Source organism: Geotrypetes seraphini, chromosome 7 (assembly GCF_902459505.1).
Source record: "Geotrypetes seraphini chromosome 7, aGeoSer1.1, whole genome shotgun sequence".
NCBI lineage: Eukaryota > Metazoa > Chordata > Amphibia > Gymnophiona > Dermophiidae > Geotrypetes > Geotrypetes seraphini.
Genome location: NC_047090.1, coordinates 40,476,771 through 40,548,859, shown reverse-complemented (window position 1 = coordinate 40,548,859; position 72,089 = coordinate 40,476,771).

Below are 72,089 nucleotides of genomic sequence, written 5' to 3'. Positions count from 1 at the left end.
ATTTACATGGAAATTTTAGGTAAAAAGATGCCTCGAGAGCTAAGACTCTTATTCTTAATTTCAAAAATTATTTCCTTCTTAGTTGCGTAGCTCTTGAGACATCAGGAAAAATTCTAACCAAATCTCCACAAAATTTTGTCAACCTATTTTTAAAGTAAAATTTCATAATTAACATTTTATCTATCTCATTGATGCATTTTATTACCATGGTGGACCTAATCTGAATCACATCCTGAGTATCTTCCAAAAACTCTGTCAGATTTATTTCACTTGTTACCAGGTGGTCCACCTCCTGGTCGGATTGTGTTTTCTTTTGCGGAATATAATAACAATTAATTATTGGGAAATTCTCCGGATTGGGTAATCCCAGTATTTCTTTAAAAAACTTCCTTAACAAAATTTCAGGAGATAATAAGTGAGTCACTGGGAAATTAACCAAGCGTAGATTCCTCGCTCTATGCATATTTTCCAACATTTCTATTTTAGAATGTAACACCGTAGAATCCTTAACAGCAGACACTGAGACAGCTTGCAATGTATTACTTTGAGTTTCAATCACACTTAATCTTTTATCCAAAGAACTTAAGTTAGAATCCACATTCTCAAACTTTTGAGACACGGAATATGAATAGTCCACTGTTTGTTTCACTGATTCTCTGAGAAACCCTTCAACTCTAGAAATACCTAACCATAAATCTTTAAGGGTAATATCTTGTTTTTCCACTGCTAGTGGTTGATCCTCTACTACACCTGAAAATTCAAGTGGTTTAGGTATTACAGTAAAGTCTAGTTTACTTATCTGAGTAGATGATACCACTAATTCAGTAGATATAGCGGGAGTAATATTCCCGCTACCACAAGGTACTGGATGAAGGGGGGGGGGGGGTGTCCTTTCGAGGGGGCTCAACGATGCTCCTGATATGGGAGAGTTCATATCAGATAAAGGTCGTAATGAAATTTCTGTAGAAAATGTCAAATGTCTGTCCATAGGACCAGAAACAGCAGGTGTTGAACTCTTAGGCTTAATTTTCCTTTTGCCCATAATAACGATTAAAGTTATACAACCTGAGCTCCTGCTCCCCGGCTCCTCGTTGCTCCAAGGGGCAAGACCTGCCCCTTAGGGCACGCCCCTTCAGCCACGCCCTGCGGCCGTGCGGCTGTGGTTTCAAATTTAAAGAAATTACAGCCAGGAAAGACAGACCCGATGACGTCAAGGGTCCGTCTTCCACAGTGCCTGCCCGATTCCACCTCCGGGCCCTGCCGCTGCTGCGGGAACACGGGGCAGTGTTAAGGATCTCCTCCTGCGTCCCAGTCAGGTAATCAATGCAGCTCCCAAAATACCGCGGCTGTGGTTTCAAATTTAAAGAAATTACAGCCAGGAAAGACAGACCCGATGACGTTAAGGGTCCGTCTTCCACAGTGCCTGCCCGATTCCACCTCCAGGCCCTGCCGCTGCTACGGGAACATGAGGCAGTGTTAAGGATCTCCTCCTGCGTCCCAGTCAGGTAATCAATGCAGCTCCCCAGGCACACTTTTCATTTCATATCATTGAAACAAAAAATGTCAAGAAAAGTGTGTAATAACTTGTAAGTTTCATGGCTACACATCATTCTCTTCTTAGTTGGGCTGACAACTTTTCAGTAGCCCCTCGCAGAATTGCCCTTTAAACCTTTTTTCTCAGTGACACAGAGCCCAGAGGAGATGTAACTGTGAATGATTCCAATCACTGGTTCGTTAAGAATAATTTGGACCTAGGAAAATGCATAGAGAACACTAGGAGGACTGGCGTTGGGAAGGGGCAAACAGGGCAGCTGCCCTGGGCCCCATAGCTTCAGGAGGCCCCCATTGGTTAGGAGGCGCTTCCTTTCTCCTCACCTGTAAAAATGCAAGGAGGAGACTGAGAGGGGACATGATCGAAACATTCAAGATAATGAAGGGAATAGACTTAGCAGATAAAAACTGATTGTTCACCCTCTCCAAGGTAGGGAGAACAATCTATCCCCTTTTAACTCTCTAAAGTTAAAAGGGGATAGATTCCGTACAAACGTAAGGAAGTTCTTCTTCACCCAGAAAGTGGTAGAAAACTGGAACGCTCTTCTGGAGGCTGTTATAGGGGAAAACACCCTCCAGGAATTTAAGACCAAAGTTAGACAAGTTCCTGCTGAACTAGAACATACGCAGGTAAGGCTAGTCTCAGTTAGGGCACTGGTCTTTGACATAAGGGCCGCCGCATGAGCGGACTGCTGGTCTGACCCAGGAGTGGCAATTCTTATGTTGGTTACAGGTGCTGCAGTTATCACTGCCTGCAGCCTCCTTGTCACTGTTCCTTAGCCGTGGTTTGGCCTCCTCTGATGCAACTTCCTATTTCTGCTTGGACAGACCATGGCAGAGGAACAGCATTAGAGAACTGATGCTGCACTGGCGACCTCCTTCTATTTTTACAGGTGAGGTAGGCTCCCGAATCAGGTGTGGGGAGAAGGGGAGGGCATCTCGCCCACCGGAGCCTCCTGGAGAAGCCGATTTTAAAATGAAGAGAGGGATGCTGGATGGGAGGGCATTTGGTGGACCTGGGGGTGGTGGGGGGTAGGAAAGAAGAAGGGAAAGATGGGGGATGGGGAAATTGGGGGATGGGGCAAGGAAGAAAGGAATTGAGTGGGATTCCCTCCTTAATTTCTGCCCTGGGCCCTAGCCTGCCTAACACTGGCTCTGACCACCAGAGTTATTACTGATGTAATTAATAGTTAATCCAGAAGCAGTGCCTGTTGGTTTTTTTTTGTCTGACACTCTATGTTCTAGTAAACCCTGGTTTAGTGTGCAATGTGGGACTATTTAATTACTTAGTAAAGTGTGCTGAGCATGTGGATTAAATGTCTGCTGGCCTTCTAGTTTTTACTAGCCTCGGCCCTGATCTTCAAAACCTAGTTCAAATACATTTTAAGTACCTGCCTGATTCTCAACTGAACAAACAAGGGTAACGGATGGACAATAAGAAACTCTTTGAGTTTGCAGTAAGAGAACCTTTCTTTGCCGAGATGATAAGCACAATTTTTGTCTCTTGGATCACAGCATTGGACAGGACTCATTAATCAGTTTCTGCTGATACTGGCATTCATTTGAATATCAAACTCAGCTGCCCAAATGGAGTCAAGTTAGCATTACCATACTAAGTATATCAGTTTGAAGAGAAGACACAAATTTTTGGAGTCTGTAAATTCTACACTTGAAGGTTAAGTGAAATTTGTGTGGTTAACTCTAGCAATCTATTAATTTCATACAAAAGTTGGCAATTTCTCTTTTGCTAGTCAACCATTCCATGGAGTCTTAAGACCACAGTAAAAAAACAGTGTTAAATTTGTAATACAGCTTGTGTTTGGTTTTCTACTACCATGGTACATATTAGTATTACTAACAAGGAACGAGATTTACGAGGGGGTGCTGAAAAGTTCTCAGCCCAACCAACCAACTTTCTAAATTCTAAGCGTTATTTCGCCACGGTAGCTGAAAAGAGTGTTATCTTATTTCATTAAGTGCCAATTTGCAGAAACAAAATTTTATGTTTTGACATTGTTTCAGATCATTGATGGAACCATATCCACATCATTCTCTTCTTGGTTGGGCTGAGAACTTTTCAGCACTCCCTTGTAGTATGAAGAGTTTCAGTCTCTGGTAACTAGAGCTGAGACTGTGATGTCATAATGCCTCATACCACCAATAAAGGTCAACCTCATCAGTGATGTCACAATGACTTGATTGTCCTATACTTGACTCACTTTTATTACATACGAGGGGGTGCTGAAAAGTTCTCAGCCCAACCAACCAGCTTCCTAAATTCTAAGTGTTATTTTGCCACGGTAGCTGAAAAAGAGTGTTATCTTATTTCATTAAGTGACAATTTGCAGAAACAAAATTCTATGTTTTGACATTGTTTCAGATGATTGATTGAATCATATCCACGTCAGTCTCGTCTGGGTTGGGCTGAGAACTTTTCAGCACCCCCTTGTAAAAAGTATTCAACATGGACTATAAAAGTTTACTTTATAATTGACTTTGCTTCCATTTTAACTTCATAGCTAGAGGTGGCATTTAGCTTAACTCACACACTATCCAGACAGTGCAGAGAACTTTATCTGGATGGCACCACTCATTGACACTTATCCCGATAGCAATTGGAAAAGGCATATAAGCAAATCAAGGGGTATATATTTAAATGGATTTAGGAAAGAAGTTATTGACAGGTTACTTTAGCACTAGTTCCATTTTACGTAGTAGGCCCCACTTACTTCTACCGTGAAAAGAGTTTTTGAATATCAAGCCAAAAATGTTTACATTTATCTAGTTAAAGAGACACAAAAACTTATCCAGTTCATTTTATTCAAAATTACAACCAATTTTGAATAAGCTAAATAAATATGAAGCATGAACTTTGGGATAGCTTTTTCATCTAGCTAGCCTTAGATGACAACTTCAGTCATTAGCAAATAAAGCCTGTGCCAGGCAGACTGTCTATTCCCCAATTATGGCTAGACAAGTCTGGATGGGCTAGAATGGGGCTTCAAAGGCAATTTTAGTAGTTGAGGAAAAAGGCCAGTGCTGGGTAGATTTCTATGATCTGTGCCCTGAATATGGAAAGGTCCAAACATAGAGGTGTCGATAATCCACAATGAAGCAGATGAAAGAAAATTCAAACTTTATTCAATCAAAAAGTAACCGATGTGGGCCACGGTTCGCCCCAAATAAGGGCTGCATCAGGGGCATATATCTAAAACATACATTAAAAACATAAATAAGGGATCCATACATACAACAATATGCCGTATTTGCCAGCATATAGGACGCTACCACTACCACTGTTCTGACACTGTATTGAACAATGCGATGATTGGGTGATGAGGTGGGTTTTCTGCCTTCATGTCTCTGAGCATTAGTTTTACAGCAGTTGTTGGACATTTGCTTTCATTTCATTATAAAAGAATATAGAGTGACTTTTCCTTATTTTTTGTTATTTTTTAGCATATAAGACGCAGCAGCGTATAAGACACACCTCCTTTTTATACACAATTTTAAGGATTAGAAGCACGGAAGACTGTGAAGATCTGCAAAGGGACCTAACGAGACTGGAAGAATGGGCAAAAAAGTGGCAAATGAGTTTTAACATAGAGAAATGCAAGGTCATGCATGTAGGGAAAAAGAACCCGATGTTCAGCTACAAAATGGGGAGATCAGTGCTAGGGGTGAGCAACCTTGAAAGAGACCTGGGGGTGATGGTGGACTCAACATTGAAAACATCGGCACAGTGTGCGACAGCCTCAAAGAAAGCAAACAGAATGTTGGGTATCATTAAAAAGGGTATCACAACCAGGACGAAGGAAGTCATCATGCCGCTGTATCGTGCAATGGTGCGCCCACATCTGGAGTACTGTGTCCAGTACTGGTCGCCGCACCTCAAGAAGGACATGGCAGTACTTGAGAGAAGAGCAACTAAACTGATAAAAGGTATGGAAAATTATTCATACGCTGACAGGTTGAAAATGCTGGAGTTGTTCTCCCTGGAAAAGCGGAGACTTAGAGGAGACATGATAGAAACGTTCAAAATCCTAAAGGGCATAGAGAGGGTAGACAGGGATAGATTCTTCAGACTGTGGGGAACCACAAGTACTAGGGGTCACTCGGAGAAATTGAAAGGGGACAGGTTTAGAACAAATGCTAGGAAGTTCTTTTTTACCCAGAGGGTGGTGGACACATGGAACGCGCTTCCGGAGGATGTGATAGGCCAGAGCACATTACAGGGGTTCAAGGAAGGTTTGGACAGGTTCCTGGAGGATAAGGGGATTGAGGGGTACAGATAGAACTAGAGGTAGGTTATAGAAGTGGTCAGAAACCACTTCATAGGTCACAGACCTGATGGGCCGCCGCGGGAGCGGACCGCTGGATGCGATGGGCCCCTGGTCTGACCCAGTGGAGGCAACTTCTTATGTTCTTAAAAAAAAATAATTTTCTACATTTTTTCATTAATTTCCATAATGATTTACTATACTAATTTTATAGTTATTTATGCTTACAAAAAATGTAACTAGGGAACACTGTAGTTAGGTACCTTTTAATCTTCATCCTCAACACCCAGAAACAATGTGACGTTCATGTACAGTGCGTACTTGTGAGACCTCGCAGCGTCCGAGAGAGAGCAGAAACAATATGATGTTATATTAATATAAACCAGAAGTTTTAGACTGACTGAAATTTCAACTCATAATTTTTTTTCCCCAATTCTTTATTCATTTTGATTACCAGCACATAAGACGCACCCCATATTTTAAGCATATTTTGAGGGAAAAAAGTGCGTCCTATACACCGGCAAATACAGTACATTAATAAGAACTTTTGGTATCAAGTGATATTAATGTGCACATAAATGAACAAAGCCAAGTGCAACATGCCTTAGGTGGATTGTAAAAATAGTTACATACCGAAAAGTAGAGTGTTAAAGGCTTGTATTAAAACAGAGTCACTTAAAAGACCTACAAAACATATAAAGAAATTCATCTACCTAAGGCATGTCGTACAACAATAATCATATTATAAAACACACATTTCCACTTTTCATTTCCTTCTCTATTTCTTTCCATCCCTTTCAACCTGTAATCCATCTTGCTCAGAGGTCCGCTCCCACGGCGGCCCATCAGGCCTAGTTGCTGAACAGTGGTCCCTGATTTATTTTGGGATTAGAGGTAAGTTACAAAATAAATCAGGGACCACTGTTCAGGCACTAGGCCTGATGGGCCGCCGTGGGAGCGGACCGCTGAGCAAGATGGACCTCTGGTCTGACTCAGCGGGGGCAACTTCTTATGTTCTTATGTTCTATGTTCTTAATACACTAGGGCACATGTGTCAAACACAAAGCCCGCAGGCCGAATCTGGCCCGCCTGGCTGTTTTATGTGGCCCGCGGTTCAGGGCCAGCGTCAGAGTTCAAGATGTTGCCTTGGTTTCTGTTTTGGCCGGCCCCAGCGCCACACACCCCATTGCCGGCCAGTAATTTACACCGCTGTGTGGTTGTTAACTCGCGCATGCCGGTAGCGCACCAGAAATTAATTTAACTGTGCCTGTGTTTTAGATTTCGGCCCCTTAGTGTGATTGAGTTTGACACCCCTGCACTAGGGTGTGGGCTGTACACCAAAACACTGACAGAAGAAGGGAGTCTTTAATTTCCTTTTAAATTCGGCCAGTGTAGGGAGAGTCCAAATAGGAGCTGGCAGATCATTCCAAAGTTTTGTTCCAGCATACCGAAAAACTGATAACCAGGAGGATGTCAGAAGGATTTCATATAATGGTGGAGGAACAAGATAATTAATCAGAAGATCGCAGCAATCTAGATGGAGTGTATGGAATAATCAATTTTTTGAGATATAAAGAGGCATGTACTGAGTGAGCCTTGCAACTAAAGTCAGTAGTTTGAAAGTTATTCTAAAAGAGAGTCTGGGAACCAATGTTCCAATTTTGAAAGAGGGGTTACATGATCGAACCGGTGTGCAGAGTAAAGCAATTTAACTGCTGTTGATTGAACAAGTTGCAGTGTTTTCAAAGAAACAAGTGGAAGTCCCATGTGTAATTACAGTAATCGAGATGAGAGAACACTAGGGCATGAACTAATGGATGTAGCAAGGTGGGTGATAGAAGAGATTGAATAGACCTGATGCGCTGATGACAGGGCAGAGCTGGGGGCGTGGCTTATAATCTCCCTCTTAAAGATCGGTTCATAGACAACGGCGCGAAAGACAAAAGCGCGTGCCGACAATTGAGCGCAGCGCGCGCCGCCGCTCTAAATTACAGTTTTTAGGGGCTCCGACGGGGGGTTTTGTTGGGGAACCCCCCCCCAGTTTACTTAATAGACATCGCGCCGGCGTTATGGGGGGTTTGGGGGGTTGTAACCCTCCACATTTTACTGTAAACTGAACTTTTCCCCTAAAAACAGGGAAAAAATGAAGTTTTCAGTAAAATGTGGGGGGTTGCCCACCCCCCCCACAATGCCCCCCCCCCCACAATGCCCCCACAAAGCGGCGCGATGTCTATTATGTAAACAGTAATTTAGCGTGGCGCGGCGGCGCGCGCTGCGCTCAATTGTCTGGGCGTGCCTTTATCCCGGCGCGCTTTTGACCTGACACCTAAAGATCAGGCCCTCTAGTAGCTCTGCCTGTGAGACGTACTATGGCTGCTTTGCATTTGAATTGGAGCTTCCTGATCATTTTGTGTTCAAGAGGATATCCAGAAACTCAAAACTTCCTTATATCAATTGAAAAAGGCAAATAAGGAAATTAAGGGGTAGATATTTAAAAGGATTTAGGGAAGAAGTTATCCACATGGACTACCTTTAGGGCGGGTTACGTAAGCACAGGCCCCATTTTGTTCAATGTGACCTATTTACAAATAACCTGGTTTAACAATAAAATGTGTCTTAACTGTAGCCCACATTGATAGCTTCCCCCTCCTTAGGTGGGTAGGGAGGGATCCTAACTGGTTAAATCCCACTGGCCGGATAGTGCCCCTGAATATCAGTACAGCCTATGGAGTCACTCTCCAATTAGTGCTGGAAGTGTTGGGGCAGAGCCAGGACTTATATAATTTGTGGCAATTTTCAGCCCTAGAAGTGTCTGGATACAGTTGGGACAGCAAAATATCATCCTACCTTTATCCGAGCAGCTATCTGAGCACTGGTTTGAATAGCGTCTGAAACCTAGATAAGTTCCAGCAGCCTGGCAGACCTGGCTATTCAATGCTTAGGCCCTGAATTAAATATCCAGCTCAAATTCAGCTCATAATAGTCAGTAATGTACTAATCACCCTAGGATGGAAATCAAGCCCCATATATTTAAGTGTACAGAATTATTTTTCAAACATGTTATCTCTCTAGACCAGTAGTCTCAAACTCAAACCCTTTGCAGGGCCACATTTTGGATTTGTAGGTACTTGGAGGGCTGCAGAAAAAATAGTTAATGACTTATTAAAGAAATGACAATTTTGCATGAGGTAAAACTCTTCATAGTTTATAAATCTTTCCTTTTGGCCAAGCCACCAATAATAATATTGTCATTTATAGCTAAAGAGACATATGATCAAGAAACTGTTTTATTTTACTTTTGTGATTTTGATAAACATACCGAGGGCCTCAAAATAGTACCTGGCGGGCCGCATGTGGTCCCCGGGCTGCGAATTTGAAACCACTGCTCTAGACCATATCTTGCCAAGACTTTCTAATTTCCATGTCACTATACACTACTGAAAGCTTTGCTTTCTTTATGTAGGGAATTAGAGTTTGATTTTTTTTTTTGTTAATGGAAAAGCTAGGTCTTGGCAATTTTTGTAATTAATGAACTCAACTCAGATAATTAATGAAGTCTGCAATTTGTTTTCAAGGGTATATATCTTGACTTGTTAGCATCCAATCAAGTCAACAAAGGGAAACACTTAGATAGGAAAAAAGGGGGTAATTCTAATTTCTGTACACAGATCCCAGGAGAAAAAGGCCAGGGTCTACGGTTCTTACATTCCTCTCTGTGAATGTAGATAACAGATTTGTTCATATTGCATGAGGCACACAGAGTAGCTAATATTGGTCATCTTGCCCCGGGATTGGTTTGGTTTGGGTTTATTTATTTATATCCTGCCCTTACCCAGGGCAGGTTACAAACTTAAATACAAAAATACAAAATTACGTACAAAAATACATACAAGATCAACAATAATACACTCACAAAACAGCGCAAAAGATACAAACAATAAAATACATAGGCGACCAGCACCTTATTGTCATCATCTCCTCCTCACTAACATATCCTGTATTTCATCTAGCAAAAAAGATGCTGTTTCAGCAATCTTTTCTGTATATTCTGTTGCTATCAAATGTACTCAGGGAGAATGTTCCATTCCTTAGGCCCTATACCAATGTTATATCCTATCCCTAGACACTGTTAGCCTTAGCTCTTTTATGGATGGAATTTGCAGCTCTAATTGTTCTGTAGATCGAAGAGGACAAGGCGGAACACGTGGCAGAATGCTCTCAACAAGATGTTTAGGAGCCAAGTTGTGCAAGCACATATACTACTACTATTTATTATTTCTAAAGCACCGAAAGGCGTACGCAGCGCTGTACATTTTAACATACAAAAGACTGTTAGTAATAGCTTGAAGCAGATTCTATCCATCAGCTCCAACCAATACAAACTCACATAATATTCTGTCACGTGTTCTCGTCTCCCCAACCTAAACAGAGTTCTGATCACTGAATGTTGGGCTACCTGGAGCGCACACAACGCCAGCATTGCAAGCAAGACCAATATTGCACGGAATTTCAAGGTGGAGACTTGAGAAGTGCAAGCTTGTCTCCATGTGCTCTGTAGTACTGTCAATGGACGAAAGAGTTGCACAGGGACAGAACTTTCACCCATCACCACGCATCCGCCAAATCTGTATAGAATACTAGCATTAATTTACAATTAAGTGACCACAATCAGCAGTTGGGCACATAAATACATCGATTCTATAAAGTGCTCACAAGAATAGTCAGGATGCCTCGATATGCCCCACCTAAATTAATACCTCCTTTTGCAATTGTGCATGAGCGAAGTCAGGTGCTCATTTTACAGGATTGAGGTATAAGACACTTATGTGCACAACGTCTAATTAATCATCTGAACATAAATGTTTACAATTCATTAAAAATTCAGCACTAAAACTCTTAACAGGTTCAAAGAAATTTGACCATGTAACCCCTCTTCTGAATATTTACCCATATAATAACATAAGAGTTGCCATACTGGGACAGAGCAAAGGTCCATCAAGTCCAGTATCCTGTTTCCAAGAGTGGCCAACCCAAGTCACAAATATCTGGCAAGATCCCAAGGATTAAAACAGATTTTATGCTTCTTATCATAGGAATAAGTAGTGGATTTCCCCAAATCCATCTTACTAATGACTTACTTCTGTTTTTAGGAAATTATCCAAACTTTTTTAAACCCTGCTAAGCAAACTGCTTTTACCTCATTCCAGAGTTTAATTATACACTTTTTTATTTATTCAATTTTCTATACTGTTCTCCCAAGGCAGCTCAGAATGGTTTGCATGAATTTATTCAGGTACTCAAGCATTTTTCCCTATCTGTCGAGAGGGTTCACAATCTATCTAATATACTTGGGGCAATGGGGGGGGGGGGGATTAAGTGACTTGCCAAAGTCACAAGAAGCAGTGTGGGTTTGAACCCACAACCTCAGGGTGCTGAGGCTGTAGCTTTAACCACTGCACCATACTCTCCTCTCCAATTTGTTCTAAATCTACTACTTGGTAGCTTCATTGCATGCCCCCTAGTCCTAGTATTTTTGGAAAGAGTATACAAGTGATTCACATCTATTCGTTCCACTCCACTCACTAGTGGTATATGGCTGGCAACTACAGTGTAGAATGCAATATGGGCATCTACATGTCTTGTTGGCAATACTTAACTGTGTAATTCCCTGCTGGACTAAGCTCTTAAATTTGTGTGCATCTAAATTTAGAAAATCATTGTTGCCTCTGCTGGTGTTCATACAGGGCTTTTATAAAAAAAATTCAGACTCTGAAACAGGGAAATTATACAAGGGTTATTGTACGTGTTCTAACCTGGGTATCTCAACAACATAGTTCTTCACACCTCTCCTTTTAGAATATTTTCCAGCACTTCAGTGGATAAATTTAACAAATTAAATTCACAAGACAGATAAGTTTAGTCAGCTAAAAATGGTAGTCACTTATTACCACTGAGTTTTTGCTCATTGCCACCTTTTTATCATATTATCCTGACCTAAAAAAGAGAAAAGTTTCTGGCCTTCAAAGGTTAAGCAAAAAATGTGTTAAAGTTGGGTATATAGAAGGAGTGTGTGTGGGGGGGAGGATACATGTATTTGTTATGAAATATAATTTGATTGAATTTAAGTGCTGTTAAAGTGTAAAATGTCTGTATAATATGTTGCACTTCTTTTTAGCTTTAAAATGAATAAAGATATTTTTTTTAAAAACCAAAAAAAGTTAGTCCAATAACAACCGTTTTTTCTTTTTTTTTTTATGTGTTGCTTTATTTCTAGCCATTACTTGTAAAGAGGACTAACATAGCAAACCCACTGCTTTATCTAAACGTTCACCAAGAATGTTGGTTTGCTTACTGCACAAATTGCAGGTTTAAAAATTTTGACTGGCTGGATTCAGAAGAATTTCCAGTTGAAATATTAGCCTGCTAGATCTGTTTGAAAAGTTGTCAGAACATAGCCACCCATGATTAACTGGCCATCTTCACCATTCAGCTGCTCCTTCAAAATTAACCCCAAATCATTTGTTTGCATTCACGTGTAATGGACTAACCTACCACAGTAGAGAAACAAAAACTTTACTACTACCATTATTTCTATAGCGCTACCAGATGCACGCAGCGCTGTCGCAAAGAGTAAGAAAACAATCCCTGCTCGAAAGAGCTTACAATCTAAACAGGCAAGACAAACAAGAAGGATGGCATGGACACAGTTAAGGGGAATGGTTAATCAGCAGGCTGGGTTGGTGGGCAGAAGGGGAGTACAGGACAATCAAGCCATTGTGACATCACTGAGGCGGTTGACTCTTATTGGTGGAATGAGCCATTATGATATCACAATCTCAGCTCTGCTTCCCAAAGACTGAAATTCTTCACACTACTACTATGAATTATTTCTATAGCGCTACCAGGCACACCCAGCGCTGAACAGAATCACAAAGAAGACAGTCCCTGCTCAAAGAGCTTACAATCTAAACAGGCAAGACAGACAAACAAGATGGCATGGATACAGTTAATCAGCAGGCTGGGTTGGAGGGCAGAGGAGTAGGGTTAAGGACTGAAAGCTATATCATAAAGGTGGATTTTCAGTCTGCTTTTAAACAAGGGAAAGGAATGGGCTTGATATAGTACAGGTTCAGACAAATGCAGCTGCTGGATGTCATAGATCTCGTTAAGGGAAGGATATCATGATTCTTCAGTTTGGAATCCCTATTAATTTTATTCCCTGAAATATTTGCTTAACCCTAACTACTTCTGCTATGTGCAGCTCTAAGCTTAGCGATTGTTTTTTCAACCATCATTCTCTTTTGCCTTCTCCAGTGGTGTAGTAAGGAGGGGAGGGCCCTGGGCGCCGTCTCAGTGGGGGGTGCCCGCACCTCTCCACACACCGCCACTCCATGTTCTCACCCTTCCTTCCCTGCCCCATACCTCTTTAAAATCTTCGCCAGCGCGAGCAACCACTCTAGCCTGTTTCTTGAATATGCCTGGCTTCCTCTGAAAACACCTTTGAGACGCAGGGCCAAGAAGTGACATCAGAAGGAATGCCAGCGTGAGTAGCAGGTGGAGAAGCTGCTTGCACTGCAAATATTCAGAAGTACGGGGTTGGGAAGGGAGGGCGCAAGTGTGATGCGGAATGGGCAAGGGTGGGGATGGAGAGGAGGGGGGGGGGTTGACGCGGAAGATGCACGGGGGCGGAGAGGAGGGTGTGGGGTGCGGCACTGCCCCGGATGTCTCCTACTCTCACTATGCCACTGCCTGGGAGTTATGCATGCATGTTATAAAACATTAGGAGTTATGCAACACACTGTAAATAGTTAGGTGTGAGCACTTACACCAGCCTTTGACACGATGTAAGTGCTTGCACCTCGTACAATTGGATGTAAACTGCGGAATTACACTAAAATTCTATCATGGCAGCTCCATGTGGAATTGCTGTTATAGAATTTGGATCTGATTCTATAAATGGCTCCTAACCTATAGGCGCATGTCCATTGGGTTCTCAAACAACTCCTAGGCATCCTTTCTAGAATCATGCCTAGCGGAGCCTAGGTATCATTCAGGTAGGGGTTGGTACATTAGGCCAGGTTTACCATGCCTATTCTCCGCTCCTAACCATGCCTACTTTTCAGCATTGGAGGGCATCTCAGCTTAGGTGGTGCTAGGCACCACGTGGATAGCCACACTCAATCTTAATTGGCTATAAAAAAAAAAAGTTATTTTTTAAAATCAGTTTTTAATGACGTGGTCAATTACCAAGCCATTTAACCAATTAAAAAACAATTTAGTTAGGCGTGGATTTTATTCAGGCACCTGCGATTAGGGCAGTAGTGATGCCTAACCTAGGCCCCATTTATAGAATCAGGGTCTTTGTGTATAGCACGCATCATCTTAGCACCTAAACTTTGGCACTCTTTTTTGAATCTGCCCCCATCATATTAAGCCAGGCTTGCTGCTGACTCAGTTTATGTCGTGATATGTCTGAATATACGAGTTTGGCTTTCAGATTTAACTTCTCTTGCATCAGAACCAGTGCTCACAAAATCTTGCTTTCACTTGACGCACCACCATGCTTCCAGCATTTCTTCTAATTCTCTATCCTCTTGCAAATCGATAACCCACTTATTGGAGTTTGGCCTTTGATACTGCAAAGAGCCTGTAGCTGTTTGTATATATCTACACTGAAATTAATGGCAAGGGATATGCTTTGGGGGGATTTTGTTTGGTTTGTTTTTAAAAGAGAGAAAATAAAATACTGCATAGATTCACAGCAAGGAAACATTCACATCAGTCTTTGCCAAGTGCTTCTTTCAAGATTCCACAGTCCTAAGTGTTTCCAATTTCCACCTGCGGAATGGAATCTTGTACTGCTGGGAACATAATTTACTCTCCAAGGATACCTTCTGAGAATAGGTGAAACTTTTATTGAAAGACACTAGAGACTAGATAGGAATCTTTCAAGACAAATCCTTTCCTTTCGATTTTCAAGTTCTTGGATTATTGAGATTTGCCAATATGCATCTACATAAGTAACTGTGACCTGATGTAGGGAAAAATGATTTGGATTTACAAAAGTACCATAGAGAGTTATTTGTTTCAAAACCACATCACATTATTATGAAGCAGCAGCACGTTTGATGTGGAGAACATGTCTGTGTAAAATACATTTTGCTACCAGTTGCTAAGATGTGTGAATGTAGATGTGCATGCAAAAAAACTACTATGCCACACAGCAAATAATGGCAATAAAAGATATCATGGATAAAGATGACAGAACTATGGCTGACATCACAAAACTGTATTTTATTGATGTGATAAATCTGTCTTTGTTGGGTCTCCAGGGCATACTGTGATATAAGATTAAGTAAAGTTCTACGGAAACAAGAACGAAAGAAGATCGACATTTGAGTTTTGGTGCTGGAGAAAGATTTTAGGCGTGCACCACTAAAAGAACTAACAAATCAATTCTGGAAGAGATCAAACATATGTCACTCGAAGCCCAAATGATGAATTTATGACTGTCTTATTTTGGTCACACCATCAGAAGAGATGTTTGGGAAGATCGAAGGAACCAGGTGAAGAGGCGACTTGCAATCAGATGGCTGGACACATTGAAAAGAACCTGGAGGACCTTTCTGGACTAGCATAAAACCGGTTTCTTTTTAGATCCACAACTCATCAAGTCGCTAGAACTCAAATACGAGTTGATGGCATCTAACAACAACAACAAAGTACTACAGACTGCACCTCCAAAAAAGTTATAAACATGATGGAATCAGTCCAGATTTAATAAAATAGTCAGTGGTCTTCCTCATAAAGCAAATGGGGATAGACTTAAAGATCTCTCTTTGAGAGAAAGGTGGGAAAGGAGACATATGATGGATATATTTAAATATCTTCATGGTATAAATGCACAGAAGGCGAGTCTCTTTCAACTGAAAGAAAGTTCTGAGATGAGGGGGTATAGGATGAAGGTGAAAAGAGATAGAGTCAGGCGAAACCTAAAGAAAGGGTGGCGAATGCATGGAGACAAAGATTGTTTCTTAATTCCATTCAGTTTGGGGCAAGTAGATAGGATCTTTAAGGGAGAGGAAGGGAGAGTAGATGGCATGGATGGGCAGACTGGATAGGCCATATGGGCTTTATAGCCTTGATTCTGTAAATGGCGCCTCAATTGGCTGGCGCCTACAAAAATGGCGCCAACCGCGTCAATCATGCTTAGGTGCTGTTAAGAGTATTATGGCTACCGGCGCCTAAGAAAACTCTTAGGTGCTGGTAATGTACGCCATGGTCTTAAAGGCCTACATTTCCGGTGCCTAATTTTATGGAGAATCACACATGGCAGCATCTAAAGTCATCTCCATCCCTAACCACGCCTACTTTGACCTTAGGTAACACTATATACCACGCTGTAGGTGCGATTCCAGCGCTAACTTTTATTTTAAAAAGTTTTTAATTGGTTTTAAATGGTGCAGTCAATTACCATGCCAATTAAAGACATTTTAAGCAATTAAGTTAGGCAGCAGCAGGCGCAATCTAGGTACCTAATGACTCCTAGCTTATGGCACCATTTTCAGAATCTGGGCCTATCTGCCTTAATTTTTCTCTGTTTCTATTAAAGCCTGTGTTTTTGAAACCCTGTTTGCCAATTTACACATGGACAGTAAGGCCTATATTCTATAAATGTTGTCTTTAGGTTGAAAACACTGTTTATAAAAATAAAAAAGTATTTAAAAGGAAAAATGCTGGCGTCTTAAAAAACCTGCGCCTTCATTATGCCTATGGAGGCTGAGAAGGCGTTGTGAACCTTTTCATAATATTGACCTCGCACAAAAATCCAATTGCTCTATATAATATAGGTTTAATAGTAATAAACAAAAGTCAGCTTCCATAAAACAACAATACAGCAGATTGAGCCAATGGATAACATACAGAGTGGCCAGTTTCTGTCATGAATCCATCCTAAACCTAAGCTATCTGGTATGCTACTTATATACTCTAGTTCAGTAGCCTAGAGTACTACCTAGTTACAGATTACAAACTCACTTTCTATTAGGTTGACACATCTATCATATCTATTGATTGAATTGTCTGCATACTTATCTCGAAGCCATATTGAAGCATGATATCACCCACTGTCAAATCCGACCTCTCTATTTCCCTGACAATGCATTCTTAATACTAAGTTCAATAATTTCTGAGAGCAGGCCCCTTCCTACCTGAGCTTCATTGTCCTTTGTCAGCAGTTCAGATAACTTTTGGTAGGACATTTTGTTTGGGTTTGTCTTCTTGAAAAGTCCCAAAATATCCAATGCTGTCAGCAGATACTAACAGTTACTGGAGCAAAGTTGAACCTCTTACATAGGCTTCTTGTTTCTTGCTGACAGGGAGAGATATGATTGTTCAGAAACCTGAATTCATAAGCACAATGTCTCTTTTAAAAATATAACTTTTGGGGGTCTCAGAGGGGTCTTCACCTACATTTTCATGAAGGTCTTACTTCTGATTCTTCCTCAGGTGCTTTATGACACCTAATGCCACTGTAGGCATGGCTAACGCCGGAAGTAGCATTAGGCATTATATAGTGTCCCTGTAGGCGCAAATCAAGTAAAAGGAGATGGAACTCCTCTCTTATGAGGAAATACTAAAGAGGTTAGGGCTCTTCAGCTTGGAAAAGAGATGGCTGAGGGGAGATATGATTGAAGTCTACAAAATCCTGAGTGGAGTAAAACGGGTACAAGTGGATCGATTTTTCACTCCGTCACAAATTACAAAGACTAGGGGACATTCGATGAAGTTACAGGGAAATACTTTTAAAACCAATAGGAGGAAATATTTTTTCACTCATAGAAAAGTTAAGCTCTGGAACGCATTGCCAGAGGTTGTGGTAAGAGCGGATAGCGTAGCTGGTTTTAAGAAAAGTTTGGACAATTTCCTGAAGAAAAAGTCCATAGTGTATTATTGAGAAAGACATAGGGGAAGCTACTGCTTGCCCTGAATCGGTAACATGGAATGTTGCTACTATTTGGGATTCCAGAATCTTGTTATTCTTTGAGATTCTGCATGGAATCTTGATACTCTTTAGAGTTCTAGAATGTTACTACTCTTTGGGTTTTTGCCAGGTACTTGTGACCTGGATTGGCCACCATGAGGATGGACTACTGTGCTAGATGGACCATTGGTCTGACCCAGTAAGGCTATTCTTATGTTCCTATGTTAGGTGCTGGATATGTAGGCCTTGAAAACCCTGGTCTACATTTCCAGTACCTACCTTTTCTGAAGCCACAATTCTATAAGAATATAAGAATAGCCATATTGGGTCAGACCATCGCATGATTGACATGCAATTGACGGTCATTTTAAGGTAGCCACCAACAATGGTGCCATTTATAGAATCCAGGCCTAAGGGCTAAATTCAGTAAATGGCGTTCAAATTTATAGCGTTTAGCACCAGGGTCCATGCTCAATTTTGGGCAGGATGATTTACACCAACTGAAACTTGTTTTTAAATTGTGTTCATGATCTGCCCATGTCCCTCCCATGGTCAAGCCCCATTTCAGACCTGCATTGAAAAAGTTATGTGGGCGTCTTTATAGAATCCCGACAAGAAAGATGCATATGTAAATTAAAATTGTTGCCAATTAGCACCAATATTGATTCTTAGCACCAATTGCTGGCAATTAACACCTCCTAATTGATGCTAATTGGAAATAATTAGAAGCTATGCACATAACTTGGCGTATAATTTGTGCCCATTCTATAAAGCGCAGCACGTCAGTTCTAGTACGTGACTCGCAAAAAGGGCATGGCCAGAGAGAAGTATGAGCAGATTGTAGGCATTCCTAAAATTTACGTGCACTGATACAGAACAATGTCGCTCAACTTGGTCCTGGACTACCCTCTTGCCAGTCAAGTTTTGAGGATATCCACAATGAATATGTATAAACTTGATTTGCATATACTGTCTCCATTATATGCAAATTTCTTTCATGCATATTCATTGTAGATATCCTCAAAACCTGACTGGCAAGGAGGTACTCCAGGACCCAGTTGAGAATCACTGATATAAACTATGCCTGATTTGCACGTAACTTAGACACAGGTATTTAGCCCTGGTTTTCCTTGGCGTAAATGGACTTGCTTGAAGAAACTAGAAGTTTTGAATTGCCCGCACCGTGCATGCGCGAGTGCCTTCTCGCCCAGTACACAGGGCGCGTCTCCTCAGTACAGATAGCTAGCAGAGAAGCCAACCAGGGGAGGTGGGTGGGTTGTGAGAATAGCTGCCTGCTGTCCCTGGATAACACGTGTTACGGTAAGTAACTGTGCTTTATCCCAGGACAAGCAGGCAGGTATTCTCACATATGGGTGACCTCCAAGCTAACCAGAATGGGACGGTGGGAGTGTTGGCAACTTAGGAGAATAAATTTTGTAAAACTGTTTGGCCAAACTGACCATCCCGTCTGGAGAAAGTATACAGACAATAGTGAGTAGTGAATGTATGAACCGAGGACCAAGTAGCAGCCTTGCAAATCTCCTCAATAGATGTAGATCTGAGGAAAGCTACAGAAGCTGCCATTGCTCTGACTTTATGGGCTGTGACTTTACTGTGAAGGGGTAAGCCAGCCTGGGCATAGCAGAAAGAGATATAAGCCGTCATCCAATTGGATATGGTGCTTTTAGAAATTGGATGTCCCAACTTATTTGGATCGGAGACAAAAAGTTGAGGAGCAGTTCTGTGTGGTTTGGTACATTCCAAGTAGAAGGCCAAAGCACGCTTACAGTCCAGAGTATGAAGAGCTGACTCTCCAGGGTGAGAATGAGGCTTTGGAAAAAATGCTAGAAGGACGATGGATTGGTTGAGATAAAATTCTGAGACCACTTTAGGTAGGAATTTTGGATGAGTATGAAGGATCACCTTGTCATGATGGAACACAGCGAATGGTGGATCAGTAACCAAAGCTTGTGTTCACTGACTCGTCGAGCAGAAATGAGAGCAATGAGAAATACCACTTTCCAAGTGAGATACTTCAAAAGAGCCTTGTCAATTGGTTCAAATGGAGGCTTCATGAGTTGAGAAAGGACAACGTTGAGGTCCTAAACCACAGGAGGCGGTTTGAGAGGAGGTTTGATATTGAAAAGTCCTTTCATGACTCTGGAAACCACTGGATGATGAAAATAGGCTGATGAAAAGCCGCAATTGCACTGAGATGGACTCGTATGGATGTAGACTTGAGGCCAGAATCAGATAAGTACAAAAGATAGTCCAAGATGGAAGATAAGGAGGAATGTTGAGGCTCCTTATGATGAGTAAAACACCATGTAGAAAATCTAGTCCACTTTTGATGATAGCATTGTCTAGTTGTAAGCTTTCTAGAAGCTTCTAAAATGTCTCTAACAGATTGAGAAAACTGAAGAGGAGTTATGTTGAGAAGTACCAAGCTGTCAGGTGTAGAGACTGCAGGTTGGGATGAAGCAGAGATCCGTGAATCTGTGTAAACAGAGAAGGAAAAACTGGTAGAAGGTATGGCTCCCTGCTGCTGAGTTGAAGTAGAAGGGAATACCATGGTTGCCTCGGCCACCGAAGAGCAATTAGAATCATGGTGGCATGATCGCTCTTCAACTTGACCAGAGTTTTGAGAATGAGAGGGAATGGAGGAAATGCTTAGAGGAACAGATTCGTCCAGTCCAGAAGAAAAGCATCTGCCTCGAGGCGGTGAGGAGAGTATATCCTGGAGCAAAACTGAGGCAGTTTGAAGTTGTGGGGAGCTGCAAAGAGGTCTATATGAGGTGTTCCCCACTGTGAGAAAATGTGATGAAGAGAGGAGGAATGGAGAGTCCATTCATGAGGTTGCAGGAGACGACTCAAGTTGTCCGCCAAGCAATTCTGAGCTCCTTGAATGTAAACAGCTTTGAGGAAGGTGTTGTGACGGATCGCCCACACCTCCAGAGCCTCTTGACAGAGGGAGGCAGATCCCGTCCCTCCCTGTTTGTTGACATAATACATAGCGACTTGGTTGTCCATGCGGACGAGGACTACTGTGTCGTGAAGGAGATGCTGAAAAGCATGAAGAGCTTTGAGGATCGCTCTGAGTTCCAACTGATTGATATGACACTGACGATCCGTACTGGTCCAGCTGTCTTTTTGTCTATGCCCCTGCCTGTTACCGGTTTCAAACGGTGTTGCAAGCGCAAGCGCACGATATCCCTTACAGACCCTCACAGACGCTGCTTCAAGTGCCTTGGGCCGAATCATCATCCTACCTTGTGCCTGCCTTGCCAAACACTTAAGCCTCGTGCTTTTAAGCGTCGTTGCTTCCTGGTGGATAACCTCTTTGAAATGGAGTCTTCTAACCTCTCGGCATCGAAGGTGTCTTCGGCATCGGCCCCGGTCGATGCCTCTCCTTCTACTGCTTCCACCTCGAGCCTCCTCAGACCTTTGTCTTTTGGAGCGGCTCTTGCTTCGACGTCCTCGGCTGCCATATCTTCCCCTGTCTCCTCAGGTCAGATAGCTCAGCACTCGATTCCGCCAGTGGTGATTAAAGTTTTGAAGCCTCCCAAATCGAAACACACTCACACCACTGTGCGAGAACCTCCAGCCAAGGCAGGTGGGCCGGTTTCAGACACGGTACCCTCCTTGCCGGCTGTGCCCCAGACCTCTTTGGAGGAGCAGATTCTTAAAGTCCTCACTACCATGGGACTTATATTGCTTAATCTGCTTCAGCCTGGGCATGCAGAAGTCTCCCGTGAGGTCGAGCCGCCTGTGCCCCGGTCTGATCCTCCACACTCAATGCAGGGAGTGGAGTCTCTGCGAGTGGCTGGTCGGGCTTCCAAGCACGAAACGCGTAGAGTAGAGTCTGTGCGAGTGCATCGACAAGATACCTCCCATTCTACCAAGGGAGTCCAGTCTTCGAAGTTGCTTCAGGGCTCTTCCACACCTATAGATCTTCTATCAACTGCTTCCGAGGCAACCTCTGCTAGATCTTCGAGATCCAGTTCGAGACACAGTTCTTGACATCATTCGAGGCCTACTTCGAGGCATTCTTTGAGACATCATTCCTCAAAGCCTCGGTCCTCTCCGGCCTTGACGAGACCTCCAACTCCTCATTCCAAGTCTCCGATGCCCGCTCTCGAAGGCATCCCAATGTCCAGTGCATTGTCTAAGTCTCCAGGTTCTTTCATGCCATGATTTCCTGCCGAGGCTTCTACTTCTTCGACTCCAGTTGCCTCGACGTCTTCGAGTCCTTCTCGAAGCAGTGCCACTGCAGATCAGTTATCTTTTTCCTCATTTTTGAGACAGATGGCTGTAGATATGAATGTTCCACTGGACACTGGCTCTAAGTACTCTAAAGAATACCTCGAGACCATGCAACTTCCTCAACCTCTGGCTGAGTCTCTCAAACTGCCATTGCACAAACTTCTTGATCAGACTTTTACTCGATGCATGGAGACACCCTTTTCCATTTCAGCAGTTCCAGGAAAGTTAGATGCCAGATATAAAACCGTGCATCATAAAGGTTTTGACAATTCCCAATTGTCACATCAATCCTTGCTTGTGGAATCCTCTTTAAAGAGGTCCCATCCTTCCAGAGTGTATGCCACAGTTCCTCCTGGCAGGGAAGGGAAGACTATGGATAAGTTTGGACGTCGCATTTACCAAAATGCTAAGATGTCTTCAAAAGTAGTCAATTACAACTTTCATTTTATTACGTATTTTGAGTTTCTTTTATCTCTTCTGCCGAAATTTGTGAGTTATCTGGATGACAGCAAGCATTTTGAATTCCAAGAAGTCATTGCTTCTTTTTCTCAATTGCGTATCCATCTTCTGCAATCATCTTATGATGCCTTTGAGCTCTCTGCCCGAGGCGTCCGCATCGGGGCTCCGTCGGATGACGTCACCCATATGTGAGAATACCTGCCTGCTTGTCCTGGGATAATGGACCTTTCCTCCAGGAACTTGTCCAAACATTTTTTTAACTCAGCTATGCTAACCACTGCTAAAACAACCTCTGGCAATGAGCTCCAAGCTTAACTATTCATTCAGTGAAAAAATATTCTATAACACAAGGAGACAAAAAAGGCGACCTGTGATGCACAATCTATTTATTCAGTGCTTTGATTTATCCTGATGTGAAACTTTCAGGCATGCTCTAAGCACGTTCTGCCCTTCAGTTCCACCCCTTTTATGTAAATCCTTTGCTAGCTCACAGGCTAAACCTCAGGTCAGGCAATCTGACACAGCAAGGGTTAAGGAAAGGGGTGGAGCTGAAAGGCAGAACCTGCTCAGAACACACCTGAAAGTTTCACAGCAGGATAAATCAAAGCAGTGAATAAGTAGAGTATCACAGGTCGCCTCTTTTGTCTGCTTGTGTTATAGAATAGTACAGATCTATGCTCACCTTGAACACCAGGATTTACACCTGGTTTCAGTTGGTGTAGCTCTTCCCACTCAACATTGAGCATAGATTAAGGCGTTCAATAAAGAGTTCTGACCCCAGACACCCATTAAACTGCAAAAAAACCATTCAGTGCCAATTTTTTGGGCACCAGATTTTGAGCACCATTGACTGAATCCAGCCCTCAATGACTTGGCTTTGATGATGACATAATGACCAAATGACCAAATGTGTCAAAAAAATGACACAGAGAAAAAAAACATAATGGTAAGATTAGTGCCCAGCTGTACATGAAACAAATACAAAAAAAGGCTTTTTCACAGACAAGTAAAAAATAAAAGAGATCCATGGAAGGATGGTCTAGGCCCATTTCTCAATGCAGTTTAGTAAGAGTTCTTAGAGAATTCTTCCTCCATGAAACTGGAGAGACAAATTTAGTTACAAAGCAATATATTAACATAGTATATGACGATGGCAGATAAAATCCTGATTGGTTCAACCAGTCTGCCTAATGGTCACACTCATTCAGTAGATTGAACAGGTAGATATGAATCGCTTGTTTACACTTTCCAAAAATACTAAGAATAGGGGGCATGCAATGAAGCTACTAAGTAGAAGATTTAAAACAAATCAGAGAAACTATTTCTTCACTCAACATGTAATTAAACTTTGGAATTTGTTGCCAGAAAATGTGGTGAAAGCAGTTAGCTTGGCAAGTTTTAAAAATGGTTTAGATAACTTCCTAAAAGTCCATAAGCCATAATTAAGATGGACTTGGGAAAATCCACTGCTTATTCCTAGGATAATTAGCATAAAATCTGTTTTACCCTTTGGGATCTTATCAGGTACTTGTAACCTGAATTGGTCACTGTTGGAAAAAGGATGCTGGGCTTGACCCTTGGTCTGTGCCACTATGTTAACTCTTATGTTCTTATGTACCTGCACTTTCCTTTCTCACCTTCATCCAGTTCTTCAGCTTGACCTAAGATATACACGAAGTGGTTTTGGGGTGTTTCCTATGTTTTCTGAAGTAAACATGTTTTTTTTTTTTTTTTTTCAATCTGGGGCAAGAGTGAAGATGGCAGGAAGAGAGAAGAACAGTAAGGTGGAATAAGCTCAATAAATGCCCTCATCAGAATGGGGCAGATTTTGCTTTCTTTTTATTGTAACTCTTCAATTTAAAACCATACTATTGAGTAAACAGGAAAAATAAACCTGTAGCAACTGGACCCTAAGGATAACTGGGATAAATTCAGTGGCACAAAAGGTCAAAACAAAACGTTGAAGTGCTGCCTGAGCTCTTCCTATTGAAAAGCAGAAACATTAGTCATATGTTATTAATAATTAGAAAATGGTATAAAATCATGTGCTCTGAGGTCAGGACATCTGAGCAGTTAGCACACTTTTTGCATAGCATTTCCTGCTTGACAAGTCAAGCTGCTTTTGCAACAATAACCAATATCATACTATACAGCAAGGATCTCAAAGTCCATCCTTGAGGGCCGCAATCCAGTCGGGTTTTTAGGATTTCCCCAATGAATATGCATGAGATCTATGTGAATGCACTGCTTTCAATGCATATTCATTGGGGAAATCCTGAAAACCCGACTGGATTGCAGCCCTCAAGGAGAGACTTTGAGACCCCTGTTATACAGTATATATAGGGGTCTTTTTATTAAAGCCATGGCAAAAGTGGCCTTAGCTTGCCCCTTACATGGGTCTTTCCAGTGCACTAAGGCCACTTGTGCCTTTTCAGAAATTAGTCAATTTTCCTATTGCACAATTAGCACATGACCATTAAAAATATTACTGTGTGAGCCCTTTCCACCATCCATTTTGTAGGCAGTAAGGGCTCATGCACTTATCCCATGCCGAACAAGTTCCTCTGCTCCCAGGATGAAATACAGCAGACCATCACTATTCGCGGGGGTTAGGGGCAGAGCTGGCCCGCAAATAGGGAAAATCGCACATAATTTTTTGGGCCAGCTCCCTCTTGAATCCCCGACCTTACCTTGTGGTCTAGCGGTGACGCGGGGCAGGAGCTATCTTCCTATGCTCCTGCCCCATGCAGAGCCATCATCAAAATGGCTGCCATGAGTTCCCGTTGTAGTCTCTATGGGAACTCATGGCAGCCATTTTGATGATGGCTCTGCACAGGGCAAGAGCATAGGAAGATCGCTCCTGCCCCACATCACCGCTAGACCACCAGGTAAGGTCTGGGGGACGTCCATGACAGCGTTTCTGCTTTAAAAAACAAGGGGCAAAAAAATCATAAATAACCAAATTCGCAAGTGGGGAAACTGTGAATCGGGAGCGGGAGCTGACGCCCCCTGGTCGTACCCTTCAACTGCAAACCACAAAACATTATTCTTACTCCCATTTCATACCGAGCCATTGGAATCGACTTCCCCCCACAGATCAGATCCCTTGAAGATTCCTGATCTTTAAGAAAGCAATAAAACATACCTCTTCACCTAACTCCCCTGCCCACGACCAATGGATTACAAAGAAATGTATAGTGGTACCAGATCCCGGTATGTGTCATGTTAGGAAAACTTGTATTTAAAAATACTGCATTGTAACTATGGCAAATTTAACCTATAACTGTACATTATGGGGCTCGTAATCAAAACAGAAATACGTTTAAAATCATGTCCATGTCGGCCCTTGGACAATCAAAAAGACAGGTAGTTTAAGTGCCGATATCTGAAACAGGTTTTTAGATGAATCAAGAGACCTTTTAGGCCTCTGAATCCTGCAGTGCGCCCAGAGCTAAAAGGGGCATTTTTGGAGGAGTGGTTAGGGTGGGACATGGGCCAGCCTAGACTTAGTTGTACTGCAGGGATAATCGAAAGTTTGATGAGACTGCTAGATGGAACTTATACGTTTTGACTTAGGCAATCTAAAAACAGGTCTAAGTGCCCAGAAGGTGTCCAAAGAGACCAGATAACCACTGCAGACACAAAGTACAGACCCCAAACACTCCCCCAGTGATCACTGCCCTCCCCCATACCATCATAAAAATGGGAATAAAAACATACATATCTGCCTCCAGAACATTAGCACCTGGCATAGTAAAGCCTAGTAGGGCTGCACAGAGGTGTCATAAGTATTCTGGTGGGTGGACTAGTAAACCATAGAGAGAAGGACTAGTAAACCATAGAGAGAAGGACACTCTAACTACTCCATTCATAATGGAAAATGTGAGTCCACCAACCCCCCCAACCCAACTGTACTGCCATATAGGTGGTACCTGCAGCCATAAGGGCTATTTGGGTTGTAGACAAGTGGATATAGTAGGTTTTGGGGGTTCACCATGACCTGCAAGGGAGTTGTGGTGAGATATTTATGTGGCACCCTTTTTGTGAAGTTCACAGCAGTACCTGTAAGGTGCCCCACTACTCTGTTGCCATATCTGGGTGGCCAGTCTATCAGTTTGCTCACACATCCAAAAGGTCTTGTTCTAGACGTTTGGGACTTGGACGATATTTTGGACGAGAATGTAGTATAAAGATAGACGTACCAGCGGTCTGGATGATCAAAGGCTGGACGTAGAAGTAAACGATTTTCGAAAAAAAAAATATTTTGGAGGTATTTTTTTGAGAATGGACTTGGACGCTGTCGTCTTTGGGTTACTAGCGCCCTAGGCCCAAAACGGACTTAGATGTTTCTTTTGATTATGCCCTTCCATCTATATTGATATTAAATCCCTAGTGTGTGTCTAGTTAGGATAAAAACTTGTATTGAAAAATTTGCTCTGTTAAGGATAACTATGGCAAATTATAACCTGTAAACTCCGTATTATGTTTAGTGGTATTAGACCCCTAGTATGTATCGAATTAGGACACAACCTTGTATCGTAAACTTGTACTGTAATTCTGTCATATTATAAACTCTTAACTGTAGTTTATGTATGTTTAACCTGTAACCCATTCTGAGATTTTTGGTGAGACGAGCAACGAAGCTAGTGAAAGGTATGGAGAACCTGGACTACGAAGAACGACTTAGGAGACTGGGGTTGTTCTCCCTTGAGAAGAGGAGACTGCGAGGGGATCTGATCGAGACTTTCAAAATACTGAAAGGATTCGACAAAATGGAGCAGGAAAAGCAGTTATTTACAATGTCCAATGTGACATGGACAAGAGGACGTAGACTGAAGCTGAGGGGAGACAGGTCCAGGACGAATATCAGGAAGTTCTGTTTCACGCAGCGAGTGGTGGACACCTGGAATGCTCTCCCAGAGGAAGTAATTGCAGAATCCACCGTTCTAGGATTTAAGGGTAAACTAGATGCACATCTCCTTAAGAGTGGCATAGAGTGATACGGGTAAGGGTAAATTAGATGCACATCTCCCTTGAGAAGCATACAGTGATATGGGGACTAAAACTATGCCAGGGTACATCTGGCGGGGCCTCCGCGTGTGCGGATCACCGGACTTGATGGACCCAGGGTCTGATCCAGAGATGGAAATTCTTATATTCTTATGATAGAAAATGAATGAATGAATTAAATAAATAATACAGAGACATTATATTAAATTCATGATGGGAAGAAATACAGAGAGAGAGAGGGGACAGTTTCCTAAGCCATGGCTAATGTGCATTTGTCCTGGAACAGTATCAATATCGATATCTACATCTATGTGTACATCTCTCAAATCACATTTGAGACAAGTGTGTGTATGTGTGTTTGGAAAATGCCACATATAGGGGTCCGTTTATTAAGGTGCACTAACTGATTTAGTACGCGCTAAATGCTAAGACTTCAAGCGTAAGAATTTCTCAAATCCTCCAAAACAAATGAATCATGGGTATGAATTATACAGTTGGATACTGCCTTTCTGTGGTATAACCAACGTGGTTTACATTTGTTTTATGCAGGTACTTTCTCTGTCTCTAGTGAACTCAAAATCCAAGAGGTCCTTATACTAAGCTGCGGTAAGCACGAATGCATGCTTCATGCAGCGTAAGAAGGCACTGCCACGGGATGTTCTCAGGTGTCCTCCGGTAGTTTTGGAATTGGCACACAGTACCCATATCTCAGAACTGCATTATGTAGTGGCCAGACTATATTACCACACATCAGCATGTGCCCTGCGCGTGAGCCAAAAATATCTGTTAGAAATACCCTCCTTCAGAGACATACTAAAGTGAAGAGAAATAGTAAAGTGTTAGGACAAGAATGTTCTCAGTGATGGCTCCAAGGTGGTGGAACTCCCTTTTGAAGGAATTAAAACTAGAAAAGGGCACTGGAAAGTTCAAGAAAGGGATAAAGACCATCTTCTTCACAGACTACTTTAACTAATAAAGAAACTTAAGAGGAGATAGCTGGCTAGTCTGCATTAGGAACACAACACAGAACACGATACAGCAGGGGTAGGGAACTCCAGTCCTCGAGAGCTGTATTCCAGTTGGGTTTTCAGGATTTCCCCAATAAATATGCATTGAAAGCAGTGCATGCACATAGATCTCATGCATATTCATTGGGGAAATCCTGAAAACCCGTCCTGAATATGGCTCTCGAGGACCGGAGTTCCCTACCCCTGCGATACAGGTATTATATGTGCAACTAAGTAAGATTTAGTATGAACATAGTACACAAAACTAGTATTGTATGTGTATACATGCATGAGAGAGATTTGCATACTAAGAAGGCAGTGCAGGCAAATCTCTCTCATGCATATTCATTGTGGATATGCTGAAAACCTGGCCTGCTTGTAGATCTTGAGGACCGGAATTGGGCAGCCCTGTTGTATAACTACCAAAAGGTAGTATACAAGACCCATTCCCTTTCCCTGATATCATAATGCCTCATTCCACCAATGCCTATGAGCCAACCTCATCAGTGATGTCACAATGGCTTCATTGTTCTATACTTGGCTCACTTCTGCTATTGTATTGGAGGAGAGTGTGGCGCACTAATTAGAGCTACAACCTCAGCACCCTGAGGTTGTGGGTTCAAACCTCACCCTACTCCATATGACTCTGGCCAAGTCACTTAATTCTCTACTGCTCCCGCTACATTTGATAGATTGTGAGTCCACCAGGACAGACAGGGAAAAATGCTTGAAGTACTTGTAAATAAACCACTTTGAATGTGGTTGTAAAGCTAAAAAAAAAAGGCAGTATACAAGTCCGAATCCCTTTCCCTTCTTTAGAGGCATAGAGTAGGCATGCCCTGTGATAACCAGTTAGCACAACTACAACACCACATGTTAACCAATTAGTTCAGGAGCCTTTTACTGCTTACAAAATAGGTGGCGGTAAGGGCTTTTGCAATATTGTCCATATGTTAATTGGGAAATTAGCATGTGACTATTAATAAGAAATGAAAGTCCAATGCTAATAACAGCATAGGTCATTTTTTAGTACAGCTTAGTAAAAGGACCACTAAGTTTCTATACCTAGGGCAGGGGAAGGTTAAGCAACATCCCTGGAGTCTCAAGGAGCCACAATGTGATTAGAGCCCGGCTCTCCTTGTAAAACAGCATGAGTTAATGGTGAAATACAGTAATATCTTATTAGTAGTCCACATTGATAGCTAGGCCCCTAAATGCTTTTCTTCTTTTTATATAATGATCCCCCTAGGCATGCACAAGCATATGTTATAAAATATATTGAAAAGATTCTGACATTTTGCTGTGTTTTGTGCTTTCTTCATGCAGATCCCCTTTTGCAAAACTACTTTGCACTCTCCCCTTTTGCAAGTCTGCTACGCATGAAACTTTATTAGATTTCTGAATTAATGAGCTGCTGCAATGCCATTGTCATGCAAAGCAGCTCATTAATTCAGAATTAAGGAAAACCAGTGCTCAAAGATGATTTTGCATGGTGGATTTCACAAAAAAGATAATTGCATCTTAATGAGGCATAGTTATCTTTTCCTTTGACTCCTTAGCAAAGTTTCTCTCTCAAGTTTACTGTGCTGGTTATTGGCATCCATAGCAAATCTGGTTGGGACAGATTTCAGTAAATCACAAGAAATCTCTTGTGTTGGTACATTGGCCTTATAAATATAATTGTTGAGGCCAATCAGGGCCAATGTTGGGTAGGGGGCAAACAGGGCTGTTATCCTGGGCCCCACAGCTCCAGGGGACTCCTACGTGCTGAGATATCCTTTCCTCCTCACCACCCTATTCCGAAGCCCCCCTTACCTTTTAAAATGCAAAGGGGTCATTGATGCAGCAGTGATTCTCTAGTGCTGCTCATGGCTTTCTTGGTGCTCTTCCTCTGCCGCAGTCCACCCCCTTCTGATCCAACTTCCTGTTGCTGCTTGGGTGAACTGCAGCAGAGGAAGAGTGTCGAAGAAGCCATGAACAGCGCTAGAAAATTGCTGCCACGCCAGTGACCCCTTCTACTTTTTAAAAGGTGAGGGATAGGGAGAAGGAATGGATATCCTGGTCCACTGTGGTTCCTGGAGTAGCTGATTTTTAAATGAAGGGATGCTGGATGGGAGGGCATGTGATGGACTCTGGGGGTGGTGGGAAAGGAAGGGAGGGAAGGAAGGAGGAGGAAGGGATTGATGCTAGATGGGAGGGCATTTGGTGGGTGGGGAAATTGTGGGAGGGGGCAGGGAGGAGAGGAACTGAGGGCTCCTCCTTAATTTCTGACCTGGGCCCCAGCATCTGTAACACTGGCCCTGAGGCTGATATTCAGACTGAACTAACCCCGGATGTTCAATGCTGAGGCATGTGTAGCTTTTGGCATACTAACCAGGTAATGTGTGATGGCTGATATTCAGATTGATGCCTGGTTAATTCTGCACATAAAGTTTGGACAGCTTTTTTGCACTTGCTTAGCTGGTTAGTACACTAAATATTGACACTAACTGCTGCTAAGTGCTGTCTATGTCCACTAGTACTGCCCGATTCAGGTAAAAAAATTTCGATTCGATTCGATTCAGCCTGTTGAATCAATTTTTCGATTCGATTCGATTTTGCTGCCCAATTGAGTGTTTTTTATTTTTTTTTTTTTCCAAACATCCTGATGGGTTTATTTTATATCCTCTTCACCCCCTTTGCCCTCTCCTATTCACACTGGTGCTGTGGTGTAAACAAAAAAGACTTTTCCTCTCTCTGTTAAATCGTAGCTCACGTTTGAGGTCTAACACCAGCTCTGGCAGGATACACATTTCAAATCTGACATTTTGCAATCACTAAACAGAAAATAAAATAATTTTTTCTACCTTTTTGTTGTCTGGTCATTATTCAAATCATATTGGTCCCAGGTTCTTGTTGTCTTCTGATACATAGTTATTATCGTAATTTTCGCTATACTTTTTGAATTGCATGGCCTTCTCCTAACAGGCCCACTTGGAAATTTCTTCCAATCTGTACACCTTATACTCTCGCTCAGCAAATTGGATATCTATAATTTTGCTTCCTAAATGTTTCTGCACTCTGTATTTCCTCTATCTGCACATTGTAACTCGCTGAATGTCCAGCTCTCTTAATTGTAAACCGCCTAGAAGTCGCAAGATTGTGGCGGTATAGAAGAATAAAGTTATTATTATTATTATTATTATTATAGTACCACCGGACATTAGCATCCTTTCACTCTTATCAGGTATGCATAAAAACACGGGCATTAACTATACTTAAACTAAATCTCATGTGCTGTCAGTTCTTTAGAATCAACAACCTAGCTAAAAAAACATAACTATACAAACTATATTAAAATTATAGTAAAACTTAGGAGGCTGATGTCATCAAGATGAAAACACTTGTGAGATATGCAACATATATGGAAAATGGAAACATGCAGCATGTACATTGAAAAACAAGCTTAGAAATCATAAAGCATATACCTTGATAAACCAGATTTAGAAATCATGTAATGATCTAAAAAGGGGAGCATAGCCAAGGAGATATAGTAGAACATACAGGGCTAATGTCATAAGGTGAAAAGCACTTGAGTCAAACATGAATAAAAAAATAAAAACTAATATCTAAGAGAATAGTGAGGAAGGAGGTCATAAAATATTAAAACAGCTTGTGTAAAAAATGTAATGGAGGAGCACCAAACAGATACTAAAAAGAGCCATGCTTAGAAAAATAAGTGAAGCATATTAAACCAGAAAGGAGCCATGCTTAATGGAATGAAGGAAACTGTGGTAAAAAACAGACTTCACATATCTAGTAAGAAAAATAGAATACAGGAGGAGCATAAAACACAAGAGGGTGACCACTGGAACAACCATGCAGAGCCAGAACTAGAAACCAGAATGAACCTGAATTTAAGTGTGGGAAGAAGTTCTACAGAGAGTAAAAAGCAGGCCATAAATCTGACTGCAGTACCTTAAAATATAGAACGCTGAGAGTTGGAACCGCTATAACCAAGAAGGAAATTAGAATCTCACCCACGAAAGCACACCATATCATAATACTAAAAGTAAAGAAGTAAAAATAAAGAGATGAAAAACAATAGGTGAACTTTACCGTGGGTAGTCAGGCTGTAGCATCCAAAACGCAACGAAAAGGAAAGTAAAAAATGGCGCGAGAGACGTTAGAGCTTAAAAGCAAAAGGAGTGAGTGTTTACGTGACCATGGTGTATGAGAAAAGACACAAAAGGCGTGAAAATTGAAAGAGAAACTTGGGTAGGCAGGGAAACGTCAAATATTGAAAAGGAAATAGTGATGACCAAGCAAGAAAAATGGAGCAAAAATGAAAAATAGGGAGGTAGCATAGACAAAACAAACCGGGATCTAAACGGGGGAAGGGACAGGAAAACCACAAAATAAAACTACAATCCACGGGGCATTTGCTTATAAGTAAGAAATCAGCTTGTGTATGCTAACGAACAGGCGGCATGGAACCCCGGCAGTTGCAGGAATTGCAGGACTTCTTACGGCTCCGCCTCCTGCTTTAGGAGGGTTAGTCAGTGAATCGGCCAGGCCGATCTTTTTTTTTTTTATGAATCGATTCAAATCGATTCACCTGATTTGAATCGGTGAATCGATTCAAATCGGAAATCAGGCAGCACTAATGTCCACTAGCGTAGTAGGGGTCCTGTACCGCCCCGGGCGCTGCCTTGGTGAAGACTCCAGCACTCTTCCATCCCCCCTCGCCATGCTCGTGCCCCCCCCTTACCTCTTTAAATCTTCACCAGTGTGAGCAACTCTTCTGGCCTGCTGCTTGCGTTGGCCTGGCTCCTTCTGAAATCACTTCTGGGTCGTGGGGCCAGGAAGTGACATCAGAGAGAAAGCCAACATCGATGTGAGCAGCAGGCCGAAAGTGCTCGCACTGGTGAAAATATAAAGAGGTACAAGAGTGGGAAAGGAGGGTGTGAGTGTGGTGTGGGAAACACGGAAGGAGTGTGTGTGTGTGTGTGGGGGTGCTACCGCCCAGGGCGTTTCCTAACCCCACTGTTCCCAGACCCCCCCTATGAAAACGGGTTAGTAAATGGGTGATTAGGGAGAAATTCTATAAACGGCACCCAAAATTAGGTGCCAATAAAATTTGGTGCTCAACCTTATTCTATAAGCGCCCTCTGGAATGAGCCCCTTTTATGCAATAGTATTGAATGCCAAAGTCCGTGCTCATCTTTTGCTAGCTGAAACCTGATATAAATCCTCGAGCATACGACTTGGGCTTGGATCTCTGCTCGTGTGTATGCAGACTCTTATCAGGTAGACTTACCCAGGATCCTTCAAAGCCACGCCTCCTTTTGAGCTGCGCATGATCCAATTTAAGCGCCCATTGTTTCCAAAGAGTCTGCAGCTAGATTTGTGTCCATATCATAATTAGTGCCAATTAAGTGGTTGTCATTGGCGTTCATTAACTATTCAGGTGCCGATCTAAGATCCACTTCCAATTTCAGGTGCCATTTATAGAATCTGGAGGTTAGTGGAGATATTCAGAAGCACCACCCCGATAAGTGCCTCTGAATATTGGTGACTAGCCAGCTCAGTGGGGTTTAAATAAGTTAGAGCCTCTCTTGCCTGGTTAAATCCTTTTGAATATTGACCCTATTATTTTCCATACAAAATATGCTAACTCAAAAGTTAAATGCAAACAGTGGCGTAGTAAGGGGGAAAGGGCGAGGTGGCGAGGGATGGACTGCCCTGGGCGCCATCTTGGTGGGGGTACTGGCACCTCTTGCCCCCCCATGCCATGCTTGCACTCTCCCTTCCTCACCTCTGTATCTCTTTAAAATCTTTGCTAGTGTGAGCAACTATTCTGGCCTGCTGCTTGCATTGACCTGGCTCCCTCTGAAATCACTTCTAGGTTGCGGGGCCACGGAGTGATGTCAGAGGGAAATCCAGTGCTAGAGCGAGCAGCAGGCCAGAGAACATGCTCATGCTGGAGATGATTTAAAGAGGTATGGGGTGGGGTGGGAAGGGAGGCCGCGAGTGTAGCAGGGGGGAGGGGCATGGAAGGAGCAGGGGAGGGGAGGCGGAGAGGAGGGCACAAGGGGGAGCCACTACCCTGCGTGCCTCCCACCCTTGCTACACCACTGAATACAAAGTCAGTAGGTAAAAAGTAGCTGCAAACTTTGGGTCAGGTTGCTGGTCTGGAAGTTAACCTCCCAAAATATAATAAAATGATTTGTATGACTCAGTTGTAGAATGCGTGGAGAAGTAGCACAGTTAAAGTTTAAACCCCCTGCGGGAGAGGCCTCTGAATGTCTTTTTGTGACTCAAAATGTTTTTGGATGCTTCTGTGGTTCTTGCGACGAGCAGGCGGCTTTTAACATTTATCTGATATCCTATTTTGACATAAAACAGAGTAAAATCTATCATTTGATTCAACCTTGGCAGTACGAATGCACCATACAGAGGACAGGATAGGTATTATAAAAACAGCATGGCTTAAAGACTATTTGGTCAAGCAAAAAGAGACTTTTACTTTTCATACAGTTAGAATTACTGAAATGAAGCCCTGCTATTTCTGACCAGTGGGAATGGAGATTTAGAGGAAAGAGAAGGGGGATGGGATTTGATATACTGTCTTTCTGTGGTTACAATCCAAAAGGTTTTCATATTATACAGATGGACTTATTTTGCACCCGAAAGAAAAAAAAGCAGAACAAACGTCATCTGTGAATGAAATACTAGGGTTAGCATATGGCTCCAGAGAAGGGAGGATGGATGGAGACATCCAGGTTTTACTTCCATTGAGTAAGGAGGTCAGATAGACACATCTGGCTTTTATTTCCACTGAAAGCAATGGAAGTAAAACCCAGACGTCTCAATCCATCCTTTTTCTGGAGCGACTGTGGAGTGGACGGCAGAACAACAGGCACTGGAGTTGTTCTTAAAAATAAGCTTCATTATAGCACAAAATATCTTGCCGACTCGACCCAAAATTGTGTTTTGGCTAACTGGCTTGCCTCAGGAGTCAGTATTTGCTGATGAATGTTGTTGCATTTAGCACTGATCACAAGTGTGACTCAGCAAAGATGCTTAGCATAGCATAAGCCTTCAAAAATAGCAAAAGAGAGCCATATTTGCTATACACTCAAAGAGGAGATACCATCAGTGATATATACCAAAGGCATTTGCTGCTAAAAAAAAAAAAGAAAGTAATATATTTGCACATGCAACTCAATGCATATTATATAGAATTCAGGGGTGCATGGATTTTCAGCACACAATTTGCAGAGTCCTAAGGCAGTTATGTGCATATCTATGAATTAGTCCAACTAATGCCAATTAGCAGCTAATTATTATATTAAATTACCTATGCAACTGACACTATTCAATAACCTGAGCACGCAACTTTGCACGCATACAAGTTTACAGAATTATGCTCAAAGTCCTGCTCCCTGCAGATGTGCTGCTGCTGCTCTGCTTCACCAGTGCCAGTACCATCCTCAAGACTGTGCTGCTCTGAGCAGATGCCCAGTGGCATAGTAAGGGGGGGCAGCAGCACCCATCATCCTCTCTGCTCCACGCTCCTTCCCCACCCCCGTACCCCTGTAACATTCTTGGCACAAGCAGCAACCCCCAAATTGCTGTCGTACAAGCATTGGCTTTTCCTCCGACGTCACTTCCTGGATTCGTGCCTAGGAAGAGACATCAGAAGAAGAGTCGACGCTGGCGCGACAGCAGATTGGGGGTTGCTGCTCGCGCTAGGAACATTACAGAGGTATGGGGGAAGGGAAACAGCACACATGTGGCAGGAGGGGGAAGGGAAGGAGAGTATGGAGGTGACTGGGTGGAGAAAAGATGAGAGGCACCACTGCCCCGGGCACCTCTCACCCTTGTTACGCCACTGCAGATGCCAATTCTGTCTAGTGGAAGGGCTGGCTCTGTGCCAGTGTGCAGCTTTTTTCAGTATCAGGTAATGTGGTCGAGGGTGGGCTTTGGAGCCAAATAAACTTTATGCACTCAGCAGTTATAGTGAACATTTATTAAAGAGCTCTTGTTCACTTCACAGGAAGAGAAAGTTTAAGGTTTAACACTCTTTCTGTAAGCATAACAGGTGGTCTGCTTCTACAGGGCCATAGAATGCAAGAATGTCTCTCGGCTCAGAAACAATTCTTACTGGCCTCTGGCCTGGTCCCTAGATCCAGAGTTTCCAGCACAGTCTCCAGCAAGTACTGTGTTTGGTAGTGTGGTGGAAGTTTACTTAACCAAATTATTTTGTGAGGGGTAGCGGAAATATAAGTTTTATAATTGTAATTTGCATGCATCTGTCCTAGTCACTGCTCTGTAACATCTGGACCTAAGTTCTAGAGCATGTAACTCATAAGGGGCGTGGCCATGGGAGGGATATGGATGAATCAGGAGCATTCCTAGAAGTTAGACACAATGATTTAGAATACCGTCACCTCCAATTGCTGAAAATTATGTGCCGGTTTCAACAGATGTAAATGCCTAAAGTTGGGTGAAGGAATCCGCTCTAAGCACTATTCTGCAAAGCATGGCCTGAGCAGAGTGCCCCTTATAGAATTCTAGTTTAATGTAGATCTTTCTGGCGCCAATTTTTTTGGGCATCATTTACTGAATCTGGCCCTAAATCGTCAGCCACCTACAAAACCGTATGTCATTCACGCTTAGGTGCCATTTAAAGAAACGCAGCTAACGGTGCCTACCAGAAAACTTAGGTGTTTGCAATATAGACCAGGATTTTACTGGCCTGCATTGCAGATGCCCAACTTTTTTAGTGAATTGGGCCTAACGGTGTCTACGTTCTGCTCTGCCCCCTAACCATGCCCATTTAGGCACAAGGCACTGTTAGGCGTCCTGCTGTAGACGCGATTTCAGTGCCTAAATTGTAGATGCCTCTCGGTGCCTACTTTTTATAATGACTTTTTAATCAATTTTAAATGACATGATCAATTACCATGCCAATTAAAACATGTTAGGCAGCAGAAGGGCACCAACCACTGCCTTACTTATGGTGCCATTTATAGAATATGGCTCAAAGGGCTAAATTCATTAAGCCCACCGATCAACTTCCAACCACTTAGCCATCCCTTTACAACCCGATATCCCTCTGACCCGATTCACTAACCTCTGTCCCGATCATCCTCCAAGCCGCGCATGCAAATGAGGGGGAATGACATTCAAATGCAGACAGAAAGCAATTCACTAAAATAAAAAAGCAACACCAACTGGGCTGGCCGATCCAAAAATAAGTGACTGCTGAGGACCTGAGGACTGAGGTCCTTTCCAACTGCCCTGCCTTCTGCCGCCCAGCTCTCTGCCCTGCTTAAGAACATAAGAATTGCCACTGCTGAGTCAGACCAGTGGTCCATCATGCCCAGCAGTCCGCTCATGCGGTGGCTCTCTGGTCCAAGACCAGCACCCTAACTGAGACTAGCCCCACCAGCGCACGTTCCTGTTCAGCAGAAACTTGTCTAACTTTGTCTTGAATCCTTGGAGGGTGTTTTCCCCTATAACAGCCTCTGGAAGAGCGTTCCAGCTTTCTACCACTCTCTGGGTGAAGAAGAACTTCCTTACGTTTGTACGGAATCTATCCCCTTTCAACTTTAGAGAGTGCCCTCTTGTTCTCCCTACCTTGGAGAGGGTGAACAACCTATCCTTATCTACTAAGTCTATCCCCTTCAGTACCTTGAATGTTTCGATCATGTCCCCTCTCAATCTCCTCTGTTTGAGGGAGAAGAGGCCCAGTTTCTCTAATCTTTCGCTCTACGGCAGCTCCTCCAGCCCCTTAACCATCTTAGTCGCTCTTCTCTGGACCCTTTCGAGTAGTACCGTGTCCTTCTTCAAGTACGAAGACCAGTGCTGGACGCAGTACTCCAGGTGAGGGCGTACCATGGCTCGGTACAGCGGCATGATAACCTTCTCTGATCTGTTCGTGATCCCCTTCTTTATCATTCCTAGCATTCTGTTTGCCCTTTTTGCTGCCGCCGCACTTTGTATGGACAGCTTCATCGACTTGTCGATCAGAACTCCCAAGTCCCTTTCCTGGGAGGTCTCTCCAAGTACCGCCCCGGACATTCTGTATTCGTGCATGAGATTTTTCGCTCGTTGTACCTATGTCCAGATCATTTATAAAGATGTTAAAGAGCACGGGTCCAAGCACCGAGCCCTGCGGCACCCCATTGGTGATGCTCTTCCAGTCCGAGTATTGTCCATTTACCCCCACTCTCTGTTTCTTGTGCTCCAGCCAGTTTTTAATCCACGTGAGTATTTCACCCTCAATTCCATGGCTTGCAATTTTCCGAAGTAGTCGTTCATGCGGAACCTTGTCAAACGCCTTCTGAAAATCCAGATATACAATGTCAATCAGATCACCCTTGTCTATCTGTCTGTTTACTCCCTCAAAGAAGTGTAGCAAGTTCGTCAAACACGAACACAGTTTTGTTGTTAGATTGCTCCTTTTTCTGTGGAACATTGGGTCTCCCCATTTTTTGCTTTTCACAGTTCGATCTTTACATAGTCTCACAACTCCAGGAATTGAGTTCCAGAGCTATAAAGGAAGATAGGTGCCTATATTTTTTTTTTATAGACGGTCGGATGGTATCGGCTTCCATCACTGTGCTATTTATATTATAAGGTAGCATGGATTTGGGCCACTTTTTCCTTTTTCTTATGTTCTCTCCTCTTGTATGGTAGACTTTGAGGGGCATAATAAAAAAAAGTAAGTCCTCTTTTGGCCTAGGCCCTAAATGCTGAAAGTAGAAGCAGTGAAAATGTCCATTCTCAAAAAACAAACAAACAAACAAAAAAACCTAACTTCCAAAAAGAGGATTTTTTTTATAATAATGGCCTGCCTCTACATTCAGCTGTTTAAATGCCCAGACTACCACCACGTCTACATTAACAACATATAATCAACCAAAAAAAAGCCTAAGTCCCAAACGCCCAACACAAGACCTTTTAGGCGAAAGGGGAGCCAGTCCTTCGCCTACAAGCTGGATTCTGTAACCGTTGTCTGTCAAAAAGAACACTGGTTACAGAATACACCCCCCACCCCCCAGCAACGATCGTGGCAGGAGAGATGGCTCATCTCCCCTGCCGCGATAACGATCCCAAAGTGCCATCAACCACGGCACTTTGGATCGCTATCGCGGCAAGAGAGAAAGCCAATCTCTCCTGCACGATCCATCACCCCCCACAACAAGATCGGGCAGGAGGGAGCCCAAGCTCTCCTGCCCCAGCAACGCAGCCCCCCGATCGGCTCGGGCAGGAGGGAGCCCAAGCCCTACTGCCTTAGCGACACTCCCCGACTCGATCCAGGCAGGAGGGAGCCCAAGCCCTCCTGCCCCAGCAATCCCCCTGACTCGATCCGGGCAGGAGAGAGCCCATGCCCTCCTGTTCCAGCAACCCCTCTGACTCAATCCGATCAGGAGGGAGCCCATGCCCTCCTGCTTCAGAGATGCAGCCACATGATCGGCTCGGACAAGAGGGAGCCCAAGCACTCCTGCCCCAGCGACCCCCCCCCCCCCCGACTCAATCCGGGCAGGAGGGAGCCTAAGCCTTCCTGCCCCATTGACCCCCCCAACTCAATCTGGGCATGAGGGAGCCCAACCCCTCCTGCCTTGGCGAAACCGCCATTAAGATATGGACAGGAGGGATCACAGGCCCTCCTTCCCACAATGCCTCCCCCACAACTGCCTCCCCTGAACCCCCGATCGGCCTCCCATCCACTGACCCCGTGAGCCCCCTGCTGACCTTGTGACACCCCAACCCCCAACACCTCCCCATACCTTAAAAAATTTGGCTGGACGGACATGTCCCAAGCCCATCTGTCCAGCAAGTCCACCATCCACAGACTGTCGGGCTTTAGGGCCTGATTGGCCCAGGTGCTTCAAACCTCACCCACAAGAAGGGCCTTAGGCACATGGGCCCAACCCAGTTGGATCGAGTCGGGGGGGGGGGGGGGGAGTGATGGATCGCAGCAGGAGAGATTGGCTATCTCTCCTGCCGCGATAGCAATCACCCCTCTACCCGAACTGCCACAAACCATGGCAGGAGAGATTGGGCATCTCTCCTGCTGCTGGTCGCGGCAGTTCGGGTAGAGGGGTGATTGCCATTGTGGCAGGGGAGATGAGCCATCTCTCCTGCTGTGATGGTTGCGGTGGGGGGTGGGCAGGTTGCCGGGGCCACTGAGCTCATCGCGCCAGCCCCCATCAGCTCAGTGGGCCCTTTTTCGGCACTTATACCTGTTTTAACTTGGTCTAAGTCAAAACATATAAGTGCCGACTAGGCAACCTGCCTAAACTTTTGGTTATACCTGCTGTACACCTATGTCTAGGTCGGCCCACCTCCTGCCTTTTCTACTCCTCTAAAAACGCCTTTTTCCGCTCTATGCGTTTAGAAGCAGGAGAAAGGCCTAAGCTGGTTTTAGATACGTTTAAAACCAGCTTTGGTTAAGGGTACTTGGACGATCAGGCTTTTTGATCGTCCAAGTACCATTTAGGCCACTTTTTAGATGTTTTTTTCTTTGATTATGAGCCTCATACTGTATAACTGTGCAGAGTGTATATGGCATGGTAATATGTTTTGTTTTTCTCTTTGGCATGTGCGACTAATCGGTACAAGTGTAAGCCCTGGTTATATCAATTAAAATTAAAATTTAAATAAATGTAAATAAAAAGTAGTGGAGTATGTTGACCCTATACAGTTAGATAAAATGAGGATGAATCAGCATGGGAAGAATGAATGAAAATAACAAACTAGGCTGCTAAGGAAAGATAAGACAAAGTTTCTTAGAAAAAAAGACAGGAAGAAATCAGAACATAAGAACATAAGAACATAAGCAGTGCCTCCGCCGGGTCAGACCATAGGTCCATCATGCCCAGCAGTCCGCTCCCGCGGCGGCCCAAACAGGTCACCTGTCTGAATCACCAGAAGGGGCCCCCTTGCCACCCTGGTTTCCCATTGAAGTCCTATCTTCCCATCGAAGTCCTAACCCTCCGGTTTTGCACATGCACGACCTGGTCGGGTTTCTATACTTATTTCCTGGATACTTCTCTCAGTATCCCACGATCCCTTTATCCCTCAGGAATCCGTCCAATCCCTGTTTGAATCCCTGTACCGTACTCTGCCCGACCACCTCCTCCGGCAGCGCATTCCAAGTGTCCACGACCCTCTGGGTGAAAAAAAACTTCCTTGCATTTGTTTTGAATCTATCTCCCTTCAGTTTCTCCGAGTGCCCCCTCGTACCTGTTGTCCCCTTCAGTCTGAAGAATCTGTCCCTATCCACCCTCTCTATGCCCCTCATGATCTTGAAGGTCTCTATCATATCTCCCCTGAGCCTCCTTTTTTCCAGGGAGAAGAGCCCCAGCTTATCCAACCTCTCGGCGTATGGGCAGTGTTCCAGCCCTCTTACCAGTTTCGTCGCTCTCCTTTGGACTCTCTCAAGCACCGCCATGTCCTTCTTGAGGTATGGCGACCAATACTGCACGCAGTATTCCAGATGCGGACGCACCATCGCTCGATACAATGGCATGATGACTTCCCGCGTCCTGGTTGTGATGCCCCTCTTTATGATGCCCAGCATCCTGTTGGCTTTTTTCGAGGCTGCTGCGCACTGTGCAGATGGCTTCAGTGATGCATCCACCAGCACACCCAAGTCTCTCTCAAGTCTGCTGTCTCCCAACAATGCCCCCCCCATTTTGTAGTTGAACAACGGGTTCTTTTTCCCTATATGCATGACCTTGCATTTTTCCACATTGAAGCGCATTTGCCAAATGGGACAGGAGAGTGGATATGCACTTTGGTCAGTAAGAAAGAATGATTATCCCAAGGTGGACTTTTTTCATGTGCCGTCAGAGTTCTGCTACAGGGTAAGAATGAAAATAGTCATTATGGAACCACCAGACAACAGCAGCAGACCTGCCACGATGACTAGCAGTGATGTGCCCAGTCCATTATCAATTTTACTGTCACTTTTGTCAACAAGAAATCAATTTCATAAAATGCAATCATGGCCAGTCTGTCACCGATCGCTCTGTTATGCCATCGTCCTGCAGACAATTATGGTGTTTATTTTACCTCTAATGAAGCCACTGCTTCCAGCCTTGCAACTCGTCTGGTGTCATAACCCCCTGAGCATCTACTGGGGGAGAGAGAACATTGTATGAAGTATGAAGAGAATTTCTAGCAACATTATTACAGTAATGGCAGCTTCTGTTATAGTGTAATCATCAGAGCAACAGGAGCCGGTGTAACTGTTTCTATTCTTATCACAGCAAGATGCAACTTACTTGGGGCCAGATGTACGGAAGTTTTGCTCCAGGGCAAAACAGAATGTGCTTGCCAGTGGGAAAAATAAAAATCCCCTGTAGTTCTGAGAGGGGAAGAACAATACTGGTGTTACAGAGAAAGGTTTGAACTGATAACAAAGCCCCTCAAAAAATTATAATCCCATTCTCTTCTGTTTTGTATCCATTTCACCACTGTTGAGGTCCGATTTGCTGCTGATATAATTTTCTTATTAGCAGGAGCAACACTGGTTGCAACAATTACACTCAGATAATACAGAGATTTTTTAAAGTCAAATTGGAGTAAGTAGGAAGTACTTCTGCTAAATGTACATTGCCAAAAGGATTACTTGATGGGTTCCCTTTTCTTTGGAAGGAAGAGGGTATTAAATATTTAGGTATTGGGATACAAAAAACATTGGAGGAGACTATGAAAGTAAATGAAAAATTCTTATTACTAAAGGTCTCAGAAATGTGTGAGCAATGGAACCCTTTACAATATATTTGTGCAGGACAAAATAATCCTGGTATGCCAACTCTGCCCCAGAACACCCCCTGGTCAGTTTTCAGTTTGGTGCAAATCAGTTATTTTCAGCAGCATTAACTGGTTCAGTGCCTCTGAAAAGTAGTGGTTAGCCCCGAACAGGTGATTTTAACCAGCCAGAAGCCATTTCTGGCCAGTTAAGTAACTTTGAATATCATCCCCTACATGCTTAAATGCTATAGCAACTACAAAGGGGGCGGGGTTTGTAGTTGCACACAAATGTTACAGAATACTATGACTTGCGTGTGCAAGTTCCAGCTTTAGGTGTCGCCATTTACACCATCCTTTGACATGACATAAGTGCTCATACCTAAAGTCAGACATACACTTGCTGACATACATTCGATTCTATGTCAATTTCATGCACAATTCTCATTTAGAAATGGCGTTTAAAACCCATATTCTTTGCTCCTAGTTTCTGGTGCTCTTTCTTGAATGCACCCCTATTTGTGTTACTTTGTATGTGTCTTGCGGATCATGCTTACTGTGTGCTTTTATTAGATGCTAAATTGGCCAGCTCTAAATAGTTTGGAACTGTGATTGTTATTTTGAAATTGTGGGTTGCATGCTGTACATTTGGGGCCAGATTCTATAAATGGGCGCCCTACGTTAGGTACCTAACTTAATTTTTTAAATGGGCTTAATCGGTGCTGTTAAATGAAAGTGCCATTAAAAGCCTATTAAAATGATTTAAAAAAATTAATTGGCCAGTAGGCGCCTAACTTGGTAGGTATCTACACCTAGGCAGGGCAGGATTAATTTGTCGAGGGCCCCTAGGCACACAAGTACACTGGGCCCCCTGCCCCATCCCCACCCCACCATGTGCCCAGGCGGAAACAGGAAGCTGCGTCAGAGAGAAGCTTTAGGCAAGCAGCACCGCTTGTACAATTACAGTTCCCGTTGCCTTTCTTACCCGCGTTGCTTGCTTGTCTTACTTTCTGTCGATGGGGGGCCCGTGTTGCCGATTGGGGGAGCCCGCGTTGTGTCACAACCCTAGCCCTAAAGCTCGGCTTGTGCCAGGAAAGGCTATGCCTAAACCTAGCCTGGCTGTAAAAAGGGCCAACCAGTGTGACAGAGCAAACTACAATAGAAAGGTAGGCTCTGAGTTGCCTCTTAAAACTCAGCTTACAAAACCCTGGGGAGGTGAGGATTCTGAGTGGAACAGCATAGATCAGCCCCAGAACAATTCCTCTGACTCAGCTAACTCCCAGCTGCAGGACTTGATTAGAAGTCCTGTGAGAACTAAGCAGAAGCTGCAGGCTGCCCTGCCCCCTCTTAGAACAGCTGAAGCTGAAAAAACCCGAAAAGATGGGAGCTGCAACACTCAAAGAACAAAAAACTCCCAAGCCCCAAGGCGAAAACTGTGATCAGGGGTAGAGACCGCCCGCAAAGAGAATGGAGGAACTGAAGTGTTCCACTAAAGATAACCTAAGAAAATATAACTTAGAATTATGTAGAGAGCCCTCAGTCACACAGCCACCTCCGAACGGAGGCAACGGCTGTCACTGGCTTACACCAAAAGGTGTCAACTGTGAAACATCCTTGGGCTCTCAGTGAATTTAGTGCAAAATAACACAAAAAGTGCTTAAAGTGCTTACTTAATCTTCACTCGTAGTGAGTAGTCTCTACCCCTGATCCAGGGGGGCTAACAGAAAACAAGTGTCCAAATTCGACCAGCAAGTTCAAAAGAAGATACTTAGCTTCTTCAAAAAGGCGATCAGCGTATCACCACACGTCCTACGGGACTCCGTTTCGGGGGAGTACTCCCCCTTCCTCAGGAACAGCTGACGCTAGGCAGGAGCCGGTCAATCTTACGGCTGCTGCGTGAAAGCAATAGAAGAAAATGCTTTCACGCAGCAGCCGTAAGATTGACCGGCTCCTGCCTAGCGTCAGCTGTTCCTGAGGAAGGGGGAGTACTCCCCCGAAACGGAGTCCCGTAGGACGTGTGGTGATACGCTGATCGCCTTTTTGAAGAAGCTAAGTATCTTCTTTTGAACTTGCTGGTCGAATTTGGACACTTGTTTTCTGTTAGCCCCCCTGGATCAGGGGTAGAGACTACTCACTACGAGTGAAGATTAAGTAAGCACTTTAAGCACTTTTTGTGTTATTTTGCACTAAATTCACTGAGAGCCCAAGGATGTTTCACAGTTGACACCTTTTGGTGTAAGCCAGTGACAGCCGTTGCCTCCGTTCGGAGGTGGCTGTGTGACTGAGGGCTCTCTACATAATTCTAAGTTATATTTTCTTAGGTTATCTTTAGTGGAACACTTCAGTTCCTCCATTCTCTTTGCAGGCGGTCTCTACCCCTGATCACAGTTTTCGCCTTGGGGCTTGGGAGTTTTTTGCCCTCTTAGAACAGGGCATGGTCACCTCAATGCTCTTGAGGCTGCACTGAGGAGGAAGCAGGCAGTCTGCCCTGGGTCAGCCCAGGAAGGAGGTTGTCAGGATAGCTCTACTGAACCTCAGCCTTGCCTAGATGTTGAAATGCTTGATGCAGCCCCTGTCTCTGAAGCCAACCAGTTAGCTGAACCAGAGTCCATGGAATTTGGGGACTATAGCATGGATACAGAACCTTGTGCTATGGAGGAAAGCTAAGTACAATGGTTTTGCTTGGTTGTGCTTAAGTTTGTGAACTGTTTGAGTTTGTTTATTGGAACTCGTTTGCACCTGTGTGAAGCCAGTGAGCAGTGCTGGGCTCACTGCATGGTGCCTGAAATGGAAAACTTTAACCCAGTTTATTTTGCTGAACAATTTTGGTTTGGTGTTTGCCTTTGAACCTTAAGGGAAACTGCAACTTGGGACTTTATGCAGGGGTGATAGTTTGGGGTGAATCCACATAAGATCCTTGGGAGGGATTGTGGGGCCATTTATGGCATACTGTTTAAAACAGAATTTAAATTAGTGGATTCGGCTACTCCCCTCCCCCACCAACTACTGCTGAGTTGGTTGGGGCCAGGCCTGCTTCAATCGAGGCCTGGGTGCAACGCTTTAGTTTTTCAAAGAAAGTGTTACAACCTTATTTCTGCCTGCTTGCTAAGGCAGATTCATTAAGACTGATTTATTACAAGTTAAGGAACTACTCACCTGTGATTCCTGGAAGGAAGGTGTGGGTGTTTGTTTTAGCAACCACGTTTTTGTTCCTGTTTGCTTTTGTCCATGGAGTAAATGGATTAAAACCTGTGCAGGATTTTGTGAAGTCAATAAATTAAGATTTTATTTTTTGCTTTTGAACTTCTTTGTTCCTGACTCTTTTATATTTCTTGAGTGACTGAGAAACCAGCAGGACTTCCAACTTCTACTGGAAGCACGTGAGACGCCGGTTATTCTGGGCGCTGACCGGGGCCATTGTATAAAGCGGCACCGGCAGTGTTACAAGTGGTGTCAGAAGTGGGATAGAGCGCCTCCTGCTGGACATTTTGGGAACTTTGATTTTTTGGGAAAAAAAAAAAAAGTGTTGGACTTTTTGAATTTTTTATTTTTTTTGGTTTGTTATGTTAGTTTGTTTGTTTGTCCTGGAGCAACTGGTTTCAGTCTATTCCGTCGGAGGTGGCTGAGGGAGGCATGTGTAGCTGAGGAGGATATCCTGTCGGCTGGGCGGAAGCAGAGTGAACACGAGACCAGAGGGATCCGGCCTTACCTGTGGTGAACCTGCATCAGAGGGTGACCGAGAAGGACCAGACCCAGTTCCTGAGAGGACAGATATGCAGACTGAGCGACTGGAGGCCAAGGAGGCCTACTAACCAAGGCGCTGACTCACTAATATCTCTGGTAAGAGTACCCGATCTCAGGGGTTGGTGAGGGAGATAGTTAACCTATCTTGAAGTACCGCACTTGGTTTGTTTTTTTTGCTTGTTTCTGTTTCAGGCCCAGAAGCAAGATGGATCAGCAGCAGCTGATGGCTTTCTTGGCTGGTGAACGACAGAAACAAAGCGAAGACCTGCAAGCAGTACTAAAGACCAACCAGGACTTATGGTATCGGTCGCAGGAGTTGTCGAGGCGACAACACGACGAAATGGTATTGGCGATGGGAGAACAGACTAAGGTACTGTCTCAGCTTTTACAGAGACCCACGCCAGCCACAGGCAGCGAGTCAGGACTGAGCTATACGCAGCAAACAGTAGGAGCAGCTAACCCGCTCTCGATGTTAAATTTATGTAAGATAACACCGGCAGATGCTCCGGATGAGTTTCTATCTGCCTTCTAGAGGGTAGCTACTGCTGCTGGTTGGCCGCAGGGACAGTGGGCTGTTAGGCTTCTGCCTTGTTTAGCTGGAGAAACATTATCAGCATTTCAGACCCTACCCCCTGAACTAGCCAACGACTACCCGGCAGTCAAAAGCCATATTTTAGAATACCTAGGGTACACTCCCGAACATTATAGGCAGAAATTCAGATCTACCATAATGCAGGATAAAGAGAGGCCCAAGGCTGTAGTTCAGAAACTGCCCAAACTAGCAGAGAGATGGTTACATCCTTGGCTAGGAGACCCCAGAGCTTTAGTGCTGGAAATAATCAGGGAGCAGTTTCTAGAATCAGCTCCCAAAAATTTAAGGGGTTGGGTTCGGAGGCAAGGCTGTAAAACCCTGGCCCAGACTCTGGAGGTCGCAGAGGCTTATTTAGATGCCCAGGGCGCTGCCGAAGAGGAGCGGGCAACCTCGACTCAGAGCCTGGAAAAGGGAAAGACAGTCATAGGCCAAGGCCAAGCTTGTAAGACCTCGGGATATGCCAGGCCTAAAGAACCGGTACAGGGAAAGGCCCTCACATGCTATCGGTGTGGGAAGGTTGGACATACCCAGAGATCTTGTAGGGTGCGAAAGGATCTCATAATAACCCAGGGAAGTGGAGCCAGGATCCCTGAGGAATATGAAGTAGTGGTCTCGGTGGCAGGTAGGGAGGTCTCGGCTCTTGTCGATACCGGAGCCGAGCAATCGGTTACATCAGGTCAGCTTTGGGAGGACCTAGGAGAGGACCAAAGCTTAGGGACCAAGAGGGTTCCCATTACCTGTATTCATGGGGAATCCAGGGAATACCCTCTTAGAACCCTGACCATAGAGCATGAGAGGGAAAAAACCCCCATACCGGTAGCAGTCTTAGAATCAGCGCCCTACCCGTTAATCCTGGGCAGAGATTGGCTTGCCCTGGCGCTGACAGGAGTTCCCGAAGGGAAAGGAGGCCTAGAGAAATGCGTGTTGGGAAGCTGGGTGGAAGGGAGAACAACTGCCTCACCGAAGGGGAGGTGGCGATCTAGAGCACCGAAGCCTAAGAGCTGGAGGCCGACTATTTGCTGGGCCCCGCTCTCGGATAAGGCCAAAGCACCCACTAGGGCTTACCCTAAGGCAGCGGGTTACGACCTTTATGCTGCCCAAGAGCAGACTATCCCTACTAAAGGAAGGGCCCTGGTGATGACTGATATTCAAGTGTCACCTCCACCAGGGGCCTATCTTAGGATAGCTCCCCGATCCGGGTTAGCTCTAAAACAAGCAGTAGATGTGGCTGCTGGGGTTATTGATCCAGATTACAGGGGAAATGTAACCGTACTCCTTGTGAACCAAGGGGATGTTGATTATAAAGTACGAGTTGGAGATTGGGTGGCTCAGTTAGTCTGTGAGAGGATTTGGCACCCTGACATAGTACAGTGGTCCCGTCTCCCTGAAACAAGCAGGGGGCAACAAGGGTTTGGGTCTACTGGGGTAGGAACACCAGGGGTTAACCCACACTCCGAATTGTTACCCAAATCGCTGGGAGATACGGGGGCTGCTACCCTAGCCACACTTGGGGCAGAGATATTAAAGTTAAAGGGAGAACTAGCAGCAGCACGTCAGGATTGGGAGACTAGCTTTAAATCACAAGCCAAGGCTAGTTTCCAATCCTGGAAAGATCCTCTAGACCATGAGAATAAAAGATCCCGGGAAGAGATTATAGCTCAGTGTCAACAGGAATCGAAGAAACTAAACCATCTGGTAGAGCAGATGACCGCCCAGTTGAAGTTAGTTCAAGGACAGATAAAAGAAAATCAAGTCCAACAGCAAGCTGTACAGCATAGTGTTAGAGAAATAAAGACAACATGCGGAGAACTAACAAATAAAACAGGGAAAGCAGAGAGTTGGGCTGAACGCCAGCAAGCTCAAGGGCAACAATTGGAGCAGCACGCCCAACATTTTGAAAAGGTCCTGGATACTTTTAAAGAGATGGAGCAAGACCTGGGAGAGTTAAAAGAGCAAATCATACAGATGAAAAAGGACGAGTTAGGGGGCATGACTCAGGTGATAGCAGCCTTAGCTCAACGCGTGGAAGGGTTAGAAAGTCCAGACGGCCATGACAACGGGGCCTCAGAAAGTCATTATGAGACCCCCCATTCTAAGGTGGCCCGAGGATTTTCAGGACCCAGACACACCAGCCTTAACTCAAGGGAAAAAATTTCATAAACCCCGGAAACGTTACTGAACATCGTCCGGGGAAACTCAGCACTAACGTAGACACTCTGTCAAGAATTCAAGAGGATGAGGTGAGCCCTCCACAGACTAGGGACGGGCAGACGTTAAGGGTGAGGGTATGTCACAACCCTAGCCCTAAAGCTCGGCTTGTGCCAGGAAAGGCTATGCCTAAACCTAGCCTGGCTGTAAAAAGGGCCAACCAGTGTGACAGAGCAAACTACAATAGAAAGGTAGGCTCTGAGTTGCCTCTTAAAACTCAGCTTACAAAACCCTGGGGAGGTGAGGACTCTGAGTGGAACAGCATAGATCAGCCCCAGAACAATTCCTCTGACTCAGCTAACTCCCAGCTGCAGGACTTGATTAGAAGTCCTGTGAGAACTAAGCAGAAGCTGCAGGCTGCCCTGCCCCATCTTAGAACAGGGCGTGGTCGCCTCAATGCTCTTGAGGCTGCACTGAGGAGGAAGCAGGCAGTCTGCCCTGGGTCAGCCCAGGAAGGAGGTTGTCAGGATAGCTCTACTGAACCTCAGCCTTGCCTAGATGTTGAAATGCTTGATGCAGCCCCTGTCTCTGAAGCCAACCAGTTAGCTGAACCAGAGTCCATGGAATTTGGGGACTATAGCATGGATACAGAACCTTGTGCTATGGAGGAAAGCTAAGTACAATGGTTTTGCTTGGTTGTGCTTAAGTTTGTGAACTGTTTGAGTTTGTTTATTGGAACTCGTTTGCACCTGTGTGAAGCCAGTGAGCAGTGCTGGGCTCACTGCATGGTGCCTGAAGTGGAAAACTTTAACCCAGTTTATTTTGCTGAACAATTTTGGTTTGGTGTTTGCCTTTGAACCTTAAGGGAAACTGCAATTTGGGACTTTATGCAGGGGTGATAGTTTGGGGTGAATCCACATAAGATCCTTGGGAGGGATTGTGGGGCCATTTATGGCATACTGTTTAAAACAGAATTTAAATTAGTGGATTCGGCTACTCCCCTCCCCCACCAACTACTGCTGAGTTGGTTGGGGCCAGGCCTGCTTCAATCGAGGCCTGGGTGCAACGCTTTCGTTTTTCAAAGAAAGTGTTACAACCTTATTTCTGCCTGCTTGCTAAGGCAGATTCATTAAGACTGATTTATTACAAGTTAAGGAACTACTCACCTGTGATTCCTGGAAGGAAGGTGTGGGTGTTTGTTTTAGCAACCAAGTTTTTGTTCCTGTTTGCTTTTGTCCATGGAGTAAATGGATTAAAACCTGTGCAGGATTTTGTGAAGTCAATAAATTAAGACTTTATTTTTGGCTTTTGAACTTCTTTGTTCCTGACTCTTTTATATTTCTTGAGTGACTGAGAAACCAGCAGGACTTCCAACTTCTACTGGAAGCACGTGAGACGCCGGTTATTCTGGGCGCTGACCGGGGCCATTGTATAAAGCGGCACCGGCAGTGTTACAGTTGCCAATCGATGCTGGAGGGGCCCATCGCTGTTTTGAAAAAATAATGTTGAAGCCCTCCTTCATCGGGCCCCCCTGGCCATTTCGGGCCCTAGGCACGTGCTTACTTGGCCTATTAGTTAATCCTGCCCTGCACCTAGGTGCCTAACGACACTTATCTAAAGAGTAGGCATGGTTAGCGCAGAGTTTGGCCATGGATTGAGTTAGGTGCTGGTATATTAATCCAAGAAAACACTGGCATAATATATCAGCGCCTAATATTATTACACCTTAAGTTGATTTAGGTGCTGGTAGGCGCTTAAGTTGATTTAGGTGCTGGTAGGTGCAGTTCTATAAATGGCATCTATCTTCGATTGACATGCAGTAGGTTTTGTTTTCAATCTGCGCCTCCTGAGTTATTCGGCATTTATAGAATTGGGCTCTTGATGCCACAGGATCTCAGTTCATATACAGTAAAACTTTGGTTTGCGAGTATAATTTGTTCCGGAAACATGCTTGTAATCCAAAACACTCGTATATCAAAACGAATTTCAGACAATTTGTTCCACAACCCAAAAACTTTAATAGAAAATACTGTACGTACTTGTACTGTAAGACCTCGCTTGTTTAGAACAGATACTATACTCCCGCAGCGTCAGAGAGAGAAGATCCATCGGCTCAGTTGTGATCACTTGATGCGCGTATACTGTACATACTCATATTGCAAGACCTCGCTCATTATCAAGTTAAAATTTAATACAATGTTTTGCTCATCTTGCAAAACACTCACACACCAAGTTACTTGCAATCCAAGGTTTTACCCTAATTCTCTGTTTTTGTAGCTGATGGAGACACTCTTGTAATGAGATTATTTTATTTATGAATTAGTCCCTCTTTCTGTAATCTTGGAACACAACATTTAATGTTAAGTTATGCTCATAAATATAGGTATTATAAATTGACACATTATTAGCTCTCAATTATTTTTTATGAATGGTTTGCTAGCTAATTAAGTTACGTGCCCATCTCAGGATTGCACCTATATTTAGTTGTTTTTATGTTACTCTGCAACTCTATCCATACTTGTGACAAAAAGGGGGAAGTGAATTGGGGGAAATACTGTATGCCAGATGGACAATGCATGAAGAAGAGAATGCATTTGGAAACATCCACCACCTTTATGAAACATTTGAAGGTAGTCTAAATATTATTGACACATGCTGCTTGGCAGAGTCATGGCCCCGTGTGGGAAGATATCTGGCGGCTCTCCTTCAGCTTGTTTGGATTCAGAGTGGCCTTAACTTAAAAATTAATGCAGTTCCCTGTTCTAAGTAGATATCTGCAGAATTGTGCATAGCAGGTTTTTGGCATTTATGCGCAGATATGGAGCAAATGTAATTTCTACATATTTGCATGTAATGAGCATGTGAATATATTCATAAAGCAAAGAAAAGATTCAAAGTGTATGTGGCAGAGGAGGCATTAACCTCTGACTAGTGGACGAGGCGCTATCCAAGAGACATCTGCTCTAAAGCACTGCGTGGGAGGAAGCCCGAGGACTTGATTGAGGTCATTCCCATCAAAGGACATAGAATAACCTGCTTAATTTAACTCAATCAAACTTTTATAGTGTTAGCAAACTGTTCTGCCAAACTGCTCCATCATTTGTAGCATGTCTACCCCTGAGTCCCATTCTACTGTGATTCCATTTGGTCATCTGCCTCCGTTTGAAATGTTAACATGGCTCAGAATATTATGTCCTTTTTGAACTCGTCGTTTTCTCTCTGTCTTGTCCACTTCATTTCTGCCTGCATTTTTTTGCAGGCTTTTTGTTCTGTTGGCCATGCCTTGTTCATTTTCAATTACATCCTCGTTCTTTTTATTGATTGCACTCTAGCCCATGCTTTGCATGTTTTTGCCTGCTTCCACTGAGCTCTGATCAGGATTAGCACTGTACTACCCTCTAATTAGATTCCTAATGGCTGGAGTGGCTCAGTAGAAAGAGGTTACAAAAGCAACGTCTCAGGAATGAATTAAATATCAGAAAGGATCATAATGACTTTGATTCTTTTAACCATCCGCTGATTGTCAAATGTTTTCTTTTTGCTTGTACAACTAATGTTGCATCCACTGCACACTGTTCTTTGTGTGATCGATAATACTTGAATCTCTGTCTTCTCTGTGATCTGAGAGCTGTACAGTAAAGACTAGCCTGGTCGAGCAGCGGGTGTCTAAACAATCATGATAATATGTCTAAACATGCTACTGTGCACAGAGAGTTTGCTGACTGGGAATAAGAAAAAAGGTAAAAAAAAAAAAAAAAAACTTAACTGAAATATACAGTATATTTTTATTTTTCAGCAACTGCTTCAAATATTGTCACAGAGGTAGTGGAGTTAACCCTACGTATGACAGGCAAATCATCCAATCTGGTACAAGATGACAGTGTTGCTATAAATAAATTGATTATTTATTACAGTAAAACCTTGGTTTGCAAGCATAATTAGTTCCAGAAGAATGCTTGTAATCCAAAGCACTTGTATATCAAAGCAAATTTCCCCATAGGAAATAATGGAAACTCAATTTGTTCCACAACCCAAAAACTTGAATACAAAATACTATACGTACTTCCATTGCAGGACCTCGTTCATTTAGAAGTCACTACACTCCCAGAGCGTCAGAGAGAGAAGAATCATTGACTCAGTTGTGATGATGTGACACGTGTATACTGTATGTACTCGTATTGCAAGACTTTGTTTGTTTATCAAGTTAAAATTTAATAAAATGTTTTGCTTGTCTTGCAAAACACTTGCAAACCAAGTTACTTGCAATCCAAGGTTTTACTGTATGTATCTGTATGTATTTATTTTTCTAAAAACTAAAACCACCCCACCTTACAAGCATGAAAAACCAGCCCAGAAGTTTTCAGTCCTAGATAGGAATATTCTTATAGTCACAGATATCCAGATGGTTTAATTTCCAAATTTCACGACACATAGAGCTCTTTAACGAAGGTGCGCTAGCAGTTTTAGCGCACGCACAAAATTACCACGCGCTAGCAAAATTATTACCGCCTGCTCAAAAGGAGGCGGTAGCAGCTAGTGCACGTGGCAATTTGGCACACGCTATTCCGCGTATTAAGGCCCTAGCACACCTTTGTAAAACGAGCCCAAAGTCATCAAGAGTAAGGGCCTGTTTTACAAAGCCATGTAGCAGCAGCCCCGAAGCCCTTTAAATCTCTTTGGGCCTCTTTGGGGCCATTGCTGCGCGGCTTTGTAAAACAGGCCCTAAAAGTCCATAGCAGTTATAGTATACTCAGGATGAGCCTACTGTTGAATCAAATCAGAACCAGTCTTGCTTTACACCAGACTGTGTTTCACGAAGAGCGTCATCAGGAGAAAAGACTCACTGTGCTTGGTTCTGCGGCTCTGTTGACCTTATTAAAACAAGTTATATGTGGCAACCAACAATATAGGCCATCTTCTCCCCAGCCTGCCTACTGTTTAGGAAGCAAAGTTGAATGAATAGTTGCGACTAGAAGAATATTCCAGGCTTGTATGTCTGGGGATTGGGATTGTGGATAGACCATGTCTCCCCACTCCTGTCCAATCTTCACTGGCTCCCATTGATTTCCAGAATCCATTTCAAATGCTCCTGCTTGGCTTTTAAGATCATTCACGGCATCCTTCCTCCCCTAATCCCACTATCCTTTAACTCCTCGAGTCCTGACTCCACCAGACCCACCCAAAGATATAAACTATCCTTCCCCTCTCTACGCGGTATTCTCTATGCAGGTAAACTGGGAAAATCTCTTCTCTTCAAAATCACAGGTCTCTGGAACGACGTTACTATCCCGTTGCGGAACCTGGGCTCTCTCCAACTATTCTGCAAGCAACTGAAAACTTGGCTCTTCTCTAACATGTAATTCTATTTTCCCCCTTACTCTTCCATTCTATATATAAGCTCATGTAAACCTTTTCCTTTCTCTTCTTATATTTTAAGTTCTTGTAAACCGTGCCGAGCTCCACTTCCGTGGAGCTAAACTAAACTAAACTTAAGGTTTAGTTTAGTTTAGTGTTATATTTATATAATAAAAATTACTGATCTTGTATGATATTTAGGGCTCCTTTTACACTACACGCTAAAGCCTCCATAGAGCTTGAGTTAGTATTTTTCGTGTAGCACGGAGTTAGCGCGCGCTAATCTTCAGCGTGCTAAAAACGCTATCGCACCTTCGTAAAAGGAGCCCTTAATGTTTGTATTACAATACACAGACTTTTTTTATTGTATTTAATATCTTTATCTGAAACTGTTTTAGGACTACATTCCCAATTTAATTTATTATATTGGTATACCTAGGGGGATTACAAAAAGAAATCAAACATAATCATAAGATAAAAACACTAAAAGCCAACATAAAACACAATAAAACATAAGAACATAAGCAATGCCTCTGCTGGGTCAGACCAGAAGTCCATCATGCCCAGCAGTCCGCTCATACAGCGGCCCATCAGGTCCAGGACCTGTATAGTAATCCTCTATCTAAACCCTTCTATCCCCTTTTCCTTCAGGAAATCATCTAATCTCTTCTTGAACCCCAATACCGTACTCTGTCCTATCACACCCTCTGGAAGCGCATTCCAGGTGTCCACCACCCTTTGGGTGAAGAACCTAGCATTGGTTCTAAATCTGTCCCCTCTTAATTTTTCCGAATGCCCTCTCGTTCTTGTAGTCTTCGAAAGTTTGAAGAATCTGTCCCTCTCCACTTTCTCTATGCCCTTCATAATCTTGTAAGTCTCTATCATGTCCCCTCTAAGTCTCTGCTTCTCCAGGGAAAAGAGCCCCAGTTTCTCCAATCTTTCAGCGTATGAAAGGTTTTCCATACCCTTTATCAAGCGTGTAGCTCTTTTCTGAACCCTCTCGAGTATCGCCATATCCTTCTTTACAGATAACATTTCCATTAATTACAATGGTACCTCGGAATCCGAACACCCCAGAACTCGAACGCTTTGGAATCCGAACTTTTTTTTGTAGTAAATTTTGCCTCAGAATCCAAACTCTGCTTTGGAATCCGAACGCCGTGTACATTGTATGTGTGTGTTTCTGCCCCAGAATCTGAATGCTGCTTTGGAATATTTTACCTTAAAATCCAGTGTATTTCCTGTTAAAATTTGAGTTTGTGGGACCCAGGAACGGATTAAGCCAGTTTCTATTATTTTCAATGGGAAAAATTGTCTTGGAACTCGAACGGTGTTCTGGAACGGATTAAGTTCGGATTCCAAGATATCACTGTACTTCATTCCTTCAGTCACTGCTTCTTAACCACTTAAAAAAGCTCCTAGGAAAAGAGAGGTTTTAAATAATTTCTTAAAACTCTGAAAGTTATTTATTCTCAATTGTCCAACCAGATTATTCCAAAGCTTCACCTTTGCCACTGAAATAGCCATAGCTCTGGTACTCGCATGCTGTAACTCATCAACAGATAAACACATTGTGTTCTCTTAAGGATTGATGGGGCTGATGTAATGTTACAGCATGTGAATTGCTTGAGAAACACCTTAAACACTATTTGAGATTTAAAAGGTAGCCAATGCAATTTTTGTAGTAAAAGTGTCACATGCTCAAATTTACTGCCACCAAAGCCAATTGACAATGGCATCTACATTTGAGTTTAATGCACATATTTCTTGGGTATTCCCTAAGAGCTCCTTTTACAAAGCCGCGTTAGGGCCTTAATGCGGGGAATAGTGCGCGCTAAATTTCCCACACACTAGCCGCTACCACCTCCTTTTGAGCAGGTGGTAGATTTTGGGCTAATCCGGTGTGTGCGCTAAAACCGCTAGCGCAGCTTTGTAAAAGGATCCCTAAGTCTAAAACAGTATTGTAGTAAATGATAGCAAATAAAGGCCTGAATGGTCCATCCACTCTGCCCAATAGTCACACGCTCTATAAATTTGTGATGAAATTGTCTTTTTTCTTTGATATTTCAAGGACATAGACTGTAGAAGTCCGCCTGGTACTGCTCTTAGGTTCCAACTACTGGAGTTTCCGTCGAAGCCCTCCCCTTCCCATCCTAAACCAAATTACTATATATGAGATCTAGACCGTGCAAGGCTGCTCAGTACCGGCCTTAGTTCTTCATTTTATACCTGAGTGGTGTAGAACAGGTACAAGTGGATTGATTTTTTACTTTATCAAGATTTACAAAGACTATGGGACATTTAATAAAGTTACAGAATACGGTAATACTTTTAAAACCAATAGGAGGAAATATTTTTTCACTCAGAGAATAGTTAAGCTCTGGAATGCATTGCCAGAGGATGTGGTAAGTTCCTGGAGGAAAAGTCCATAAACTGCTGCCCTGGATCAGTGGCATGGAATGCTGCTATTATTTGGGTTTTTGCCAGGTACTTTTGACTTCGATTGGCCTCCATGAAGATCCAGTATGGCTATTCTTATGTTCTTAATTTTCTAGTTAGAGATCCTCTGTGTTCATGCCACGTATTTCTGATTCCTGTCACTGTTTTTGTCTCCCTCAGGAGGCAAGTTATTTGGAGATCATCTGCGTAAGTAAAGCCAGTGAGACCTACAGGTTGAACCAAGGTAAAAAGGGGAGCTAAAAAATGTTAAGTAGAACTGGTACCAAAACAGAGCCTTGTAGAATGCCAAAGGTAGGCTGGCAGTGCCAGTGGGTGAGTAGCACAAGGTGCAACTATAGTTTAATATCATCCTGCTATTTATTTCCTCAGTATAATTCATCAGCCTCTGAATTGCATCTTTACATTTGGGATATGAACACAGTGGGAGTTCTGTGATCTTAATAGTTCATGCACTATACTAGCTTGCTTTTTTAGTCCCTTTAAAGGTACTGCACCAAGGGCAGGATTAACCAATAGGCCAAATAGGCAGTGGCGTACCTAGCATATATGACACCCGGGGCCCATCATTTTTTGACATCCCCCCCCCCACCAATCTGTATGAAAAACATGATTTTTAATAACAAGCCACATGTCACACATGAGTACCTAGGAAAAGAAAGCATCTTACATATGCAGTAAGCAGTACAACATCAATATACCCATCGTAAAACTAAACAAGCCAGACTAGTACAGATCAATCCTGCTGTCAATCCTAACAAAAAACCATGTCTTTCAAACACACAGAACACAGAAAACACCTTCGCCTAGTATGGAATATGTCATCACAAACTAACCCCTCCCCCTTTTACAAAACTGTAGTGTGGATTTTAGTCACGGTGGTAACAGCTCTGACGCTCATAGAATTCTGAGCATTAGAGCTGCCACCACGGCTGGCGCTAAAAATCGCTCCACAGTTTAGTAAAAGGGGGGATAAAATAGAAATACATAGACAAAGGTTAAATTGAACCAGTAAGAAGCTGGACTCTGCATACAGTGCACCACAGAAACAATGACACATGTCTCCTAAAGCAATAAATAAATAGAAATTTTTTTTCTACCTTTGTCTTCTGTGGTTTCTGCTTTCCTCATCTTCTTGTAATTCTCTTCCTTCCATCCACTGTCTGCCGTCTCTCTTCCCCTATATGGCATCTTCTCTCCTTCTATGCCCCTTCCAGAAACTGTATGCCTCCCCCTTCCATCTCTCCTTTCACCCCCATTGGTCTGGCATCTCTCTCCTCCCCTCTCCCTCTCCCTCTGCAATCCCTTTCTTCCCTCATTTTCCTTTTCAGTTTATTTTCTGCATCTGTCTAGATTACATTCTTACTACCCTCTCATCAATGTCCTTTTTTACAGTCTACCTAAAGCTTGCCACCTCTTTGCCTCATCCCTCCAGTGTTTCCCTAACTCAATCCTTTTCTCCCCATCATGTGCCATCCTTTTATTTATCCCCACCTTCCATCATGTACCCTCTTTCTCCAACCCTTCCATCTAGTACCTTCTCTCTCTGTCCACTTTCATCCAGCGTCTGCTCCCCTCTTTCTCTCCTCCAATTTCCTTCCTGCATTTGCTCCCTTATCTCTCCCATCTGCACTTCCATCCAGCATAGGCTCCCCACTACCATCCAATGTCTGCCCTTTCTCTCGCCATCCACCCCTCTTCAATCAGCATCTGCCCCCTTTCTCTCCCTCCAATATCCTTCCCCCTTATGTCTCTCCCCTTTCTCTGTAAATCAATTCTATCAGCACCACCCTTCCATACCATCCTGCCCCCTTTCTTTCCCTCCACCACTCTTCCATTCCAGCAATCCTGCTCCTTTCTCTCCATTCATGCAGCAAGGTCCCATGATGATTGTAGCTGCTGGCTGCCAGTCCACCCCACTCCAACATACTTGCTCTGGAGCGGACTCAGCAGCTGCATGCTTGTCTGCTGACTCTGCTCCAGAAGAAGTAAGTTACGTCGGAGGGGGTGGATCCGGCAGATGCAGGGAGTTGTGGCAAAGTCCCGCAATGACTGCGTCTGCCGGGTCCACCCCTTCCTACGTAACTTACTTCTTGCGGAGCAGAGCCGGCAGATGAGTCATCACAGGACCTTCCTGCACCTCAGCACGGCTGCCGACTCTGCTGCAGAGAAAGTAAGTCAGAGGTAACTTGACCATTTATTTTTTTCATCAAAAGGGGACATCTATTAATTGACTGTGTATCCTGTCTTTCATTTATTTCTTTCTGCACTCAGGCCCAACAATTGTACCTTTCTATTCCCTCCCTCCTTCCTTCCCATGTCCATAGTGCCCCCCGTGCCTCCTTCCCGTGTCCATAGTGCCTCCAGTGCCTCCTTCCCGTGTCCTTAGTGCCCCCAGTGCCTCCTTCTCATGTCCTTAGTGCGTCTGTCCTGTGTCCATAGTGCCCCCAGTACCTCCGTCTTGTGTCCATAGTGCCCCCAGTGCCTCCGGCTTATGTCTATAGTGCCCCCAGTGCCTCCGTCCCATGTCCATGTTGTCCCCAGTGCCTCCGTCCTGTGTCCATGGTACCCCCAGTGTCTCTATCCCGTGTCCATGGTGTCCCCAGTGCCTCCGTCCTGTGTCCATGGTGCCCCCAGTGCCTCCTTCTTATGTCCTACCACTACCTTCCAGATTTTGGCCACCCCCAAAGCCAGCCTGCCTGTCTACCTATCTTCCTCCCTCCCTGCCGCGCTAAAGCCAGCCAGCTTGCCTGCCTACATCCTGCCCTCCCTGCCGCAGAAAAAAAAAAAGGCGCCTCTCCTCTTCCTTTCCCCCGGTCCGAACTTGCAATCTTACCTCCCCCCACCGACAAGAAGTCTTTCCGACATCAATTCTGACTTCGGAGAGGACATTCCAGGCCAGCCAATCACTGCTTGGCTGGCCCAGAACATCTTCTCCGATGTCAGAATTGATGTCGAAAAGACTTTTTGTCGGTGGGGGGAAGTAGGATTGTAGCGGTGCGGCCGGAGGAAAGGAAGGGCAGAAGGAACCGGACCTGGCCGGCTGTGCACCCCTCCAAGCCGTGCAACCGGGCAGACCGCCCCCCCCCCCCTTGGTACGCCACTGCAAGTAGGCACATGCCTAGGGCCCAAAATGGTCAGGGGGGCCCGATGAAGGAAGGCATCAACATTGTTTTTTCCAAACGGCAATGGGCCCCTCCAGCATCGATTGGCAATGCGGGCCCCACCCCGATCGGCAACCCCCCCATCGACAGAACGTAAGACAAGCAAGCAAAGAAGGTAAAAAGGCAATGGGAACTGTAATTGTGCAAACGGTGCTGCTTGCCCAAAGCTTCTCTCTGACGCAGCTTCCTATTTCCGCCTGGGCGCATGGTGGGGTGGGGTGGGGCGGGGCAGGGGGCCCAGTGTACTTGTGTGCCTAGGGGCCCTCGACAAATTAATCCTGCCCTGACTGCACCCTACTATAAACAATCTATACTCCCGGGGATGTAGTCTTCCTACTTACTTTTCTACTTCATTTAGAAATTTGTTATGGGTTTTCCCTTTTATTAGCAGAAGTCACAGTTGTCTTGAATACCTCTGACTACTCCTTCGGACTCCCAACATGACCCAGTCTCTTTAAAATCTGAAACCACTCCCCTCAGTGCAGTCTCCACCCTCTGTGCCAGTCTCTGCCTTGCTTCCATCTCATATAAACTCCCTTCCAAGATTAAGTATGGCTGCTTTCAGTTTCCCCTCTGGGTCTCCAGTATAGTACAGGCCTGTCTCCCATGGCATGCTTCTTTCTCACACCTTCACCTCAGAATTGTGGCTCCTGACTGCGGAGAACAGTGTAGTTCCTTTAATTTTGTTCAGTCTAGCATTGTTTTATTTACTTATCTTTCTTTATCAGCCCATTGCTCTAGGAACACCAGCAAGGTCTGTCACATTTCTTCCTTCTTCCAATGCAATTATCAGCGGCTTCATTCCCAGTTTTAACTCCACTATCCCCAGGTGCTATTGGCAGATTTAAGTTTTGTTTTGATCAAAATTTGTGGTCTTATTGTAATATAAAGGAGCTAAAATGTCCTGGTTCCTCATCAGGATTCGATCTCTCTTGGGTCTCAAAACATCCTCTGGCTCTTACGCTCTTCAAGCCCTGTTGCTATCAAACTGCACCCCCCCCCCCCACACACACACACATACTCCATTGGAGCTGCCACATTTACACTACTAAAACCGTGAGGAATAATGCTGCTTATAAGAAAAGAATGTCTTAGGAAAGTTATGATGAATAAGGTCTCTATCATCTATTGGAATTGTTGCTATAAATCTCTCTAAATCTTGGGATCTCAGAAATAACTAGTTCGCAAAATTTATGTCAACCTCTATTTACTAAACTGCAATGTGATTTTTTAATAAGTCTTAATCACACAAATTAATTAGCAGTAACTGCAGAATCTCTCTGTGTTAAATTTTCAGGCAGCTGTAGCAGTTCAGCTTTCAGTTAATACAGAGAAAAGGTCATTAACATATTTTAACACATAATGTGTTTTTATTTCTAGAAGATTATAATGGAACGAGGAGGTTATTTTGTGCTCCTTCTCCAGTTTAAGAATATTTACCTACCCTTTTGTTTTGGGGTAGGAATGTAAGAAATACCCATACTTTTGAGAACCTCTTTGGCCCAGGCTGAGCTGAGCCGGTGTTGCTTTCTCTAAATGGTTCATTCTGTACGTAGATGTTAAGACACTGGCTGGCTGGAGTTTGGTTGCAAAATACTCAAGCTAAGACTTTCATCAGAACCGGCCCTAATCAACTAACTTTACCAGTAGGACCCCCCCCCCCCCCCCCACAATCCCCACCACTAGCCTCCTTCAGCTTGATCCCCAGCAGTAGTACCACAAGACTACCACTAGGTGTAATTGACACCATTTTCATGCTGATGCTGGATAGGACAATCCTGCATCTTGATACTGAGCAACCAGGGTTGCCCTTTGGGTGAGTAGGTAACTTGGGGGTGTGAGGGAAGGTTGGCATGATGCCAAGTGGAGGGTGGGGCATTGGCGGCAGTCTTGGATGTGATCAGGGGAGGGTCAGTAGCAGGAGGATCAGGAGGACCAAAGGGGGAGGGGTGTTTGGTATGGGGGATGCTTTTGAGGGGGAACTAACATGGAGATGGTGTGCATAATAAGAAGGTGGTTATTATCACACTTTACTGGCATTTGCCTAGCCTTTACTTGTAGGAAAGAGCAGGTATAAATCTCAATGTTTATCTGTCATGACCTACATTGTATTATGTTATGTGCCATCAATTTGTGTCCGAGACCTAGCTACTTGATGAATTGCGGATCTAAAAAGAAATCGATTTTATTACCTGTATGAAACAGTAAATATGCATGTAGGTGTCTGTTCCTGCAAAGCATCATCCACAACTCATCACCTTCCCATATGCATGTCTTATGAATTTGTATGTGTGAATATCAGCTATATGAATATAGAATTTTCTATGTGTTTGCTATTTGTCCAAGTATGTGACAATTTTTACAAGTTTAAACCAAGAATAGGGTTTCTAAAATCAGGACTGCATTGGCAAAAATACCTTTACAAAGCCACCCTCTTCACCAACAGGGTCAATCTATGAAAATATCAGAGAAATATCATTCAGTAGAGCATCATTTCAAATTAAGAGCATGCTTTGCTGTACAATGTCCTGGAGATCACTTTCATCTTGTTTCCTTATTACATTTTTCTCTTTTAATCAGCTGGAGACATCCTCTAATGCACTTATGCCTGCCTGAAGGTACAGATGTAGGTATGGACAGATTGATGTTGTCTCCTTAAGGGTACTGTTTGTATTTCTCAACTGTTTTTGCATGTAGCAATAATCTATATTAAATAGGACACAGAGCAAATGTATGATTTAGTTATGGACTAGATATGGAATTGACAGTCTCATAATGATGCCTCCTTTTTTTTTTTTTTTTTTTTAGGTTTCTTGAAATACTATAGATAATTTCCAGGTATCATATATTTTATTTCTTTGTTCGTAGCATACTTCCCCCCCCCCCCCTCCTTTTATGAAGCCACATCAGGCTTTTTTTTTTAATCGCCAGCCATGACAGTATTAGTTCCGACGCTCATAGGAATTCTATAAGCGTCGGAGCTAATACTACCGCTGCTGGTGATAAAAAAAGTCTAATGCAGCTTCATAAAAGGGGGGAGGGGGGATAGTGTGGAGTTCAAGGTCACAATAATGACCTTGAAGAAAATTGGGATCTATTTCAGTTGGATACTCATTTTCAGCTTAGTAATCTTCCTAGTCATTTTTCCTTTATTAGAATTAAACATGTTAATTAACCTGTAACCCAGGAAAAAAATGCTCCCCTTCCACACTTTCTCATTAACAACTGCAAAAATCCATTGCTTAATGTTAGATTTCAAGAATGAGTATCAGTTGTTAACCAGAATCATTACACTGCCGCCTCCATGACAGATGGTATATTGTAGAAGATATAACTAAAATGAAATTGTGCATGTTCTTGGAAACAAGAGCTCCAGGGTGACTCTTGAGGGGAGGAATGCGGGCCTAGTGCCTAACCCTCGGTAAGCCTGAAACCTCTGAGCCTCTGGGCTCCAGTTACCTAGGACACTCGGCCTATATCCTCGGTAGGTGGTGAACACACACTTGGCCTTCAGCCTCTGTAGGCAGCGAACGGACACTCGGCCATCAGCCTTGGTGAGTGGTGGAAGGATACTCGGCCTACACCTTTGGGTAGGCGGGGCCAGGGGTGTGACACCACTATGAATGCAATGGTTAGAGTGGATTATGGGCCTGGGTCCTCCTCTCTATGGTTCACTAGCCCACCCCAAGCTACTTAAGACACCTCTGTGCAGCTCTACCAGGCTTTCCTATAGCAGGTGCTGATGTTCTAGAGACAAGGTATGTACTTTTTTATTCACATATTTGTGGCAGTATGAGGGAGTCACTGATCACTGAAGGAGTGTGTGGGGGTCTTTACATTGTCTCTGCAGTGGTTATCTGGTCACTTTGGATACTTTTTTTCAATGAGTGGTACCGGAGGACTGGAGAAGGGTGGACGTGGTCCCTTCTCAACAAAAGTGGAAGGAAGGAAGAAGTAGGGAATTACAGGCCAGTAAGTCTGACATCTGTGACAAGCAAATCAATGCAAACACTTTTAAAACAGAGAATGGTCAAGTTTCTGGAATCCTGTGGCTTACAGGACCGGAGGCAACATGGATTCACTATAGGTAGGTCTTGTCAGACAAATCTGATCAATTTCTTTGACTGGGTGACCAGAGAATTGGATACAGGATGTGCACTAGATGTGTATTTAGATTTTACCAAAGTCTTTGACAGTGTTCCACATAGACGTCTAATAAATAAAGTGAGTGCCCTCGGGATGGGTCCCAAAGTGATGTGCTGGGTCAAGAACTGGTTGAGTGTAAGGTGACAAAGGGTAGTGATCAATGGAGCTCGCTCTGAGGAAAGGGACGTTACCAGTGGTGTGCCTCAAGTTTCTGTTCTTGGGCCTGTTCTTTTTAACATTTTTATAAATGATATTGCTGATGGGTTGTCAGTTAAAATTTGCCTCTTTGTGGTTGATACTAAAATCTGCACTAGAGTAGACCCGCCGGATGGTGTGAATAAAAGAAAGACCTGACGAAGCTTGAAGAATGGTCTGAAATTTGGCAGCTAAAATTAAATTCTACAAAATGCAAGGTCAACATTGTATATCTGGACTTTCAGAAGGCGTTTGACAAGGTTCCGCATGAATGACTACTTCAAAAAATTGCGAGCCATGGAATAGAGGGTGAAATACTCATGTGGATTAAAAACTGGCTGGAGCATAGGAAACAGAGAGTGGGGGTAAATGGACAATACTCGGACTGGAAGAGTGTCACTAGTGGGGTGCCACAGGGCTCGGTGCTTGGACCCGTGCTCTTCAACATCTTTATAAATGATCTGGACATAGGTACGACGAGCGAGGTGATTAAATTTGCGGATGATACGAAGCTATTCAGAGTAGTAAAGACGCAGGGGGATTGCGAAGATCTGCAACGTGACATAATCGGGTTCAAGGAATGGGCATCAACATGGCAGATGAGGTCCAACGTGGACAAGTGTAAAGTGTTGCATGTCGGTAGCAAAAATCTCATGCATGAATACAGGCGGTACTTGGAGAGATCTTCCAGGAAAGGGACTTGGGAGTTCTGATCGACAAGTCGATGAACCGTCAACGCAATGTGTGGTGGTGGTGAAAAGGGCGAACAGAATGCTAGGAATGATAAAGAAGAGGATCACAAACAGATCGGAGAAGGTTATCATGCTGCTGTACCATGCCATGGTGCACCCTCACCTGGAGTACTGCATACAGCACTGGTCGCCGTACATGAAAAAGGACATGGTACTACTCGAAAGGGTCCAGAGAACAGTGACTAAGATGGTTAAGGGGTTGGAGGAGCTGCCTTACAGCGAAAGTTTAGAGAAACTGGGCCTTTTCTCCCTCGAACAGAGGAGATTGAGAGGGGACATGATCGAAACATTCAAGGTACTGAAGGGGCTAGACTTAGTAGATAAGGACAGGTTGTTCACCCTCTCCAAGGTAAGGAGAACGAGAGGACACTCTCTAAAGTTGAAAGGGGATAGATTCCATACGAACGTAAGGAAGTTCTTCTTCACCCAGAGAGTGGTAGAATACTGGAATGCTCTTCCGGTTTCTGTCAAAGGGGGTAAACACCCTCCAGGGATTCAAGACAAAGTTAGACAAGTTCCTGGTGAACAAGAGCATACGCTGGTAGGGCTAGTCTCAGTTAGGGTGCTGGTCTTTGACCAGAGGGCCGCTGCATGAGTGGACTGCTGGGCATGACGGACCACTTGTCTGACCCAGCAGTGGCAATTCTTATGTTCTTATGAGTATTTTTCTGCCAAAGCTTTCTGCTATGCCAACCTAGAGATAAACTAGAGCAGAAATGTCCTTCTTGGTAGACCTTACCAACTTTAATGATTGTTTAATATTTATACAGTTGTACCATATCAGAAATTTGCATGATCTGGATAAATAGTTCATCATTAAATGAAAATAACTACTTTTATGTAAAACTCCCTAGTGGTGATATGATGAAATTAAATTACAATTTAATTATTACAATTAAACTAGTTTTTGCACCCGTTAATGTAATAATTAAATTGTAATGTCTCTCTCCCTGGCCCCATCTGTCTTTCTTTCTTTTTGTCTCTCTCCCTGCTACTTGTTTGTCTGTCTTTTTTCTTTCTGTCTCTTTCCCCTATCTTTCTTTCTATCTCTCTCCCTGCCCCCTGCCTGTCTGTCTTTCTTTCTTTCTGTCTCTCCCACCTTTCCAGCAGCAGCTCTTTCCTGCTCCCCATGTCCAGCAGTAGCCCTTCTCCATTCATTTTACCTCCCCCCTGTCCAGCAGCACCCCTTCCCTGCTCTTATCTGATATGTATCCTGTGTTTTGTGAAGCAGCTCTACCAGGACCTGCCACAGGCTCCTTGTAGCAATATGGAAACCACTGCATGCAAACTGCCACAGGCTCCTTGTTCAGCTGACTCCTTTTTCAGCTGGGAAAACCACCGCATGCATCACAAACCACCACCTCTGCTGGGAAACCGCTGCATGCATCACAAATCGCCACAGGCTCCTTCTACTGTGCATGCAGCGGCACAGAGTCACGGATGCACGGAGTTTGAAGTAAACATGCACGCTAAGGGTTTTATTATAGCGGATGTTTGAGGTATTATAATTATGGCCAGATGTTTCAATAGGTTTCCCATTCAATTCACACAAACATAAAGGTAAAACATTTAAATATCTGCATTTATTTGTTGCAACTTAATAAAAGCAATAACAATTGGGGGTGAAAGAAAACTAAATAGGTATTCCAACAATTGTTATCAGATGTTGTTAAAACAAGGTAAATTAAATTTACGTATAAATGAATAGTAAAGCTAATTTACCATTCATGTGTAATAAAATTTACATTGATTACACCATTAAAGTTAGTGATAATATTTAAACCTCAAACATATAATGCCTTTCAGCTTAATATCAACTTTGTTCCAGGGTTTCTAGAATCACAAGTAAATATTTGACTAGGTGATTCTTTTAAAAACAGAGTGTTTCTCAGTCCCAAAGTTCAATAAGTATGCACCCAAAATTAAAGTATTAAAAAACCCTTGTTTTCACTGATGTTGTTGCTTTCTTGAATTGGGAACCATTGAGTTGTCCTGCAACCTGTCTAGAACCAGCAGCTCCTTGGAAGAATCGGCGGTTTGCTACTATCCTATCTGATCAAATTAAAGGAAATAAAACCTTAACCTCCCTAGATGAATGCAGGCTAAAGTCATTGTCTTCTTATGCTAAGGCCATGTATTTCTAACTAAATGTGCAAAAGAATAGATGATAATTCTTTTATCATTAAGCTGATCCTCCCAAGTAAACCCAATCAAATGCTTCTGATATGAAATCAGTTCACAGAGTTTCAACACACACATTCACACAATATCTGAGCCACCTCAGCTTTATCTGTATATCCAAGTATTTTTGATTCAGAAATAATAAAACTTCTTAGTAATTACCTCACCATGTTCTCAAACAGAACCTACCAGTATATATCAAGAATACTGACTTGAAACAGCTCTGCACCACAGAACCTCCCAGAATTCCAAGACAAGAGACCACTCTCAAGGCTCCAGACCTTCAGTTCTCAAAAGAATATTCAGCTTTCAGATTCTCCAAGCTTCACATAACTATCTAGTCCTTTTACTAAGGTGCGGTAGCCAATTTAGCATGAGCTAAATGCTAACGCGTGCCAACGCGTCCATAGGATATCATGGACACGTGAGCATGCGTTAGCTTTTAGTGCATGCTAAAATGGCTACCACACCTTAGTAAAAGGACCTATATGTATACTGATTAAGGTCTCAACAGATTAGTAATCAGAAAAGACTGTAGGAATGCATGCCAGCACTAAAGCAGAAAACACATCTGAATACTAAATTAAATATAAAATATTTTCTTTAAATACTAATAATATTAGGCAATCTGAGTTGAATCAATGGTCTTAAACAGTAAAGGAATTAAAATTCTCTATTTTCCAGTACTTAATACTTTTTTCTAGCCATAGGTATCACAAAAATCTAGTTTAAATTCTGAAACACACTTTAAAAGTTCTTATCAATTTTCCTTTGAAATATAACTCCAAACTTACTCCTCCTTTTACTAAACTGTCGGGAGCAACGTGCAGCACTCAGTGTGGCTCCCTGCACTAAAAACCGCTATTGCAGTTTAGTAAAAGGGTGTGTGTGTTAAGTTAGCAATCTCAATAAATCATGAGAACTAGCAGATATTAGATAAGTTTTTGACCCATAACTCACACAAACTCAGCTGTATTCTCCTTCACAGACTTCTCATTATACACCTCAGCTCAACAGCCCATAAGCAGGTTTAATTTGTAGCATTTCTCATGAAATCAAACATTTATAGGAAATATTATTTCAAAATATTCACCCCTTCCACACACACACAAACTCCAGAGCTGACAGAGATATTTTCATTCAGCAGCAACATCATTTCCTCACCAATTCCTTGTACTGCCTTAAACTCTCTGCTCTCCAGCTCACAATAACAGTTCTGGGGCTCTCAATAAGACAGCTGCTATTAAGTGCATCTTCCCTCAAGCTTCCTGCTATAAACTCTGGGCTAGATGCACTAAAGTCTCAGATCGTCTAACGATCATCGCTAAACTGGGTTGACTGGTTTAGCAACTGATCACATTTGCCGACAAAATGGCTCACTGCATGTTTTTCCAGGCGATCCGGGCATGCAAATAAGGCTGTTAATATTAAAATGCCATGCAAAGTAGCTTACCGATCGATGCTCTAACATTGGTTCGCCATGTACAAAAAACAGCGATCACCTCTAGTGATCTGAAAAAACCTGCCTGTTTTAAAAAAAAATTTTCTATGGGTACAGGTGTTGTGTATGTGTAACACATGCACAATATCTGGCCCATAAAAAAAATGCCATGCCAGCCCCTCCCCCCCCCCCCGATGACCCAGCATGATAAACCCACCACGCCAGCCAAAATTAGCAAGAGGAATGCCCACTCCCCTCCTGCTGCTATAACAATAAATAAATCAATAAATAAAGCTATAAAATCTCACGCTGAAATTCCAAGTGGTTGTACTCTATGGCCTTGATTTTATGTTACCTAAAAAGTCAGCGCCAATTAACATGACGCTAAGCATGATTCTATAATATCTAGGCACTTTGCATAGAATCATGCATATTGCTGCCTAAGTAGAGTTAGGCATGCCATGCATCCTAACATTTAGGCGCTCCCTATTTATGTGAGTTACCAGAATTTACTCCTGTATAAGAGGACATGTCCGGGTAAATCTGGACATCTGGTATCCCTATGTGAGGGGGTTCTTGGCCTAAATACCTGCGCCTAAATTAGGTGCACATCAGGCCATATTCTATGGTTTTGTGCATAACTCTGAAACATGCCCACAATCCTCCCCAAGCCATGCCTGTTTTTAAGTAGGTGCTTTGGACAAGGAGCCTAATTTTGAGAGAGGTTAGATGTCTGTCATTAATTCCAATGATCAATTGTGAGGTGTTAAGTGCAAATTATTGGCGTCAATTAAGCCTCTTAGTCAATTAAGTTAGGCATGCTAATGTAGGCTAACTTTAAATGGACTTTATAGAATTTGCCCCTAATCCTTTGTGTGTGTGACATGCTCGTGTTGGTAGCCATTTTATGAAATTACCCCATAAGTATTTTTATTTTATTTTTTTTATTTATTCAATTTTCTATACCATTCTCCCAGAGGAACTCAGAACGGTTTGCATGAATTTATTCAGGTACTCAAGCATTTTTCCCTGTCTGTCCCAGTAGGCTCACAATCTATCTAATATACCTGGGGCAATGGGGGGATTAAGTGACTTGCCCAGGGTCACAAGGAGCAGCGTGGGTTTGAACCCACAACCTCAGGGGGCTGAGGCTTAACCACTGCACCACTCTAGAAACCAAAATGTATTAGAAATGAGCCAAGTAAAGGACAATCAAGCCATTGTGACATCACTGATGAGGTTGGCTCTTATTGGTGGAACGAGGCATTGTGACATCACAGTATCAGCTCTGGTTACCAGAATCTTTTCAGACTATCTATTCAATTTCTATACTGTTCTCCCAGGGGAGCTCAGAATTTATTCCGGTACGCAAGCATTTTTCCCTGTCTGTCCTGGTGAACTCACAATCTATCTAATGTACCTGGGGCAATGGGGGGGGGGGATTAAGTGGCTTGCCCAGGGTCACAAGGAGCAGCGTGGGTTTGAACCCACAACATTGGGGTGCTGAGGCTGTAGCTTTAACCACTGCAACACTCTAGAAATCAAAATGTGTTGAAAGTGAGCCATTATGACATCACTGATGAGGTTGACTCTTAGGCAATGGTGGAATGAGCCATTATGATGTCACAATACCAGCTCTGGTTTATTAGAGGCTGAAGCTTTTCACACTATTTATTTATTCAATGTCCTATATTGTTCTCTCAGGGGAGCTCAGAATGGTGTACATGACTTTATTCAAGTACTCTAGCATTTTTCCCTCTCTTTCCTGGTTGCTCACAATCTATCTAACGTACCTGGGGCAATGACTTGCCCAGGTCACAAGGAGCAGCGTGGGTTTGAACCCACAACCTTAGGGTGCTGAGGCTGTAGCTTTAACCACTGCGCCACACTCTCCCCTATGTATGTACTTCACAATTTGATGTAATGGATGATGAACTTTCAAATACCTCTCACATGTATGCAAAGATATTTATACTTCAACTGCAAACTGGTTTATTTAACATGGATAAGAACAGTAAAATCCAAACCCAATATATTGGGGAATTAATACTAAAGCCAGATTGGTGAGATTTCTTCACTCTACAGGAATAAACTCTTAAGTCAAAAATCGTGATTTCTTAGCATATACTGGTACAGAGACTTGCTATGAATATTCATGGCTTCAAGCTATTCAAAGCATTCAAAAATACTTCAGTTATATGTGCAAGGCTGCCACTATTTATATTTAAATGAAGTCAAAAGGATTAGCAGTGAGAGATATTGGAAATTCAAGCTGTTGCAAATAGGTTGGGTTTATCCCAGATGAATCACAAATGACACATATATCACCCCCTCTGCCTCCCCCGTCCCACTCCGCCCCAAGTTTTAATGGCCTATCCCAACTCAATCTGAACTGGTTTATCATCCCCACAGTTCTATGTAAATATATGTATAATTTTGCTTCAGTTTCGCTTCAGTTCAGGTACTCAGAATCCATAAAGTTAATGTCATAGCTGTCACATTCTAATGAATAAAAAGTGGATTTCAGAGAATTTCTATTAAATAGGCATACAATTTGCTTAGTGCATAAATGCAAGGGGTGATTAAGATATGGGCAGGTCCCACTTA